Source organism: Rattus norvegicus, chromosome 4, assembly GCF_021556685.1.
Source record: "Rattus norvegicus strain SHRSP/BbbUtx chromosome 4, alternate assembly SHRSP_T2T, whole genome shotgun sequence".
NCBI classification, from domain to species: Eukaryota; Metazoa; Chordata; class Mammalia; order Rodentia; family Muridae; genus Rattus; species Rattus norvegicus.
In genome coordinates, this window is record NC_141537.1 from 134066083 (window position 1) to 134138171 (window position 72089).

Genomic DNA, 72089 nt, shown 5'->3' on the forward strand with positions numbered 1-72089 from the left:
AGACTGTCTGAAAAGCAAGATACCAAACCAATCAGAGGCACAGGGGTGAGTGGACATTTAGACAGGGAGAAGACTATGTGAAGTTACAGGGACAAGCTATCCATCTGTGCCACAGAAGACTGGCCAGGGACAGCACCCTCCCAGTAGCTTCTTGGGACTCAATCCTTCTGTCAGTCTCTGGCATGAGGGACAATGGATGACAGCTGTGGTTTTTTAATCGCCCAGGTTTCACAGCGGTCCTAGTTCCCAAAGACAGTGGAAGGTGGAGACTCTTCAACCTCACACAGGTCAAATGAGACTGGCCTGAGGCTTCTTGGGCCCCAGAGGGCAGGTGGCTGTTCTCACTGCCTCACAGGTTCTCAGAGCCCTGTCCACCAGGGACTTCGTTCTAAGGATGGCTGAGGTCAAACAGATCAAATGTGAATTCAATTATGGCTTGGAGAGCATGTGAGGTCACAGGCGAAGACAAGGCCAGGACCTCGCTGGTGCAGCTGCCTCCACAGCCGAGGAGCACAAGGCGTAGCCTTGTGTCAAGAGGAGAAAAGTAGAGATGGGGCCAGAGATGGTGACTCCTGCTTGTAACAACAGCACTAGGAAGGCTGAGGCAGGAGCATCACGCTAGTGTGAGGATAGCAGAGGCCACAGAGTAAGTTTGAGCAAAACTGGAGTTACACGGTGAGTTGGAAGCCAGGCTGAACTACATAGCGACTGGCTAGGACCGTGTGGGTGCCTAGTGTTAGGCTAGCTAAGAATACAGCATGATTTCCAAGTCAGCTTGGGCTATATAGTATGAGACCCAGTAGAGTATCTACGTGGCTGTCCTCCCATACCAGACCACATGTGGCAAACACAGCTCTGTACAGCACATGGGAACTGAGGCGACCATGAATCTGTTCACTATTAAAACTGTCCTAGCTTCCCCCCTCCATTTAGCTGAGAAAGCTCATGTTACACCAAAAGGTTAATTACCCCCGACTTCCAAAGGTTCTCTGTTGCAAGCTTCGCATCCATTTTCTGCAGGAGGATGCGTGAATTCCACATTTTAAGGGTGTAGGCTTAGCAAAATTGCTCTCGGGTTCTGACAGATCCCAGATGTAGCCACCACCCAGATAGGCCATGCGACTGAGTCTACCCAGACACCACTTCAAACCAACTCAAGCATCTAGAGTGTGGGCTTGGTATTCCGTACCATGTATGCGTGTGCATGTGCGTGTGCGTGTGTGTGCGAGCGTGCACGCGTGCCCGTGTGTGCGTGCGTGTCTGTGTGTATGTGCATGCACACCAGAGAGAGGACAGCCTCTACTGTTTTTCCTCAACAGCTATCCACTTCTTTTTTGTTTTTGATAAGGTCTCATTGTCTTGCACAGCACCTCATCAAATAGGCTATGCTGGCTGGCTAGCAACACTCCTCCCACAGGGAAGCTCCGGTCTCTGCCTTCCCAGCACTGGGATTGCAAATGTGTGCCACGACACATAGCATTCTTCATTAGTCTTTCTGCACTTCATTTCCAGTGTGTTCACTGCAAATGTATGGATGGTAACCTTGATTTGTGTGCACTGTTCTTCTACTGTGCACTCTCTCTGAACTCGTTCTCATGTTCGTTTGTGTAACAGGGCTGGTTTTGGGGTTTTTTTTGTTGTTGTTGATTTTGTTTTTTCAAGAGTGCTCTGGACTTTGGATGTAAAAGATGATGTCATGCGTAAGGACAGACAATTTTACTTCTTCCTTTCTAATCTGGATGCCATTTATTGCAGCTTCTTACCTAACTCCTGGCAGGACTCCCAGTAGAGATGAAGTTGTGAAAACAGACATCCTTGTTGCAGGGATCCTGAGTCTTACACCCTGGGGTGATGTTCCCTATACATTTTCACACGGACACCCTTTGTCATGTTGTAAAAGTTCCTTACCGTGTCTAGCTTGTTACCACTATCATCGGGAAAGTAAATACTAGGTTTTTTTTTTTTTTTTAAACGAAAAAAACAGACTTAATAGTTGCCAGTAAAGATGGATTTTCTGTTGTTTGTTTCATGCCTAGTGCCCACAGAGGCCTGAGAAGGGCATCGGATCCCCTAGAACTGGAGTTACAGATAACGGTTGTGAGCTGCCGTGTGGGTGCTAGGAATTGAACCATGGTCCCCTGGAAGAGCAGCCAGGGCTCTTAACTGCTGAGCCATCTCTCCAGACCCTGTTTATTTTTAAAGTAAAAAGCAGCAAAAGAAAACCACAGGCCAGGAGAGAAGGAAAGGGAAAAACAGAAAATATTTGAAGCTGGAAAATAGATGGATGGCCCACCACCTTGAGAATGCCAAATTCCAAGCCAGGTTGCAAAATAAAAAAACCAACCAAAATCTCCATACGGCCAGGGACTTGTGGATTTGTGAATCTTGTAATTCTGGAAAGAGAGGAGAAAGCCAGAGAGAATTGATTAAAATCATTAAACAGATCATTTTCAGATCTGATTCTTGGGCTTGTGCCTCCCCTATAGCCCTCCTGGCAACAAGAGTTGGAAACTCACTGTTTGTTACTAAAAACGCATATGTCAATGTAAGGTGCATCTACCCGTGTGCTGAGCTGGCCGGATGAGAGCCAGGGTGCCTAGCACATTCTTGTGCTTGGTCAGAAAACCCAGTGGACCTCGCTGGTCCAAGGAAGTGTATCCAGCTCAGGGAGGCCTTTTTCTAAGCCGGCTTCATTCACCTATTCTTAAGACCTAAGAATAAACACGAACAAAAGCAACTTGAGGAAGGGAAGGCTCGTTTTGTGGCTCATGGCTTGGGAAGTCCATCCTGGTGGAGGAGTCGTGATGGCAGGAGCCTGAGGCAGCTGGTCACGTGCATCAGCTGCCAGGAAGCGGAAGCAGAGGGATACCTTTTGTGTTCATCCAAGATTGCAGACACAGGATGACAGCACCACCCAAGTACGGGGCAGATCATCCCTCCTCAGTTAAACGAATCCAGACTCTCCCTTACAGACAAGACTAGTACAGTGTTTCCATGGTGATTCTGATTTTTTTTTTCATTTCATGTGCATTGGTGTTTTGCATGTATGTCTGTGTGAGGGTGTCAGATCCTCTGGAACTAGGCTTACAGACAGTTGCAAGCTGCCATATGGGTGCTGGGGATTGAACCCAGGACCCCGTACTCTTAACCATCTTTCCAGTCTCGATAATTCTAAATCTTAGCAGGTTGACAATCAAGATTAACTAACACCATACCCATGGAGAATCTGTAAAACAGGCCAGACCGTCAAAGAGTTCCGCCTGGGAACCTTTTCCACCAGGTCAGAGGAACAACTGTAAGGGAAAGTCATCACACCACAGATGGCAGTCATGGCCCGCCACTCCTCCACAGGACTTGCTTTGTTTTGTAGACAGGGATTCACATAGCCCAGACTGGCCTAGAACTTAGTCTACAGTTGAGGCTGGCCTTGAACTCCTGATCCTCATGCTTCCAACTCCCAAGTACTGGGATTACTGGAACACACCAGCACTCCTGGTTCTAAGGGACAACCTTCTACATGACTGGACTGACTCTATCCACATAAAGAGGTCCCTGCTCATTGTTTCTCCCTCATTGTCCCACAGTGCTCTCCAGTAACTCCCAAAAGTTCCTGGCCTGTTCCTTATGGCTACGTAAGTCAGTCATGAGGCCCTTCTTTGAATGTGAGTTTGCTATGGCGTTCCTGTCCATAAGCATGAAATTAAAATGGATTTTCCTTTGTTAGACTGGCTATCGAGTTTGTTTTCTGAACTCACTCCATGATCAAGGGAAGAAAGGAAGATTTTTCTTCTCCCCGACTTTGTGGGTTAGCAAATTTTTGTTTGTTTGTTTTTCTAGATAGGGCTTCTCTGTGTAGCCGTGACTGACCTGGAACTTGCTCTGTAGATCAGGCTGGCCTTATGTCCTCCCAAGTGCTGGGACTAAAGGCGAGCAATACCTGAGATAAAGCAAGTCCCACTGGGCCACCTGGCTTGGGCAAGCGTGATCGATGATGGGCCCCCCCCCCCCCAAGCCTAAGGTGTCTTTCCTGCAGCAGTCTTCAGAAGTTAGGTCAGGAGGGAGGGCAGGGGGTTTTCACAGGCACTGAGGTGGATGGTCATGGCCTACTGCTTGCTTCTCATGTGCTGTCAGAAGAAAGGCGTGTAGAGTGGGGCTAGGACTCACTTAAGCTGCAGTGCAACCAAAATGAGAGCATCCAGGGGGCCTTGTTGACAACTAAGGCGGTCATTAGCATATTCTGAAGCTCTGCCAGGAGGCAGGAATTCTTCAGGTCATAATGCCTGACCGCCCCACAGAGCAAGGATAATGGAGGCAGCATGCTTTTCTCCAAACAACAGAAGTAGATTGTATCTAGTACTTGGGCTCCACAAGTTTGCCCCTGCTGTTTACTAAAGCCTTCCCCAGCATCATATTAATTGGTGTTTTTTTTATTTTTTTATATTTTTATTTTTTAAGGATGAAGAAAGGGGAATGGTTCTCTTCCTCAGTAGTACTTCTCAGAGTTTTTGCTATTCAAGCAGCTAACAAAATCTGACTGGTGGGCTGGGAGGTGGCATGCTTGGTTGGTATAGTGCTTGCCTAGCATGCATGAAGCCCTAGGCTCAGTCCTCAGGATTCCTGTGGGTTAAACTTCCAGGGTTCATGTTGGTGAGTACTTAGATTGCTAATTCCCCCTCTTAAAAATTAAATGTGTGTGGGAGGGTTGTTTGGGGGGGGGGTGTAACAGAGTAGAGTGATGTTTACTCCCAAGAATGAAATGATATCACCTGCAAGAAAATGGATGGAAATTGTGTTAAGCAATATAAACTGTACCCAGAAAGACAATCAGTTCTCTCATGTGAAGTGAAATATGTTAAATTTGTGGAATGTAGGTTGTGTGTGTATAAACATGTATGTGTGTGTGTGTGTATTTGTATATATGACATGAGAGTAGAAGAGGGACTGGGTCTTAGTGCAGGAGCTCTTCAAACAGAAACACAACCTGGTGACATCAGAGGCCAGGGGTCATGGAGGTTGAGGCAGACAGAAAATGAGAGTCCAAGAATAAAGTACTATAAAATGCTGTCCTTTATAGCAGACTGAGCTGTTGCAATCACAAAAACACAGCTGCAGTGACCACCTGAACAGGAAAAGGGGTGGGGGTGGCTAATAGGGCAGAAGGGGTAAGCAGGAATGGGAGGGGATAAAAGCGGAGGGGGTACCACAACAGACTATATACAAGAAACTTCCAAAAACGCCACACTGGGTACAACACTGTAGCCACAGAAATACAGCAGCTGTCTAAGCCATCTCTGGATTCCATTTATTTATTTATACATGGCCTTTAACCAAAGGCTCCTGCCTCTGGGCCAGGAAAAATAGTACCAACTAAAAAACACAATAAACCAATCATAAAATAACTCTTCTATCAGTGAGGTTATCAGTGAACATGAGAATGCAAATTCAGGAAAAGAAATCCCCAGGTTAACAGCCACTTCTCAAGGCATCAGCTACTGACCTGGCAAACAACCAAGGCCAGAGTGCATGTTCCCTCTGCCTTAGCAAGGACACGCCTGTGAGGCTGACTTGCCCAAGATCACCCCATCTCTGCAAGTGAGTCTCTCTCAGCTCCATTTACTCCACAAGGGTATCCTTCACTTCCAGGAATGACATCCAGTGACCTGGCCTGTGATTTGTGACTGAGACTGACAGAACTGAGGTGACACAGCCTGCGTAGGTCCTGGTGAGGACTACATCTTAGCACTCAGGACTAAAAGATCCTTGGGTCAGGAGTCTGCGGCTGTTCCACTCAGTCCTGGCAGTACTAGGAATCTTCCAATCTGGCTCTGTTCTACAGGGAGCCTGGTTCCTGGGTAGTTTCTTCTTGAATCTGCCAAGTCTCTTGGCTGGCCCCCTTGGATTCCTAGCTTCAGTGACTCAAAAATGTTGGCTCAAAAGTTTTAAGTGAGTTCTATCCAGGTTGGGAATTACAAACGGGTATATGGGCATGGGTTTTCAATGTCTTGTGTTCTTGATTCAACTTTTAAAAAAAAAAAAAAGATTGACTATCAGTGAGAAGCTGGAGCAGCCTGTGTGACTGCCTGCAGGTCTGGGTCAAAGGCACCTGTATAGCTGGGTTTAATAGTGCAGGCCCGAAGCTAGAAGCCAAGGTAGAACCAAGGTTCAAATCTTGCCTGGGAAACTTGGGGAAGTCATCTCAAAAGTTAGTAGAGCTTGCCAGGTATGTGCAAGGCCCCGTTTATGTTCAACCCCAAACACAGGACTATGAAAGCAGCTGCACAGTAGGCCTTCCTCAAGTCCTTTCCACCTCCCCTTGTGTTCATGTCCAGCAACCTGTGAATGTAGGATCAAAACTAAAGACCAAGGGCCCTGATGCCTTGGAGAGCCACCCAGACTCCCCAGCCGCACTGGATTCATTAATGGCAGGCAGCTCGCATACCTTTCACTACACCATCTGCCTAGGCTGCACAGTGGTTTGTATTCCCAGGTATGGCCTACTGTCTTTTTTAGAAAAATCAGAGTCTTCCCCATCCCACTGGGCAGTCAGAGGCAGTGACTTCCCTGGTGACTAACACAGTACTTGGCTGAAGTTACCAGCCTACTCCAGAAAGGCTCTGCATCTGACTTGCTTTCATTCCCAAGGGACAAGAGGCTTCTCCTGCTCCAGGCACAAGTTGGCTGCTCAGGCAGTGCTTGTGACTTTCAACACCATTCTGGCCTCGCACATTTCCCTCGGCAAGTGACTCTTACCACACCGTGCTCAACTGGCAAGCAGTTCTCAGGTCCTTGGTGTCCAGGAAAGCTTGGTTGAGCAGCAGCTTCAGCCTCTCAGGTCACGAGGTCAGTGATATACTCTTCCTGATGCCCAGCGCTCAAACATAGTACATGAGAGTCCATTCACCCAAGAGTTCCCCCACCAAGGGCCTGCAAAGTTACCACAAAAAGCACAGGAGAACAGGATACTTCGACACCTGAGTCTTGGAGCAAACATCAGCTACGCTACCCGACGCCATGCCCCAAGATCTTCCCAACTATTTCAGAAGAGCCAAACAGTGATGGAAATGCAGACAGGAACCTTTGGGCAAGCGTTCTCTTCAACAAGGCAAGATTTCCTCCAAATGCACTCTTCCCCCTTCAGTGCCAGCTCAAAGCATAGAACCAGACAGAGTCCCTCAGGATGAATTCTCAAGGCAGGCAGGCCACAAGCAGCAGCAGGTTAAAAGCCAGCCTCGCAGCTGGGGCTTGTGGGCTAGACATGCTGTTTCACTCCTCTGGGCACAGCAGGCTTAGTGAGCTGTCCAGACCCAGGGCTGTCTGAGGGCTTTCAAACACTTGAAGACTTCTCCAGTTCCTTCTTCAGATCATCACAGCCTATCTTAAGGGAGCACAGACACAATTGCTTTCTTCCAAATTCTGATTCTTTAGCTCAATTCTTTCTTGTACCATGTGACACTCAAAATAACTTTAGCTGTGGTAACTGGAATACTGAAGCAAATATGAGCTCTCTTTTCTGTTGGAAGCATCCCATAAGTATGGGGGGAGGCAGGAAGAAACTAGGCTTTTCTAAGAGCAAATGCCTATGGAACAAGAATAATCATCTCCGATGTAAATTTTACTATTTTATTTGTGAAAAAACTACAAGCAGAATTCATAAATAGACATTTCTATTTAAAGCAGGAAAATGATAAAGTGGCTTCTAATAACATAGTCGTGCACATGCCAATAACAGGAATATATTAACATCTTTTATTTGCTAGACAAAGAGCAGTGTCCAATATAAATTTCCCCCAAAACATTTAAGACCTGTGAATTTCTGACCAGTTCACAAAACCACCGACACTTTAGCATGAAGAGAAAACAAACCTAACAGACTGTCAGCTCTAAGACGGACGGAGCAGAAACTTCCAAAGCGTTATACAAGCCATCTTTCTGGGCAAATGGAAAATAGAGCTCGTATAAGACATTAACAAAAGTTCACAAGGGAAGATTATGTTCTGACATACTTAACAAGCATTCGCTATCTGTCTCCAACAAACAAAGCTAAGGAAATAATGTAACCATCTTTACACAGTAAATTAAGGTTACAAGTCATACACAAGAACAGAACTGCTTGCGCGTTAGAAACTGTTCAGCTCCATTGTCACACTCTAAATGTTGGCTCTTAAACCATTTTCGGTAACATACAAGCAAAGGTTATTATATATTCAGCAATTAATAAATTCTCAATAATTTAAGATACGGCAGCTTAAAAATGTAGACTGAGAATGGTCGTAATAAGGCAGGCGAGACATCTTAGTGGAGCTAAACTCACAGAAGCGTCTGCCAATGTTTTGAAGTATCCAGATCCAAACGGAAAGGTTTTGATTAAAATATTCTTGTGGGTGTCAAGATGTCTTCCCCCCCCCTCCCAACTGCATGACTTGGGCAGAGCATATCAGCTTGGCTCTGTGTGTGCACACGAGTGTGAAAGATTATGTACTAAACAAACGGGAAACTTGCAAGCCTTAACACTGTGCTTTTTGTTTTCATCTGCTTTCTGTGCCACTGAATACCAAGTATTTCTGGTCCTCTTAATGTCTTTGTAAGCTACACTAGTGTTTTTACCTACTGAGTACTATAGTAGGGCAAACTGTAAATGCAGGAAGCTAATAGGAATTCCATTTCCAGAATGCATGCCTGAGGATGTCATCCTGTAGCACCTATCAGCTCTCTGTCCTGATGCGGCCCTTGACAGCTGAGACAGGGCAGCCAGGAACATCTGATTGCTTAGACTCCACCACTGCAGCTTCTACCTCAAGGCAAGTTTACTCCACTCGTTCTGAAGTGGTCCTTCCTTCCCATCACCTCTCCTTATTCTTTAATTTATCATGGAGGCAAAACTGAAAAACCAAGACACCGGCAATGAATGAATTAGTAGCCTATGAGGAGCTGGTAAATCAGCCTTTTCCACTAATCTAGGGGATCCAATCACTTTACATGAAACTCATTTTGAAAAAGTACACAGTGTTTCTGAACAAAGTGCATACCAACACTTATTGGTTCAAAGAGCAGTGCAATCCACATGAATTTGGTGGCATTTAATTTTTTAAAAAGTTAATTAAAAAACTTAGCAATTCCTTACACCTCTGGAAAATAAATATGGCTGACTAATTAACCCTCCCTGAGACCCTTAATAAAAGGAATATTAAAACTTTAGAAGGAATGTCTTTGCAATACCCCACTAATATTAAAATGTGGATTTAAAATTCATAGTCAAATCACTATGTATTATATATTCTGATGCTTACAGAAAGCACCTGATTTCCTTTGGTTCATTAATAAATACTTTAAAAAGGTATTTAAAAAGGTAAGTACAGCTTGCATCCCAGACACAAGCACTGTTTTAAAAAGAGGGGAGCATTGTCCATGCGTTGAGAACAGGAGCCCATTGACAAATAGCACTGCCTTTGCGGACAGACTCCGGCGCATCAAATGACTGGTTTTAATGTAAATGTGAATGGAACCATTCCTGTTGGCTACTCAATTCAAGCTGTTAATATGTTCTTAACTTGTTGCCTCCACAGATAGAAATTCTTTTATTAAGAAAACCTGGTTCTTTTAACACCAAGATGTGGTGTTTTCCTTACACGCTCTCCTATGAGTCCTTGAGTGTGATAAACTAAAGGAAGGTTAACACCACGTTCTCATGCTTAAGATGACTTAAGCACTACAAACTCAGTGGCTATGAAGGTAAAGTCAGATAGAAGAGATACCCTGAATCTAAGAGCAAAGCAGAGTCACCCAGACTTGGGGTGAGATGGGGTGATAAACTGTTGTCAGTGGTCTTTGATTATCTCCCAACCCCAAAATGGTAAAAATGGAAAGAAACGTCCAGGGTTCAGTCAACAAAGAGCACCATTCGTTAACTTTCCTGGGAAGTTGAGCTCTCCCTGTAGCTCACCAGTGCAACCCTGCAATCCTTTTCCCACACAAGGAACTGAGAAATGACTCCAGAGACTGGAAGATCTCTGTGTCAGGTCTGGATGTGTGGTGGACTACCTTGTTTATTAACTGAACCATAGTAGGTTCTAAGAAGACTGACGACCACATTGGTAGGTGAGGGTTTGGAGGTTGGAGGTAGGGGGAGAAGCAAACAGGTCATGATCACAAAATCCACCACTGCAACATCAGAGTAGACCCGGGACTGCTTCCCCAGGCGGTGTGGGTTAAAAATGCAGTACTGCAACCCTAGAACTAAGACAGCTGCTAGGTACACCTCAGGCATGAGCAGAGGTCTGGGAAAAGGCCGGAATTCGAGATACAGAACACCATATTTTCATGAGTGCTTAATAAAAACAGCAATGTTAACATGTAACCATAATTTACACGAATACTTGGCATTCTGGAGCTAGTCTTGTTACTTCCGAATGGTCAAAGCCCTCCAACTGAACCACTTGCCATTTGTCAATTAGCCCATTGCAAATGCAGGCTATCTGGAGCAGTCTTTAAATTTGAGATCACATTGTTTAAAAAATATATTTTTTATATTATCCAGTACTCTTAAAAGACAGATGAGAGAGTCAAGTTCCCACGCAGGTTGGAACATACTTCATGTAAGACTGATTTTAATTATATTTCAGCACTTTCATAGAAGGGACTGTCCCAGATCTGTGTCAACTGTTCAATGTTGTATTCACTTCACAGTGTATCAAGCACCAGCGTTGCCATGGATTGGTTTCAAATAACCCTTTATATATAATTTTATATTTATATATATAGTTATATCAAAACTGATAGTACAGAGTATAGCTGGAAGAAAGAACTAAATTTAAGCGGATATGCTGACAGGATGGAGTCTGTGAACACAATAAATAAAAGTTCCCTCCCCCCTCCCAACCCCCATCAACAAAACAGAAAACAAAACCAGTTGTAATGTACATGGAAAATTGTGCACAGCAGATTTTTTTATATATAAAAAGTAGATTCAGGAGCACATCCAATTATAAATGATTGTTAGGAAAATCATATAAAACAATGGAATACATAAAAGTGTCAAGAGTAACTGTCAGGGTACGAAGTTCCTTGGTAGCCAGATGCCCACGCAAGCAGAACCTCTCCTGGTAGCATCACTACAAGGTCGTCCACAGAAGACTCTCCAGGGTGCAAGCAGCATGGGCAGGTGGACGGTTTGAATCTCATACCCTGATTCATAGTTTCACAATTCCGTGTGCAATTTCAGAAAGATTCATCATTTACTGCTGACATGTCGCCCTTTGGCGTGGAGGAGCGGGAGGAGCCTTTGTCTGTACTCTCTGAGCCCGAGCTGCTCTGGTTCTGCTGTTCTGACCCTGCACTGGAGGTCACTGTGGAGGAGGATGTAGAGGAGGAGCGAGTCTTTTCCTTAAAGTCTGTGATAATGACGGTGACGTTGCCCACAGTTACTGCCAACTGCTGTGCAGTGCTCCTGTCCACATTCTTCAGCCGGGGCCTGCAATGTGTCAAGGGAAGCATTTAAGAAGTGACAACATCAACATATGCCTTCCTAGTCCTGTGCCCACAGACTTAAAGCTGCCCATTAACTGTGCTGACCATGTTTAGCAGTAAGAGAAATGATCATCAGCTAGCAGAACTTTTGACCGTGGGTCAAAATCACTTCAAGATGATCTTAATAGGTCAGCAGCTTTACCTCTAGCTCCGCCTTCCACTTTCCTCAATCTAAAATTTCTAAGTATCTCTCTAAGTATGCAGTAACCCTCCCTGGTCTTCTAACTTAGTATTTCCCTCCAGTTTCATTGTACCTTGAGGTGTGGTTCGTTTCGCTGGTCTTTGTTGTGGCATTAGCAGACTGTATGCTGTTAGCTTCACTAGGAGGATCTTTCAGAATATCAGACTTTGGTCTAAGGGGCAAAGCAAAGACCCAGAAAAATAAAAATAAATCCATCATTTAAAATGCATTTAAAATTCAAGTGCAAAAAATAATACATTGTTTGTAGTACCCAGAAACTTACTTTGTTTTCTTGTTGGTGTTTTTCTTGGTGACACTGGGGCTAATGTCCTTGTCTTTCTCTGGCTTTTCTTTGTCAGGCTTTTCAACCTTCTCCTTCTTCTCCTTCTTAGGGGGAGGTGGAGTGGCATACTGCTGTGCCACCTGCTGTGCCACCAGCTGAGAATTGATGCGAGGTTTCCTACAACATTCAACACAAGATAGAGCATTAACCACTGTGTGAGTACTTTAATGACTGTATTATGGCAACTGTCCAATATTCCACAGTCTCAATGTTGTATCTTCAAAGGGAGGTATATGCGCTTATGGTACACAAGCACACACTCCTACGCAACTATCTAATATAATAAGTTTATAGGAGTGCTAAAAATGCTTATTTTGAGCTGTCACAATTATACTGACAGCTTTCAAATACGCCCACTGCAGAGGGCTAATCTCGTTTTATTAAATGGACACTGGTAATCCCTTGAAAAGAGAATGAAATTAGAAGTGTGACATTCACTCCTCAATCTAATTATTCTAACTGGCCTGCTCCCTCCCCTGCAGCTGTGATTGGCATGGACAACGATGAAGTCACTGAAAAGGAAAAAGAAAAAGAGAAAACCTCAGACAAGTGATACATTGACTGTGCTGTAACAGTTATGTCTACACCAATCCCCAGCTGACACGGGCTCTCTCACAGCTATTGTGCATAGCTTCTAAGTGGTGCCAAACACTTTCACAATGCAGCACCATTCACAGATCCAAACTTGGAGAAAAGAATGCTAGCCAATGTGTCTACACATAGCAGCTTTTCTTCTGCAGCCATATAACAGATAAGTTATGTAGTCCCAAATATTATTACAACGCATGGGAATACTGAGGGAGAGGGGAGGATGTGTGGAGAGAATAGGTTGTGTTCAGGTAGAAGTGGCTGGGATGAAATGTTACTATTTCTGACCACTGTTAAGAAGAAACTGCAAGTTTGGATGCCTGTAATATTCAAGGAGAATTCATGTTCCAAACACCAAATGGCATTCAAATTAATGCACAATATGCCCAAACTGATCAAAGAAAGGTTCCAAGCAGAGGAAGGACCTGGAACAGCACAGTCAGGACATTCTGAGTATTAAGCAAAGGCACCCAAGGGGGCCTCAAGCTAGAACTTCAGTCAAGTTTTGTGGTGTCATTTTCTAGGCTACGCTTTACACGACAATGCCAAGTAAAAAGCAAATAAATAACTACTGCATGTGAAGGCAAAGGGGGTGGGGTGGATATGTACCTATGCTCTCCACTTGGACTTTTAAGCCAGGCACTCCCACAGATCAAGGCTGCGGGAAAGATGAAGAATCTGCAGGCTGTCTGTCAGTAATGGCAGTGGTGATAAGAGCCCAGGTGAGAATAGGGTTGCATGCAGAAGTTGAAGAATCAGAACAAATGTTAGTATCATGGAGATCAGAAATGGTAACTGTTTTGGTACAAGCCATGTGCACTAATGTAGTCTTACAGAAGGAGATGAATAGAGACAGAAAAGGGGAGCTCCTGAACCTTCAACCTGGGAAGGCCAGCACAACCTCCAGCTACCTACTGTATGTAACTCCCTGGCTTCTCCAGGACACATGACTCTAAACAAGGTCAGCTTGCTGAACTACTCACAAGCTTTGGTCAACAGGTAAGATGTCTAAATACTTGAGCCAATGTTGGGCAATGAACGAACAGATCAGCAAATATGCTCAGGCGACAAGCTTGATTACGGACAGGACAAAATCCATATATACAGAGAATAAATGATGGTCCATCCATCCTAGCATAGACACAACAGTGGGTGGGCAGGTAGTGTGGTGTGCTGTATTATACAAGTCAAAAGGAATTAAGACTAGTTAGCATCACACTGGATTATTAACTATGAAAATTGATCCAGCTTCTAAAAGCACTATTTGAAAATTAGAATTGCTGTGTTCTAAATATGTGTATGGCTCTATAATCTAATTGACAGTTACCATATAAGCAACCCACCACATTCTATCCTACTCCAGTGACAATTTACTACTTTCAACTAATACTTGCTACAAACTAGCCACTCCACCTCCACATCATGCGCCCCCACCTCCAGCATTTCTGGTGTTAAGAGAGCAATTTCCTGACCTAGGTAAAGTGAAAGCCTAGAATGTTCTCTCATATTAAGGTATCTCTATGGGAAGCACTAATTCTTTTCCCCCTGATCCCACAGACATGTATATGCTCAACCTGAATACACCAAAGCACTTATTTGCAGCTAATTTTTCCTATAGACTTTTCTTTATATAAAGCAAATATTTTTCTTTGCAAAAGTGCCTGGTTATACTGAACTAAATAACTGATCTTTGAATTGGTTTATGTAAAAGAATTTAAATTCTAAGTTGTGAACAGTAAAGACATTTCAGGGTGATTCTTGCATTTGTCTGAAGCAATGTGATAAGCTAGTTGTCCACCCCTGCAGCAGCACCCACCACACCAGAATGGCCCTGGCTCTTAGCCAGTACAACTTTCCTGTTGATTTAATTCTGATCCTTGACCCACTGTACCTTAAATACCAAGGAATCTGTATGACTCATGACCTCATATTAAAACCAGCTACCTTCACACAAGGGTAATTAAAAACCTTCACCATATTTTGACTGTAGCCATGCCTTGTAGGGCTTCACTAATTTCTTTGCTTTTCCCCTTTTCTGTAGTTCCCTTTGCAATTAAATAGCAGTTGTTTCTCCCAAAAATCCTTTTCATTCAATCCTTCAAATTCTTTGGCTTCCTGAATGGGCAAGCCTCAAGAAGTTGTATTTCCATTCTAGGCTATTCTTTCCCACCAGTACATGCCAGACTCAAGAAAGTCACTGGTCTCTGTTAAATCTGCCTCCCACTACTAAATTAACTCTTTTCTTGACAGGCAATGGTGGTGCAGACCTTTATTCCCAGCACTTGGAAGGCTGAGGCAGGCAGATCTCTGAGTGAGTTCTATAACAGCTAAGGTACACAGAGAAACTATGTCACAGAAAGTCAAGAAATACAACCAAACTATAAAGCCCTTTTCTAACAGATATTTTTCCTGCTGTCTGACAGGTAATATGGGACCTGTAGTGTAAAAGAGCACAACTGGGTGTCCCAGCACTAAGGAAGCAGAGGCAGAAGGATCTCAGTGGATGAAGGCCAGCAAGTTCCAAGGACAGCCAGGGCTATATAAAGTCAACCATGTACTTTTAAAAACCCAGAGTACAGACTGGAGTTGAGACAGCTTTTGGGCTCCTCAGGATCTCTTACAGAGCCTCAATAATTACTTCAGAGCAGAGTAGTTAAGTTATCTAAGTTAATCTGGCTACAGTCATAATAAAATAAGATCAAGGGGGAGAAAGGTTCGTTTAGCTCTAGCCTCAACATATATACATATGCAGCAAAATAAAAACTGCTCTTGAAAATGCATGCAGCCAAAGCCCCACCATCTGAGCTACAGAGTGTGCTCAATACTAGGAATCAACAGGAAACTACGCACCTGCAGCAAAAAAACTAGTTCCCAACAGCAGCACCAAAGAGCCTCTCATCAACTTTCACTTGAGGATCTGGGGTTTGCAGACATTCAGTGGCTTCAAGGGAGGCCAGGCCATTGAACTTCATCTATACCACACACACCATTGTTACATACATATCAGGTACAGATGGTCAGCCACAACAGGCTCCCACACAAACTTTCTTGGCTAATTAATAAACAGTAGTAGATGAATGGTCAATTCAAAGCTGTTGTTCTGAACAATATAGAAACGTGTACTAGACTCTAAAACACTGTTTGAATACCAGAAAGTAGAACTAACTTTTCTACCACCAAAGAATTAAAATTTTAGAAAAGCTACAAGTAGTTTAAACTCTGAGAAACAAACAAAACACTAGCCAATTGATTCACTGATCCGAGGATTCCTGAGGACCAAGACCTTCTCAGGAGGGTCTAGAAGGACTAGAAGCCGTGTTAACTCTTTTCACTTTCTATCATGTCCTTTTTAGTTTACAATGGAGCATTGCCAAAGGCTGCATGGCTTGTAGCATCATTACTGACAGCCTATGTGTTATTCTGGTACTATAAACATTTTTTTCAACTTTAAATTCTGATCCGAAGCTGGGAGATAGTGGTGCACACCTTTAATTTCAGCACTCAGGAGGCAGGAGCAGGTGGATCTTTAAGTTCAGGGATAGTCTGGTCTACAGAATGAACACCAACAAAGTCAGGGTTATACAGGGAAACCCTGTCTCAACAAACAAAACCACACCAAAAAAGTAAATTTTGATATGAACATTTTCTATTGATATAACCAAGATAAGCAAAAGCTTTTGGGGTTGGGGGCCTCTAATTTTGAGGAGTGCAGAACTGCTCTGGCCAAGTATTTTATATGTAAGCATGGTGTGCCACAGGCTCGTGCCACTGCCAAAAAGGCAGCCCGAAGAACCATTCAGATGGACTTCAAAAAGGAAACATGCAAAGTAATAATTATCAGTCTAAAAACAAAGACTCCGAACTTACTAAACACTAGCACAGCTTTCCAACAGTGATTGAAATATTTCTTTCATGTATAAGAATATTTCACTTGTCTCTTCCCTGTAGTACCTGCAGTGCCAGGAAAAATTGTGGTTATGCCAATGATTTTTTTAGCAAATGTCCCATAAAGTATACTCTCTAGGTTCCCACAGCATGTCTTCAAAAGTCCTTGGCAAAATACATTTTTTAAAAAAATTGTGTTTTTGTGGTTTGTACTATGGCATGAATAGTACATGTATGGTAGTTGTCAGGACAACTTGAGGACACTAGTTATCTCCTCCCACCGTGTGGGTCTTGGGAATTGCCTTCAAGTTGTTAGGTTTGGTGGCAAAGTGTCCTTACCCACTGAGCCACCCCGCTAGCCACCTAGACCTTTCTCTGAAGATTAATAGGTTTCTTTGGCGTTTCATTCTGGTAGGAGTGGTGTCAAGGTTATGCCACTGGTTATGTTAGCCCAAGTACCCTAAAAACAGCCCAAGCTGCAACTCCAGGACAAGAGGACAGTCTCCCACCTGTCCAACCTAACAGAGGGAAGGAAGGCCTGCAGCAGCATCAAAGTCCTGTCTCAGTGTACTCCGTGGTTCTGGCTTTAGTTACATCATCTGGCCTGACTTATGTGTCCTTGGTGATGAAAACACTGACATGGAGTAAGTGGTCACTGAAGTTTTTTAGCTTAGCATTCAATATTCAATAAACACATCGAAGTGAAGTGCCCATTCTTTACGTGTAGGCATGCTTGCAGCTTTACATGTTTAGCAAACAAAACAATTTAGCCTGGTTTTACAGTCAGCTATATAACATGTTACAAATATTATACAGTAGTTGGATGTGACCTGAATCTTTTTTCTTCCAAAAGGCATGCAAAACTATATTATAAACCACAAGGACAACTCCTCTCTGTGCAAATACAGTTTCAGATGCAAATAAATTTGATAAATCAAGTTTCCCTCCAAGAAACAAGACATTAAAGCAATCCAATCTGCTGTGCAAATTACTTCATAGCTGTCAAAGACCCTATTTAAAAATCTATGTAACCATTTTGAAATTATAGTTCATTTCACTAAAATAAATACTTATAAAACACAAAGGATCTGTAATTCTTTAAACAAAGCTATTAGGCAATTTAAGGTCTAGTACTCATCCAACTATCTTTTGCAGGTGATGGTTAAATTAAATTAAGTGCTAAATTAGATTAAGGTATCTATCTTTTCAAATGTTTCCCTCAAACCTAACCCTTAAAATTACCCCAAAACTTAAGTACAAGCAAACAAAAGCTGTAAAAGGTAATTTATGATTTAATGTTCGTGCTGTAATGGTTTTTAAATCTCTGGTGATTAACACACCCTGCTACACTTGGATGCTTACAGAAGGGAATCTTAACTCCTGGACTTGACACTCTCACAACTTTGCTAAAATAAAACTCTTCACACTGCCCATCCACACAAGCCCAAACTACACTGGACTTTGTATTTTCTTCCACCATCTGTTTGCTTGCCTCAGCTTCTGAGATACCTTCTTCAAAGCTTTATACCCAAACTCAAAGACATGTGTTTCCTTATCTCTCTGGACATGTAATCGGAGGTAGGCTTTAGGAAGCTTCAATCCACCCTGGTTATCTGCTGCTTAATTGTAATTGTTTTACTTTTTCCTCTATTAAATTATGAATAGCTACTGTAAGACACTACCTACCTTTTCAATTTTGCATTATACCCCCAAATCTGCTTTGAAATAATTGTTTCCTGACAGGAGCTCAGTACTCAATACAAAAATATGTGTTTCTTCTAAAGTGGGGCAGTAGATGCTACATGAGCATGGAGCTTACCTCTGCGTTACAATGCATACTTAACGGTTTGGTCTCAGGACAGACCCCTTTAGAGACCTGTGCATCCACATCGTCTATATTGCTATCACCTCAAATATACCAACTACTTACTCAAGCACAGTTCTATCTACTTTTGCTTGCTCACAGGACCAGACAGACTTTTCAAGTGCATTATTTACTTGCACTGAGCTTGGTCTCTGAGGTTCATCAACATTGTGTGCCTGTTGTTTGCCCAATCTCCTTTGATAGACATTTTGCCTTTTCCCTGTATCAGCTAAAACGAAGAAAGCTGAAATGAGCACCAAGTACAAATCTTTGTGGACATATGTTTTCATTTCTCCTAACTAGATGTAGATGTTAAGTCTACATCCAGTTTTTTGAGAAGCTGCCAATTTTTTTTCAACATGATTATGCCATTTCACACACTCTCCAGCACAGCCTGAACACTGTTCTCCACACTGGGTACTACCCATCTTTTTCATGAGCCATATTCATATGGGTGTACAGTAGGGGTTGTTTTCCAAGTAGGGTTTGTTTTAGTTTTGGAGACATGGTCTCATGTAGCCCAGCCCAGCCCTGAACTCCTAATCTTGTCTTCATAGGCAGCTTCAAACTGGCTTTAACAAGTAATCCTCTGATAGCTGCTGTGTTTCTGAGCACTATAGCTCTACTGGAACAGCATGGAACTTGTAAAGATCTAGATGACTAACGTTTAAAGCTGAGTGAAGAGCAACTACAATGCTACTTCTACTTTTGTTTCAATTACATCATGTACAATAGATGGAGACACAATCATGTGGAGACTGACCATGTGCAAGGTCACCTATTGCTTTTTTTCCTCCACCTCATTTTCTGACAGTCAGGCTCTCTTACTGATTTGAGTTGGCCAGCACACCCCATGAATCTTCCTGTTTCTGCTTCCTAGGACTGAGATTACAGGCATGCATGCTGAGTTGGGCTTTTTGTAAGTTAAAGTAAACCAGAAGCCTACTGAATTGCAGGCCTAGAGAATTTAAGTGAAATACAGGTATTCAGAAAACAGAGTAAAAGTTCCTTTTAAAAAGCAGAAAAAAAGGACACTTTGCTAGTTGTGGTGAGCACACTTTTAATCCCAGCACTTGGGAGGCCAGAGGCAAGCAGGATCTCTATTACGTTTGAGGCCAAGAAAGCCAGGGAAAAGACAACTAACTTGAAAGTTAAGCAGCCGTCTGCAATGAAGATGTTTGTATTTTATACAGAGATTTGCAAAACCGGTGAAATAAATGGAGACAACAACTGGCAAGACAAGATGACAAGAGATAGACAGCATTTCGGATGACTGACAACTTCCATAGAGGTTCAGGAACTTAACAATGGGTTCAAGACCTAACAATAAGATGCAAAAAAAGGACAGCATCTCCACAGTTCTACCTCATGCCCAACTGGCATGCTAGGATTACAGAAGGCAACCCATCAGCTTTAGCTCTAAGTGTTCAGGTGGGAACAATAATGGTTACTAGGAAAAACAACGTGTATGTAAGCCCTAGCCTATCAGTTTACACATAAATTATAAGAAACTACAGTCCCTCAGTCTCAGTTTCTCTGTTAAAAGAAAACGTACTTGCCCTACATTACTCAGGACTACAATACAGCTGAGAATACAGGGCTGAAACAAGTAAGCAGAAGTACCCCATGTTTTACATGTTTATTCATAAAGCACTATTATGCTTTAAAACTTTTCCTTCAAGTCCCAGACAAATGTCTAAGAGGGTTGACATCATAGAAAATATTTCAATTATGCAAAAGAGAAGCTTAATTGCCACAACATTTACTGCACACCTGTCATTCTACCACTGAGGAAGAGCTCAAACAAGACTGCCACAGCAGGCATGAGGCATTAAGGTCTGGTCTATATGGCAAGATCCAGGTTAGCTAGCTAGAGAAGAATACAAACCAAGACCTACTCTCCCAACAAAACAAAACATATGAAATGTTACATGGAAAATAATTTCTCCCTTTTTGACTATTTCAGGATGATCAGTAGTAAGGTTATTAAAGGAGTCTGCATAGCTGTCCAGCCCAGTGGGGGCCAGCACTGTCTGCACAAGACAGTAAGACACTGCTCTAAAGCGTGTCTGTCACCTGTTATGCCAGCAGCTGTCATGATTGTTGCTATTAATTTTAAGTTGTATGCACTGGTATTCGGCCTTCTTTCTTGAAGACAGTGTATTAAGCTATCTTTAAACAATACTAGGATTTAAATACAATTCTTTCAGAAGCAGATCACAGTTGTGAATTCCATTGTTCAGCCATCTCCTCAGATCCTTTCCCCTCCCTTCCCTTGCCTGATGGGGATCAAGCCCTACACCCTTTCAAAGTTACTTTGTTAGCTCTTTCAGTAATTAAAATTTTTAATTAACTATCATTAATAAACAAGTCACAATCATCTTACTTCAATGTGTATCCAGGCTCCAAAAAAATTAAAGATGACATATGATGACATATGAGATACCCAGCCTTGTTTCTCTATTATATGAAGTCTTGTCTTGTGGAAATCACAACATAATATAAAACCCTTACCTTCAAATAGCTGGGAAATATATTTTGACTGGCAGGAATGAGTGGGGGTATTAAGACTAATCATTAAAATCTTAACTTATAAGCAAGCATTGTTCACCCAACAAATTGAAGTCCCTAGCTTTTTAGGCACTAAGGGGTTTCATTCAGAAGGATCATGAAAACAGAGTAGGCAAGTTAAGAGAGATCAGTGAGCTCTGAGTAGGACTCAATGATGATGTCCAAAATGCAAAGTAAGCTTTCTAGTAAAAATTACCACCTCACCTACCCCTCCCAATAAGTGTTTTTCTTTCTATTTTCTTTCCAAGGTGAGGGTCTCACTAGGTAGCCCTAGCTGGTATAGAACTCACTATGTAGATCAGATTGGCCTCAAACTACTCACAGAGATCTGCCTCACAAATGCTGGAATTAAAAGTGTGTACCACTACTCTTGGCTTCAACCAAACTTTCTTTTGCAAAGGAATTCACCTTTCTCAGGTACTATAGATTGGCAACCCCACCACCATCCCAATGAATAAGGTTTTGGTGAAACTGAGCCAACTCTCTCAAAGACTTTAGGAACTATGGATATGTATGCTTACGAGGGAAGCAATAAGGACAGCCAGTGGTCTGACCTGAGGAGGACGGAACAAATTATCAATACTGACCCCATCAGATACTAGAGTTGCAACACACAAATAAATTGCAATCGCTTGACTGGATGGGAAGCCCAACCCTCTGGTCTCTGGGTCAACTACTAGATCCTGTCTGGAGATCCAATGATGTCCATAAGGACAAGTACCTCAAAGCATAAACAAAACTTCCTGCAGAGGTAAAAATGGATCCAGTTGATGGTGTGAAATATATCTTTAGGAGAGATTAATTAATTCAACGCAATTCTAAGAAATAAACACACTCTACAAATTTTCCAGGCTTAGCTTGGGGTTGGTAATTATAATCTGATCTACTAGCGATTCCTAGTACTGTTTGGGTGAGATGAAACACTTTAAAGCATGTCTATTTTAAAGAATGTTATAAATGTGAATACATTATGTATGGGGAGTATGCATATGTGAGTGCAGATAGATCCCTGCAGAATCCATAAGAGACATCAGATCCCCAGGAGTGGGAGTTAGACAGTTGTGATCCAGATGTGGATGCAGGGAGCCAAACGCAGTCTGCCCTCTGAACCTCATTTTAAAATCCAACAGCTTTGTTTGCAACCAATGACTCTCACTTATTTGACCCCAGAACCTCTTGCTTTACTGTTGTTTTCTCACTCAATATCAAAATTCTATATATATTGTTCTTTTATTTCTGCATGTGTGCCTGTCAAACTAACAAAGCCTGAAGATGAGCCTTTGGGGGAAAAGGCAGTTAAGGACAATGCTGCCCTAAATAGTTCAGTTTTTCTCTTTTCCTAGTCATGAGTTTCCATCAAAAGGTGCCATGATAGTAGAGTCTGGTGATATACATCTGCCCCCAGCATTCTGGAACCTGAGGCAAGAGGGTATACCTGAGTTACCTAGTGAGACTCTTGTCTCAAAAACTTTCAAATGGATCTTCCTTTAGAATGACTTGAGTGTGTGAAGACCTGTGACTTCAAAACTGAAGGCTGGTTCAACAACCTTAAGCTTTGGCGGTCTCAGCTCTCACTCAAGCAAACAACCAATGGAGCCCCCACCCCCACCCCACAAACCAACCCAACATCAAAGTCCTTGCCTAAATCGAGGAGGTGAGTGGATCCTAAGTGACCAACAGATAGTAGGCACACAACTTTGTACAGCAGCACCCCAGATGGAAGGACCCTGTTTCCAGTGGTTTCTACAATGGAGATTCTGGTTCCCCTTAGCTGATACTTTCTAATGATTATGAGAAGGCAATGTGGGAGATAGAATGGCAGAAGAAAGTAGAAGAAAAAAGGGTATAAAGCCACTGAATGTTTTTTCAGGCAACCAGAGCCAGATTCTGATGATGACTATAAGGGGGGTGGGAGGGAGAGGCAGTATGGAAAGAGCTGGCATCTTCCCACCTACTTCCCTTGTGGAGAAAGACAAAGAGTTGCCCCAAGTTTTTCCTTATGAAGAGGAATCAAGACCTTGATCACAGTCTACACCAAGATCGCCATCCAGTCCCAGTAACTCCCTTCCTTCCTAACATGGGCAGCAAGGTGACAGGGAGGCAAGGCTTCCATAAAGGCCGGGGGCTAGGGAGATAAAAACATAAAAACAAATGCTGCATTGTCAGTGGAGAAGACCAACAAGGGCTTGGGGTGTGTGTGTGTGTGTGTGTGTGTGTGTGTGTGTGTGTGTGTGTGTGTGTGTGTGTGTGTCAAGATTGTTGTGGGTGACACGAAGGGGAAGGGTTAGTCTCAGGATGCAAAGATTCAAATCCATTAACTGAAATGCTTGTGTCTTACACTAACAGTATTGATGAAGACTTGGAAGTTGAAACCAAAAAGAATATAAAAAATAAGGCATAAGTTGGAGACTCCTGGTACCCTTGATCATCATCATATCAGGATAGATATTTTTAAAATTTGAGAGTTGAATCCGCAATTAAAGCTGTTGTTGGCCAGAATGGGAGGTATTTTGGTGAACAGGTGATTTAAAAAAAAAAAAAAAAAAAGCATGTTTTTCACATATTAGACAAATCCAGGGTCTTGGATCTATTAGAACTGTATACCTAAAAGGTCACTTCTATGATCCTTACTTTAAAATCTGAGGCCAGATGTGATGGTGCACAACTGAAATTAAAGTGCTTGTGAGGCTGAAGCAAAGAACCTTAAAAGTCCCAGGCTTGTTTCATAGTAAGAGAACTTGTCCAACACTTGGGAGAACATATGAACTCTGCAAGTTCTAAGTTAAGCAAGGACACACCATAGTGGAACCCTGTCTCAAAAACAAAAACAAGCAAGCAAACAAGAAGCCAAAATACTACACTGTAGTCTTCTTTAACCTTAAGTTTTTGTTGCAATGCATTAGCTACAATCTAAAATATTAATGATAAGTTATAGAAATAATCATTTCACAAGTTTTAAGTAATGGTATGCTGTTTTGATTTGTATTACTAATTTTATTATGCCTAACCTAAAAACTTCATCCTAACTATATATACATAGAACTAAATGATAAGTTTAGTGCCATGAGTGTTTTTGGACAGATGAAGTTGCACATATCCCATAAAGAGGGTATTACATTTTGAACTCGACTTTGTTAACCCCTACTTGATTTAAAACAGGTGCTATTTTTACTGATTAGCCTAAGACTCCAGGAATGTGCCTGAAGTTATGAAGTTTATGAACTATCAAAAGGGCTCTTATTAAACATCTCAGTCATCTTGGAAACACATTCTTCCAAATGCTATGCTGTGCTGGACCTACTCATGGAAATAAATAGGAGGTAAACACATGAGTTACTGGAGAAAAACAGAAATCTACATTTATTTTCCCATCCTTGGAACACCATTATTCACTGAGCTTTGTGTTAAGCAAACAGGGAGAGAGGAATACTGTATCACAAATCAAATCTGCTATTCCTAAATTGGCTAAGGGATGTCTGTCTCTACTGGAAACCTAAACATAGAGTCCAACTATTAACTGAGACAAGAACTAAACAGAAGGTGTCATTTGTGGATCTTCCTATGTTGTTCAGGCTGGGTCTAGCAGTCACCCACTTTCATAAAACAAGAACAGGATGACTGACTAAAACTCTGTGTGTGGGAGTGAGGCAGACACATCACAAAAAGCCTTATGGGCAGGCTTTCCTGGTAAGCAACTGAGGTCTATCAAGTGTCCAAGGTCTTCAGCAACCCAATACTTTGTCCAGCCCCTACCAAGCCTTCAAATAAGCAGAAGTTGACACTGTTAGAACTTTATCAGGAGTAAGCCTAGATCCCTTACCAAGGGGGAAAAAGTGCTTATCTTACAATTACTGATTTGGGGATAATACATCAAAACATTAGAGACACAATTACAAAAGCACCTATTATTTCCAAAATGTACAATAATTATCTAACTTATACATTATGATCAAATCTACTCTAGAGAGAATAATGGTAAATCTGAGTAAACCCAGATGTGAATCCTAACGATGATGTCCCCATGTTCTAAGAAATGTGTTAAGCAATTCACTGCATTTACACAAACCTGAATGATCTGAGTACTACTACAAACCTATACTGTATAGTGGTGGTGATAGTATTATATATAGCCTAATCCTTACAGGCACATGAGGAACAGAGTAAAAGCATTAAATTCAGCACAAAGAAATGGCACAATTGGGGTCTGGGGATTTAGCTCAGTGGTAGAGCGCTTACCTAGGAAGCGCAAGGCCCTGGGTTCGGTCCCCAGCTCCGGAAAAAAAAAAAAAAAAAAAAAGGCACAATCAAGGTCTACTGAAGAGATATATGAGGCTCATGTTGGCATAACACAGTGACCTGCTTTACAGTGAATGTACAAGCTTACATGAAAACAATAAACAGTGTGTCAAACAAGATGTGTTGGCACAAACTGATAATACCAATGTCAGAGGTGGTGACAGGAGAACGAGAGGGTTGAGACCAGACTGAGACCGACTGGCAACACACACCTCAGACCTTCATTATCAAGTATACTGCATCCAGTATGGTGTGAACACTTATACAACCAGCCACACAGTAGGATTACTTACACTAGTTTTACCATACACAGTACTTTGAGTGTGGTATCTAGGATGTTACCAGGTTAAAGAGGACTGTTCCTTGATAATATCATGGGATCACCACTGAACAACTTCCCAGTAACTGACCAAAATGTCATGTGACACCTAACTTAGTAACCTAGCTAGCTCTAGTTCACATCTCTGCACAAATATTCATTAAAATGTCAGTATTAGTTACTTTTTTTCTTTAGATCAGGAAACCTTTTCTGCAGTGAACCAGGCAAAATTCTCAAATATAGCAATGACACAAAAATCAACTTAGGAGACAACTGCTACTAAATGTAAAAGCCACACATGGGTTCTTAGGCCCTACAAAGCCTGTGGCTTGTCTACTAGAATCTAGAGAATCTCTCCTACTAAAGCAGCCCTCCCCAAACTTTCCCACTTCAAAACACTAACTCAGTTGTCCTACAAGCAAATCTTAATTAAACAAAACAAAACCCAGCAATAAAACTAAGTAGAATCACTACTTTTTCAGAGAAAAGGTTTTGCCATTTATTCCAAAACTAATATTCGTTATACACCCAGCAGACCCACATAGAACAAAGGTACAATTCTGTCAAAGAAAAAGAAATGTTAATCTGTTCAATCAGAGGCAGAGGTCTGAATGCCCCCCCCCCCCCATTAAAAGTTTTATCCCTAAGGTAACTGTCAAAGGGACAGAAGCCCTCATGAAGGAGGTGAGATCTCTATCTTACTTAGGACAGTTCCAAAAAGCCAGTGAAATATTTTCTAAAGGAAACTCCAGTCTTCCTTATTTAATTTGCCTTTAAGACAGTATTCTGTCTCTGTTTCTAAAATTACAGATCCATTAATCTCGGTAGAATTCTTTCCCCCAATAAAAGCTCCCCGTTAAATGTCTTTTCTCGGTGAAAATATCACTGTGGGCACTTGAAATCAGTCTGGTGGGCCAATCAATGACCCTGAACACCCACACAGGAAAAATAACAGAATCAAGCTACATCAGCCACAAATGGAGAGGCAGGCGCTCACTGTGAAACCAGATCACCAAGCTCTCTACAAGGTCTCCTGCTTGGTGGCTGAGGAGATTTAAGGAAAACCTTATTTCCCTTTAGTGAGTCAGTCATCTGCTGGAGGTAAGGTGTCAAGCTAAAGATCCTTGTAGTTCAAAGTCATAAGTATTTCAGCCATACTTACAATCAATCTGCAAGTACGTCAGAGGATCTGTTGACATAAAACTAAAAACTGAATGAGATGTATGTCTCAAGAAAAGTCATATAATCAGAAACTTTTATTTTCACATAACTGTAGTTATTACAACTTCTTATAAAACTTTCCTATATAACACTTTAAAGTGTATTAAAAGGGATAGAATAAAGACTAAGGGTTCAAAACAGTTCAAGAAAGGAGACTTATTAAGTTTATTTCATAATTAAACTCCATTTTCTTTTCTGCAAAGGGTAAATTGGCACATGTGTGTGCACACACACACACAGAGGTCGACAGGATTCAATATTTAAAAATCATAACCAGGGTAATGAAATGGCTCAGTAAGGTGTTTGCCACTGAGCCTGACCTGAGTTTGATCCCCAGGACCTTAACTAGTGTAAGGAAAAAGGGGATTCTGCAAATTCTTCTCTGCTCTCAAAACATAAGCAATGGCACACAACCATACACCAAGTGAATAAACTATAGTAAGTCATTACTGGAAAGACAATGAGTTAGGGGTTGGCACAGGGTGGGAGATTTCAGAACATCAACAGAGATCCTTGAGGAAGAAGATTTATCTCTCCACATGCTTGAAACATGCTCTCCACATGCTTGAAACGCTCTTCATAGCCCCACCTGTTGCCTAAAGAACACGAGCTGTGCAATGGTCGAACAAGTGTACATTGGAGCCATTTTTTAGTGAATTTGGGAAAACCACTGAATATAAGACAGAATAGAAGACATTTTCCAAGAGCCTAGATATCAGAAACCAGATATGGTGGTAGATGTTCAGGTATGACCAAATATTCCCAGAGGGTGAAGAGGAGAGAGCTGTAGGGAAAACTTCCACTTTGATGATTTGGACAGCTACCATTAACACAAGTAACTAAATCTTATCCTCAAAATTCTCAACCACAGGTCACTTAATACTGCACTGGCAAGGATCAGGCAACACTGCTACAGAGACCTCAGCATAGACAATGCTTTCTGGAACGTACCCACTAAACATACTTAGGCTTCCTGCAAGGCACTCAGCAAAAACCACCGCATTCCCACAACAGTTAGAAACACAAACAATTAATGGGCAAAAAGACCAACTATCTTCTCCTATGTTTACTAGAATGCTTTTTTTAAACTGTGAGATTAACTATGTTTTGGTTTTCCCTTTCTGCCAAAAATATTCAGTCCACTCCCATATTATACAACAAAGAAAGAAGTTTCTAAGGTCTGGCCTTTTGGGAGGAGTTCAAAATCTTGCTCTGGACTCCAGGTTGGTCTGGAGCTCAGTCTACCTGTCTCAAACTCCAGGACACTGGCTTTAAAGTAGAGTGTGCTACCATGCCCAGAGAACTTTGAGTTTTGTCAAAGTCCTTAATTTTAGTGTTTTTAATTTTTAGATATAATGCCCTTGCTCTAATTCCTTAAGATTAGCTAACTTCCTTTAATGTTCACTTACTTGACTTTCTTAGAAGTTCTCGATAAATAAAAACACTACAGAAGTCTAGAGACAATCCTGAGATTCATCCGTTATTAATAAGCAAACATCAGAAAACAAACAAGTGGTCTGCCAAGCAATTTAATATTTTAAAGGTTTAGATGCTTAACTATCCTACTCAAGTCACTAAAATGGCTGCAGTAAGCATTAGTGATCATTTGGTAACAATTGATCTGAAAAAATAAACACTTCACATAAACACTGGTTATTTCCTCTCCAGGTTTCCCATTTAGCCTGCCATTTAGCCAATAGGATTTTCAACTAAGCCTAAATGCCACAATGTCATATTCATCTAATGCCATTCTTCCTCAAGTATGAAAGACATGGTTGGGGAGAGGTTAACACAGATGTGATTACTGTTCCTTTTAGCCACAGCTCCTTCTCACTTCTACCTCCAACTCCACACAGCTCCTGACAGTTCCTGATCAAAGGCTCTGTATCTTAGCTCTCGGATTTATGTGGTACTGCACATGCACTTGTAGAATTTCTATCCTGTTATAGTGTCCTTTCCATAATTCATCCATCTAGTCAATGTTCAGTGTTACTCAAGTACCAGGCAGAAGTTGGAAATACAATGGCAGATGAAAAGAGGCACATCAGGGTATTTAAGTACAAAAATACAATGGAAGTTAGCATTTCAAATAGTTGTCTGAAGAAGAAACATGACCCTGTAGGAGGGAAGAGAATCATCCAGCCCTGCTTAACAGTAAAAAGTCAGGGGTAGCTGAATGCAGAGCCTAGACACACAGGATGAGGAATGACAGGCAGAGAGCCTGATTTCCTGACACTTAAGGACTATGCATTCATCTATTGTTGAGTTCCTTATACTAACACTATAGTTGGAAATTCAAATTTTCTTTTGGGTAAATTAAATGTTTAATAGCCTTGACTAGCCAGCATAAGCACAAGCTCCTTGCTTACCCCCAACCCCCAGCTGACTTGGTAGGGCAACCACTAGATCATGAGTGATTCTCAACCATGCTTTCCCTTCCATATCTGTGGGATGCAGTATTGAACACTGCATTTCTCAGAGATGGGGAGTCTTTAAAGAACAATCATCTGCCCTCAACAACAGATACTGACTTAAGGTGCATAAGTTTGAAGATCCTTAGAAGGTAGCTCTCACTCAAAGGATTCTAACAGGGAGCTGGGAACTTCTGTAGCAAAGTCTGGTAGGGAAACCAAGTCTCAAAAACAGCCTACTGTTTCTCACACTGTTCCTGAAATACCACATATTATTCGCTATTGAGAAACCACACTTAACTTTCTTCAGACCCTTTCAAACAGTAAAACCGGGCCTGCCCTGTTGGGTTAGGAAAAGCTACCAAAAAAGTAAGCAGCCAAGAACACACCTACTCAGTGGATAGAGGCACAAAAAATCTAGCAAGATGGCAGGCCAAACGACAACGACTTCTGAAACAGCTCTTGCCATTCCCCTCAAAATACAAACAGAAAATGCAAATTACTGAATCTATATTTGCTTGCTGTGTCCTAGGCAAAATAAAACACTCGAGAATGTATTAGAAAAGGACAGCAAAGTCGCAAGAAGTTAAGAGGCGTTCATTCAAAAGTGCTCAAGGACTGGGGTCAGTGGTTAAAAGCACTGGATGATTCTCAGCACCTACAAGATTGCTCACAATGTTCTAAACTCCAGCTCCAGGGAATCTGAAGACCTCTTGGCTTCTCCAGGCACCAGGCATAGACACACACACACACACACACACACACACACACACACACACACATACATATATATGCAAGCCAAGCAAACATGTGTATCAGTAAGTATTTTTAGAGCTCTCTTCAAACTACTGTCATGGCAGTTTTAAGTGCTATAAATGAAGGGTTGGGGAGATGGCTCAGGAATACACCAACCTCACAAGCAGTAGTTCAAATGTCCCATGAACCACATGTCCCATGAATGTACTTGAAAAATGATGACAAGATGGAAAACAGAGAAAGCTCACTTGTCTGCTAGTGCCCTAGGCACAACTTTAAAGTTTGAAGTCAACAGAGGCTGTACTTCAAACAAATGGTACCTAGGGAAGAAAGCCACTCCGGGTTGTCCTCTGATCTCCACACACCCGACCACACAAGGGAACATACATACCTATACACAGGAATACTCGTCCACCCATAAACATCTTCCCACCCATAAACATCTTCCCACCCCCACACACGAATACACACACTCATCCACCCATAAACATTCACATTCCCTACCTGACATTTTCTCAGCTCTCTCCAGACCCATCTGGAATGGGTTTTGCCACCATAGAGACAGACCACTACAATTAACAGGTTAAGAAAGGTTTCTGGGGAATAAGCAGTGTCCTTTCAGCTACCCCAATGGTGAGCCTACTGCTTTAGTATCAACTTAAGTGCTTTTACACAAAAAGCTAGAGAGAAAAGCTTTTGTCACTTTCTCTTAGAGGTTAGGAGGGGAAATAAATGTACTATTTTCCACAATCTGTATGACTAGATGCCTATCACTTACTGCAATACACTAGTTGATGCAGTTATCCTTAGGTATTTATGTGGGGGACTTTGCATCAGAACTCCTCAAAATTCATAGATGTTTAAGTCCTTTTTATAGAGGACACAGAATCTATATATAATCCACATACCCTCCCCCTCCTTCAAAATCATCTCCAAATTGGACAATTGTAATACTGCATTGTTTGGGGGATAAATACTGCCTGAGTTCCCTGCAGGTGTGATTTTGCTGGATTTTCTCAATCTAACACTTAATTGAATAAAAATATGCAAACAAATCTCACAGCTGTAGATTTGTAGATTTGTTGTGTGTGACACACACACACAACAAAGTTTTCTTTAAATCTCAAGACATAAAGTAAGTTTGGAGCTGAGAAGCAATTGTGTAATAGGGTAAGCTTGGGTGTCCTTCATCCTCAAAGCAAAAGGTGTTAAGTACCTTGCCCTGGTATACAGAATGATGGAGCAAAGGCAAAGAGACCCAGAATTTCCAAGAGTAATAATACCTATTTTCAAGCATTAGACAAGATGGAAGTTTCTTTGAGCAATATTAAGCATTAGCAATGACTAGGAAGAAAAGGTTTCACTAGACTAGGGGTGTAGATCAGTAGCACCCACGCCCCAACCCCTCCAAAAGAGAAAGATCGGGAAGAGTCTCTGCATGCTTCCTTCCCAGCCATACACTTCTAAATACTGGAACACATGCAGCAGTTTACCTGTTTGCAATCATATTTTTTTTTTAAGATTTATTTATTTTGAGCTGGAGAGATGGCTCGGAGGTTAAGAGCAATGTCTACTCTTCCAGAGGACCTGAGTTCAATTCCCAGCATACACAGAGTGGCTCACCACCTTCTGTAACGGGATCTGGTGCCCTCTTCTGGCCTGCAGACATACATGCAGGCAGAATGCTGTATATGTAATAAATAAATCTTTTTAAAAAGTAAACGAGGGGGGCTGGGGATTTAGCTCAGTGGTAGAGCGCTTACCTAGGAAGCGCAAGGCCCTGGGTTCGGTCCCCAGCTCCGAAAAAAAGAACCAAAAAAAAAAAAAAAAAAAAAAAGTAAATGAGGTGGCTGGGGAGATAGCTAAGAACACTGGCTACTCTTCTAGAGGATCTAGGTTCAATTCCCAGCACCTACATGGCAGCTCCCAACTGTCTGTAACGCCAGTTCCTGGGAAATATGACATCCTCGCACCAATGCACATTTAAAAAAAAAAAAAAGATTTAGTTATTTTAGATTTGTTGAGTATACTGTCACTGTCTTCAGGGTACCAGATCCCATTATAGACAGTTGAGAGCCACCATGTGGTTACTGGGAATTGAACTCAGGATCTCTGGAAGAGCAGTCAGTGTTCTGAGCAGCCATCTCTCCAGCCCATTTGTAATTATGTTAAAGTCTGAGCATATTCTCGTGATAGTTTGTTCTAGTCAGTGGGAAACTGGTAAGCAGCAGAATGACTCTTCAACATGTCAAGAAAGTATATTAAGAATAGTTTGAGAATTTCATACACATTTATTCTACCAACATTTCCCAGGTCTCCATAATCTACTTCATGTTTCAATGAAAATGAGGAAACCTGTCCGTGCTGGCTGGCTTCTCCTAGGTATGGAACCAAAACAAATTTTTTTAGGATTTTTAATAGTTAAATAAAGTATGATTTCTACCTATGGCTTCTGCCAGAAACATTTTGTAAACTTGTTTTTAAAAGATTTGGGGTGTGTGTGGGTGTGTGTGTGTGTGTGTGATATGTCTGTGACTACACGCATCACTTGAGTGCCTGTATCTGATCCCCCTGGAACTGGAGTTACAGGCACTCCTTATTTGGGTGCTAAGAACTGAAGTCTGGTTCTCTACAAAAGCAGTGAGCACCAGGGAGCCATCTCTCCATTTTTTTTTAAATGCAGCTTTTCCAAGTAAAATATATGTAGATAACAGAAAAAGAACATTTGTGTATAGCTTAATAAACTTATGTTCCCTCAAACCCTGTTCATATCCATCTTAAGAATTCCCACTGAACAGGCTCTGTCCTGTGAATGAACAAATGGCTTGCCAAGCAAGGGTGGGAGGAAAAGGTACCTGGATCACTCAGCTTTTTGCTTTCTGCAGCAAACAAACAGCAACAAAGACGGAAGCAAAGAACAAACAGTGCTCACTAAATATCAAGGGCAAGGAACCACAGTCTAGTCTCCAGAACTCATTCTTGTCTCTTCCAAATTCCCTCACCTTGTGGTATTTCATAGTAAAAGCTAAATTAACTTCAGCAGTCCATATTATCATGTCCTAGCCAAGTGACCTGAGGCCCCTAGAGCAACATCATTCCTGTGGCATGATCCAGACACATGCACAAGGTGTCCAGAGATTAGAACACTGCAAAGGTGAGATTCAAAGAAGACTGGAGATGTACCTAAGCCATAAGGATTTGAAATCTGAGTGACCTGAACTTGCATCCATTCTATAATCTAGATTAACTTTCCATTAAATCATCATTTTGCTGGGCAAACAAGTCAGCAGATAAAGTAGTAGTCACCTAAGCCTGATAACCTGAATTTGACTTCCATAATACATGAGTGCGCACGCGCACACACACAACCCTATCCCCCCAAAAAATAGCCACGTATGTGGTAGTCCATGTGTAACCCAACTTCTCATAGTTAAGACAAGAAATACAGAAAAAAGAATCACTCTGGAAATTCAAGGGCCAGGGACCCTAGAATAAATTATGCAGTGCAGAAAAAGAAACAAGGTCCCAGGAAAATTCAAATGCTAAAAGTTGTCCTCTGATCTTCACAGATGCAAGTGGGTGGGAGTGGGGCGGTGCAGAGCTAGAGGATGGACGGGCAGACAGACAGAGGACAGATACATAGACACACACTTGTTATCACTATGCTGTCTTCTACAGTGTGTAGAATAAAAAGCACATATGAAGTCCAATTCTAGTACTGTGAATTTCCTATTTAACTAATTTTTGGTCTCCTTTTAAACATTATTATTCAAGATTTATTTTTGCAATTTGGTAACTGTTATGGCTTGAATATGAAGTGTTCTCTTGACTTACGGTAGACTTGTTCCCCAGATGATGATGATGTTGACAGGTGATTGCATCATAGGAATTAATTCATGATGAATTCATGACCGTATACACTATGCTGTGACACACATCTCCCCCACAAACAAAGGTTTAAAAAAGCACAACTACTTATCAAATAAGTATTAATGTATGCTTATGTATACTACTTTGGAAAAACTGGGTGGGCCTCAGTTCGTGTGAGCTACCATGACAAAATACCTGAGATATGAGTTATAAACACAAGTTATCTCAATTATTTCTGACGGTTTAAGGCCCTATATCAAAAAAATTTACAGATCTGCTGTCTGATGAAAGCCCATTTCTCAAAGACAATGTATTCTGCATGCCCTCGTATGGGGAAAGGAGGAGAAAGAAAAGGACATGAAATCCCATTGAGAGTATTCTCCCAAGCCACCACCAACATACTGGACATTAGATAGCAACACTTGGATTTTGAGGGACATAAACACTCACAGCAACAATAATGACTTTTTCTCTTCAAAATACACCAAGAACTTGGGGAAAAAAAAAATCAACGTAACAGACATATATCCAAAATACAAAAGGAGTATTTTACAGTTCAATAAAAACAATCCTAATTCTTTTTTTTTTTTTTTGGTTCTTTTTTTCGGAGCTGGGGACCGAACCCAGGGACTTGCGCTTCCTAGGTAAGCGCTCTACCACTGAGCTAAATCCCCAGCCCCAACAATCCTAATTCTTAATTGAGCTAAAAACCTGAATAGAAACTTGACCAAGGGCTACAAGAAGGCAGCAAGCTCAAGATGCTAATCATTAGTCATTCAAGAAATAAAAATTCAAACCACAAGGAGGTTTCACAATACACTCACTCATAGGACTACAATATCAAAAGTCAATAAATACACCAAGTCCTGCTGAAGATAAGGAACTGTAACCCTGATGTGTTGTGTTGGTTAACAGTAATGTGAAAATGGCACTACTTCAGAAAAGAGTTTGTAAGCAATTAAAGAAGCTTCTTTAAAGTCTGCTAACTGCCCATAGGTATCTACTACTAAAGAAATCTAAAAACATATATACCCATGGACCTACTGTTAAGCAATAAAATTAGACTTACTCTCAAATCTACTACCTACATATGAACACAGAAAATGAAGTTTATCCGGGTAACAAATTACAAAACATTAAAAGAAATGAAATGTACTATTGATATGTCAAAGAAATAACCCTCAGCAACATGTTGAGCAAAAATTGCACGTTTGATTCCAATGGGTATTTCTGTTTAGAATAAGTCAACAGCTGCCCTGAGACAAGAGGATGGGCACCAGAGAACTTTGGGGGTGATGTTTCAGAACAAAACAGGCCTCAGGTGAACATTGCACGGCTAAGTAAAATCACTAAAAATGGAGCTGGTTAACACACAATTTACATGTACTGTAAATTATTCTATTTAAAAAAATCTGTTAAATAGAAATTATAGCAACCCAATTCTAGATTTTAAGGCACAAAAAACGTAATTTTCAAATATTCTTGCATCTCATTCTCTACTTGTATACAATAGGCTACATTTTAAGCATACAAATTACAGATAGGTTAAAGGATTCACAGAATAGCTGCTCTTGTGTAAACCATGTTTAGAACATTTTCACATATCATGCATATTTCAGTCTTTTAGTAAGGTCCAAGAAAATGTTTTAAAACTCATGCACTGGTGACCATGGAGATGGCTCAGCAGATAAGAACAACTTGCTTCAAAAGCCTGATGGCCTGAGTTTTATTCTCAGAACCCATATAATGGTAGAAAGAGACGATTGACTCCAGAGCCATGGCACACACATGTGTCCCTTTTATAATAAACAAGCCTTTCAGTTTTCTGCTCAAAGAGGCTGCACTGCAACTTTCTTCAGTTGTCAGGAATCTGGGTTCATCCAACACCAGCTGCTTCCACCATGCTGCCCAAGTTCAGCCCCAGCAAGAACAAAGTCATGTACCTGAGGTGCAGCAGAGGCAAGATTGGCACCACATTTGCCTTGGCCAAAAAACTGTTTCCAAAAAAGGTTGGTGATACTATCACCAAGGCAACCAATACTGGAAAAGGCATGATGATTACAGTGAAAGTGACCATTCAGAACTGACAGGCTCACATTGAGGTGGTGGTACATCCTGCCTACATCATCGGAGCCACCAAGAGGCAAAAGAAGCACATCAATAAAAAATGTCATTTTTGATGAGACTGCCAACATTGCACAGGTCTTCTAAAAAAACTTCTGAAATTAAGGAAATTCTGGGTAATAGGAGTCTTTGGGGGCTACAAGGTAGATGGCACTCTGATGCCATCAACACTGGTGAAGTAGAAGCAACCAGACAGACAGACACACACACAGGCGCGCGCATGCAATTGACACAGGACAAAGACAATCTCACCAATCAGGAACTTATTGTCCATATAGAAACTTTCAAGACAGAAATATACTCTTCCTTTTGAATTCTAGGTTTACAAAGTTCCTCTGGTGATTAAGTGAACTTCTTAAAACCTCGACTGACATCTGAACAACCACTTAAGTTTGTTGGTAGCCCAATTTCAGCTCAGTCCATTATTTCCATCCAGTGGTTTATCTAAAGTTCAGTCCCCTTGAGCCTGGTGACCAGACAACTAGAAAAAGGAAAACCAAGGGTGGGAAAACCATCCTTCCTCCAAGAAAGCTATAAAAGAGCAATACACTGACAGCACAATAGAGGTTTTCTTTCTCCCTCAAGTGCAGGGTGTTGAACTGTAAAAAAACACAGGGCTAGGAGCTCAGGGACAGACTATGGAAGACTTACTAACAAAGTCGGTTAGGAAAGTATAGTCTACAAGACTAGAAGTTCTTTCTAGGCTCAAGTTCTCAGTAATTTGTTAATAAATGAGACGATCAAGGTTGGGGATTTAGATCAGTGGTAGAGCGCTTGCCTAGCAAGCGCAAGGCCCTGGGTTCGGTCCCCAGCTCCGAAAAAAAAAAAAGAAAAAAAAATAAATGAGACGATCTCAAACAGGTTACTAAATAACCAAAAGGATGTAATCTATCTCTTAGCCAACAACAATGAACAACTTCCTGTCCTATAGCTCTCCCCCATCTCAGGGCAGAGCTCTTGACAGCCTCAAATGTCAGTAAGAAAAGGAAATTCTGTTGTCAGCCAGAACACTTTCAAAAGCATTTTAACTATGACTTCTTAAAAAACCCTGCCTATTTAATCAAGTGTGATGGCACACATTTATGCTCCCAGTGTTTCGAACACTGAAGCAGGAGAAAGGTCACAAGATCAAGACCAGACTGGGCTATATAAGTGGCTTCTGTTCTCTCCCAAAAACATGTAAACAAACTATTGCTATCCAGCATATCAGCATGCCTGTGAAAAACGATTAACTTCCTAAGGTAGTATGACCTTAAAATTAATTTTTAAAATAAAAATTAAAAAGATAAAAGTTCACTTCACCAAAGAAATTGATGACATATATGCACATAAAAAAACCCACATCATTCAAATAGTAAAACTAATGAATATGCTAAAGTCATTGATACTTTTTTTGTATATCTAATGACCTGGAAATAAAATACTGAAGAAACAAATATAGGAACAGAATTTGTATTATTGGTGAGGGGAAACAGAGTGGGATGGAGGATTCCTGAGAAGATAGGAATACTTTTTCCTAATAAGATTTAAACAATCAAAATTTAGACCCAAAACAAAAAACCTCATATGTAAATTTCAACAGCTCACATTTCTATTAAAAAACAAAAACCAACTCCTTTCAGGACAGCAAAATGGCTCAGTGCTGTGAATAAAGACGTTTGTGTCAAGTTTAATGATGAGTTTGAATCCTAGGACCCACACAGTAGCAGAGAACTAAGTCCATCAACTTGTACTATGACCCTCATATGCACAGTGTACATGTATGCATATGTGTACATACATACAAATAAACTTTAAAACTCCTCTCGCCTTGCACTTCTATATGACCTTCTGAGAGCCTTGTGTAAACCAGTTACATTAAACATTAAGTCTGCAAGGTAAGGAATGGGTGCCCCATTTTATTAAGCAACCTGTTTTCTGATAAATGAAAATATATAACCGAGCAGATAAGCTTCAAAGAGATGAAGACATGTAGATCATTTCTATTCTGTCAAAATGCTCAGGTGGTCCACAACTATCTACAAAGTTAAGTCATCAAGTAACATGACCAATATGAAAGTAGACTTCCAACAAAGAAATTCTTACAAAGGGAAAGGAACCGCTACTGGATGGGCTTCGGACGGTAATTAAAAAAAAAAATCAGATATACATATTTGCCACTGGAGGAAATTAGAAGGCAAAGAAAAGAAAGATATGTCAAGAGTAACAGTTCACACTTTGAAATCCCTCATATCAAATATCTGTCAAGCTAAGTGCTGTTCAAGAAGAGCAAGCAAAACCAAATGACGAGCCTGCTAAAATAACATAACCACTAGAAATCTGAGAGTTGCTATTGTTTATATACTGCTAATTGGGAATATCCCTCAGGAGTCATCTGGAGAACTGTGAGAAGTAGAAACCAAGAGACTGTCCTTAGTTGTCAGGAAATGCATGCCATCTTCCATGGTTCTAAAGACAGGGAAACAGAAAATGAGAAGGGAGGAAATAAGGCACATTACTTCATTTCTGCCTGTCCACGGGTAAAACATTCTGAAGCAGAGAAAGAAAGCATGGGAGTAGCTGCACTTCTGAGTCTAGAGCACTTCTTCCAGTCCTGTCCCTAACGATTGGTTTACACCTTGTGGGGTTTACTCGCAGGGAGGCAGAGAGTGGTGTGATCTAGATGTGGTTTTATTCAGTTCCTCCATCTCATTGGATTTTAGCTCCTTGTATAGAACATCTGGATAAACAATCTCTATGGCTTGTTTTAAGAAGTACCAGCAGCCAAAGGTCTGAGTCACTGTTGCATTGCACGTTATAAAAGAAAGCATTTAATTGGAGGCTTGCTTAAGGTAGAAGGCTACAAATAGTCCAAGACCATCATGGCAGGGAGCATGGTAGAAGGATCTGCAAGTTGGGGGAAGGGAGTGGTGGCAACATGTTGTTGTCAAAACCCATTGTGACACACCTCCCAACAACGCCATACCTCCTAATCCTTCCATCATTTGGGAACAAATATTACAAGAGATGAGCCTATTGGGGCGCATTCTCATCCACACCACCACAACTGTAAGAGGTTTGGCATTCCTTTGCTTAGATGATGTATGAGGACTTGACTGACAGTTTCAGGTAAAAAAGTAAAATGCTAAATAAACACTGAGAAGAAAACTATACCATCATAATCAATTGCTGAAATGTACTAATAAAAAAAAAAATCCAGGGGTTGAGGATTTAGCTCAGTGGCAGAGCGCTTGCCTAGCAAGCGCAAGGCCCTGGGTTCAGTCCCCAGCTCCGAAAAAAAAAAAAAGAAAAAAGAAAAAAAAAAATCCAGAGCTGAGCTTAGTGGTGTATGCCTTTACTCTTAGCACTCAGGAGGCAGAGGCAGGAGGATATGTGAGTTCAGGGTCAAGCTGATCTACATAGTGAGGACTAGGACAGCTAAAGCTACATATAGTGAGACCTGGTATTAAAAACAAAAAGGTGAGGGGTTTGGGAGGAAGAGCACGGATAAACTACTAAGGCCAACCTCCACCAAGTGGGGGGGGGGGGAACACAATGGAGGGATTAAAATACTTAACAAGGACAGGAAATTAGAAGCTCCACAGACTATTATCAATATAAGACAGAACAGAAAGTTTGGAAAAACAAACTGTGGTAGTTTCTTCAGAGTTTAAGCAAAGACCCTCTCTGACCTAGCAATTTCACTTCTTATGTCTCCAAGAAACATGAAAGCATATCTCCACACAAAACTATGCATAAAATGTTAACTATAGCATCTTTCCTAAGTCAAAAGGGTAACTTACAAATGTGTATTACCTAATGAATGGATAAAGAAAGTCTTACTGTATCATTTAGTTGGGAACTGAAGCACTAAAGAGACATGTACGGGATGTGAACTGTTTCTTAATAATGCTACTGCCAAAAAAAGTATTTAAATAAAAAAGGTAAATAAGCCTGGAGACAAAATTAGGCATTTAAGAATGCTTACTGTGCTGGGTGGTAGTGATGCATGCCTTTAATCCCAGGGAGTAGAGGAAGGCAAGCCTCTGAGTTTGAGGGCAACCTGGTCTGTAGAGTGAGTTTGAGGGCAGCCAGAACTATACAGAGAAACCCCATCTTGAAAAAGCAAAAAACAAAACTAACCAAACAAAAAAAGAACACTTAACTGCTCTTGGACAAGAGTTCTGGTCTCAGTATCCCCTGCCCCCTGGCAGTTCATAACTGCCTGTTATCTCCAGTTCCAGGGGATGTGGTAGCCTCAGAGGACTGCACACATGTGGTACACATGAACTCATAAAAGCATGCACACATAATATAGACAAAACTTTAAAAAATAAAATCAGTCACTTCAGACCTATCTGAAGGGGTATAAGGAAGCCATTCAGGCAGGATGAAGATATTACCAGATAAAGCTGAACAAAGGAAAGGAGAAAACTGGACACAATAAATGTGGGGAAATGACTTATTTTTGTTAAATACTGGAAATATTTTCTAAAATAATTGACTAGTCACAGCAAAGTTTAAAAGATTGTTTTTGGTGATTAAAGAGACATAAAAGTAAATGCATGACATGACAAAGCACAAGGCCAGGAGAATGAAGTACTGAACTATAAAATCTTCAAGTACATGTAAAAAAAGTACAGTATCACTTGAAGACGGAGAAAAAAACACTAATATGTCAACAATTTAAACAATAAAAGTCACAACTAGAAAAGTTAACGGGGGGGGGGGGGGGGTGAGGAAAGTGGCATGAAGATGAATGGGCGCACAGACACACAATGATGACCGGGTATGGCCGACCATACCTGTAATCCAGCACTAGGAAGGCAAAGGCAGAAGTTCAAGGCCAACCTAAATATAAATGAAAAGATAAACTATGTCCACGGACTAGACAGTAAAATGCCAGCTTTCTTCAACTCTGTGCATATATATTCAAAGTCCTAGTGTGTCCTTTCACAGGATTTTGAGAGCTGATTTTAAAATTTATTATAATGGAATTACAAAGGGTGAAACAGTCGAATAAACTGTGAATAAACCAAATTAACTGAAAATGAACCAAGATAGAGGGTCACATTGCTTAATTTCAAGATATTATAAAGTTACATGAATTAAAACTATAGAATCAATATAAAGACAGACCAATCACTGAAACCACAAAAAATCATTTAAAAGGAATTAACAATATAAACAGGTATTTGTACTATTTATCATCTTTAAAATCTCAAGCTTAAGTAAATTAGACATGAGGACTCACATTGTGATCCCAGTATTTGGGCTACACAGTGAGTTGTACATTAGCCTGGGCTATCATGTAAGACACTAGCAAACAAGAAATTAATGAACACATTACAATAAAAATCACAAAATTAAAGTCTACTTGTTTAACACAATTTGAAGATACATACTAAAAACACTAATAAATCATATTTTTGTACAGCAAAATATTTTCTCACAATCTTGCTAAATACTTTTAAATGTATTTTCATTCTTGATTAATTTGGTTGGCAACAGATTCTAACATTTTTGAGCTGTCAATTTAGTGTCAAAACCACCATTACACATACACCCCACACTCAAACACACCCCATATACTGTAGCACCGGTCTTTTCAAAGCTTTTGTGCAGCATAAACTCAGTGATGGCTGAAGAGGACCTTCCTGTCTAGCAACACTGAAGCTCTGTGTATTTGGGGGTCACTACTGAACTTACAATATTCGAATGGTTTTCGAAGCACAAGAAAACGAAAGGCAAACAAATACAACCATTCTGAAGCTTATTCAAACAACCACCATTGGGCCTGGCATAAAGTGCATGCCTGTAATCCCAGTGCTAGGGAAAAGTATGGGGCAGGAGAGACAGAGGTGGAGATCAGTCTGTTAGTCAGTTAGTAACTGACTTTTTAAAATGCAGCTCTTTACCAAAACAATGCATTGGGAGAAATGTCATTTCCACTTATGAAACTCACATTAGGCCAAATAATTCTGAAAGCATTAATAAACAATTTAGGGACTTCGTTTATCAAACAGTACCAAAGATCTGAAAGGAAGACAAAGAATACCCCCAGTTGGCCAAAAATGATAGTACCTGGTTCAAGAGCTCTATCTAGTTCATCTCTTGAAAAATCCCTTAGTAAAAGAACTACAACCATTCAGAGTGCTATTCAACTGCAAAATCCCTGAAGACAAGTACAGATTTCAAGTTTGTTGAATTTAATCTACCTTTACCATCACCCTAAGCCATTTCAGGATACAGACTACCCACCCTGTCCCTATTTGTACAGTCTGTATCCAGCAGCTTGAATAGAGAATGAGAAGCCCACCTGTGAGGAGCTTGTCTTCTTAAAGTAACTGGCTTCACCAGAAGCCTATTTTATTTATATTTTACATCAACTGTATGTCAGCTGTGAGTAGAAAAGCAGATATATACTTGAATCTATGATCACAGAAACCATCATAAAATTAATATAGTCTATGTGAAAAGTAAATAAAACCAGAAATAGATAGCAGCCCAGCCTAGTGGTCACACCTTCAATTCCAGCATAGGCTAAACAAAGGCAGGAGGATCTGAGTTCAAAGACAGTTTCAGGATAGCCAGGGCTACACAGTATGGTAATATTTCCAAGCCATCCACCTAGTTTGTCTGTATTGCAGGATGAAGGTGTGCTGTGCTAATGTGTGTTTGCTAGATAGAGATTAAACTCAGACTGTACACAAGTAACATATAGGCAAACACTGTGCGGCACACTCCACCTTTGGTTTGTCACACCAGCGGCCCAGACTGGCCTCCCAACTCTATCTTGTCTCAACTTTATGAGTGCTAGGATCACAGGAGTGAGGGACCATACCGAGCTCTTTTTTCAACTGGAAATATCAATTTACATAGAAATTTACCCAACATATGACATAATTATCCCTAAGGGATAATTAAACAAGAAATGAGTATAATGGATTATGCTCTGAAATGTACAGTGAAGAATACAAAAAAAAAAAAAAAAGCCTGTTGTGGAAAATAACAATTTTCTACCCTGAGTGCTTCGAAACAAATGTGAAGGAAAAAAAAAATCCAGTACAAAATAATTTCATGTTCTTCGGGAGACCTAATACAACACTGCTTTAATGATCAGACATCACACAAGAATCAAGAATGGTTTCCCTAAAGGGTTATCATTAGCTGGACCTTGTACCAGAAGTTGGAGTTTACCAGATACGGATAAAGGGTAAAGTTTTTAATAATTACCCAACTGGGCCAGGGATGTCCCTCTGTGATGGAGTCTGCCCTAAACCACAAAGTGTATGCAGCTGGGCAGGCAACAAAGTGGCATAAAGAATATGTTCAATGAGCACTGATTAGTGTAGCCAGAAAATGCATTCCAAGGGCAAGAGAGCCTTGCAGAGAGAAAATCATCAACTAATTATTGAATAAACAAATTACATGCTCTCTGTATTTCTGATCTCCAAGAGAGTAGACATGAATTGATACAGGTACAGAGATTCTGGCAAAAACTAATAAAAGAATGCAGTGAAGAATAGCATTAAAGCAGCAAAATATTAGAGGAATAAAGTGAGATTTTACTACGTTAACCGTCGTGGTGAATGGGCATCTAATGTTTCTAAACTGTGGTTTTAAATAAATAGGCTATTTCTATGTAGCAACAAAGATCAAGTGAGATTCTACTAAAAGAAAACAAAACAAAACAAAACAAAAAAACCAGGAATGTTAAACTCTAAGCCTCACTTCCTTATCTGTTTAAGAGCCATATACCTCTCTGCATACCATTGCCTTGTAAGGATTGCGTGAAATCAACTTAGCATAACTCCTGCTGTATGTTAAATCCCCATTAAATGTTGGGCCTTATCAGCACTGAGTGGACAAGGTCATTAGTGAAGATTTAAAAACAAAAACAAGGTCACACCAAGCTTCCCAGATGTAGGATGGCTTGTCAAGCTAGTCACAGAAACCTCCCAATGTAGATGGCATCTGTCAGAACTTTGCTACAGGGTGTTTCCTTATTTTAACTGGCACCATAAAACAAAAGTATAAGTATGCACCACCCCAGGACTGCAGTACATCATATAATGTACACTTGTCTTCTGCACTGGGTGTTCTGTAGTGATTCCAAATGACATTCTTCTTTTTGGGGTCCTTTGTTTTGTTTTTGAGACAAGGTCTCTATGTAGCCCTGGGCAGTCTAGGACTATGTAGACCTGACTTGGTCTTGAAACTTACATAGATCCCCAGCCTCAGCCTCCCAAGTGCTGGATTAAAGGCATGTACCACCTACCTTCAAGAACTTCAGACATTCGAATACCATTGTCTCCTCCCTCACTTTCCATCAGTCTACACTGTGCTTAGAAAAAATTAGGGTGTGTAAAAGAGCTTAGTTAAAAAAAAACAGAAAAAAAAAAAGAGAGAATAGTTCAGTTACATACACTGAACACTCCAACATTTGTATCAGATAAAACTTCAAGCAAGAGATAAGAGTACTTATCATCATTGGAGTAGCACATCACAAACACATCTTCCCTACAAATTTCTAGACAAATAATTTGGCATTAATTAAGTTAAAGTTTAAGCCCTGTCTCAGACAACAAAATAAATCAGAAAACACAGTCACACAATATCCCGTGTGTACAGTCTCAGGATCCCTTCAAAAAGAGAAACTAAACAAACCCCAAACCCATCAGGAAGGGTGTGTTCAAAGTTTTCAGAGGGGAGGGGAGGAGCAAAATGATGGCAAAATTTCACAAACAGGTATCAGGGAAATCAGTAGCAATGAGTTCTTTGTATATAATGTGATGTGTGCCATGCTTAAGGAAGGTTCACAGTCCTCTGTATCTAGAATAAGAGAGGTAGACAGGAAGGAGGTATTTGCCAACCCATGTGCTGATTGTTTACTGACATATACTATATCCTAATAACTAAGGACACGCTGGATATCACCTGACTTCCACAGTAACTGAAAGAACTGGGCACAGAGCCAGTGCAATGTGAAAGCAGAACTTATAAGGTCCCAAGCGTATATTCACCTGATTCTGGTCAGGTGGCAAGTACTTCCCACTGTGTCACATACAGAGTTCCCAACTCATTGCTTTGTGCTGCTCATTTTAATAATAAAAAGTTCTTTCCAGGAATTGTGTGATTTTCTAAGTCAAGTAATGAACAACCCTTTTGATTTCAAGGCAGAAAATACTATGCACTGTCTATATTTAAAGGCATTCTTTCTCGAGAAGTCAGGATGAGAAGGATAAGAAACAAAGAAAAAGAAACATAGGAATAAGTAAAATGAATCTCTTTAATCTATACAGTGTTAACTACACATTACAGGCTCTGCGACTAGGCTTTTTTCCAGGATTCTGAACAAGCATTGTAATATTGCTCTCTTTGAATGGAAATAGCCCTAGAAAAGATGGAATGTTGTGAAGATGCTGGGTAAAGGTTACTACAAATATTTTGTACACCTAGCTGGTTCTTAATTTCATCGCCTTTCCTATCCTACTAAACTACTGAACTATTCCTACTGAATCTAGTAGCAGCTACCTCCCAAAACTGCTTCAAATATTAACACTAGGGAAAAAGACATAAAAGTGATGTGGGAAGTAAGTATAGAGCACTATTCAAATAACTGATCCAGAATACCATGCTAATGGGCTATGTTCAGGGGTCTGCAACAGTAGTTGTACAATCAATCAAACCACAATTTACATTTTTATAAAGATTAATTTATTTGTTTTTTGTTAAGTACACTATCTTCAGACCTACCAGAAGAGGGTATCAGATCTCATTACAGATGGTTGTGAGCCACCATGTGGTTGTTGGGAATTGAACTCAGGACTTCTGTTAGAGTTGTCATTGCTCTTAACTGCTGAGCCATTTCTCCAGCTCCATTTTTCTTTTTTTAAAAAAGTGCATGTTCCACCTGTATGACTATGCACCACATACATGCCTAGTATCCATGGAAGTCAAAAAAGAGTTCCTGACCCCCTGGAACTGGAGTTACAGATGGTTGTTGAGTTGAACCTGGGTCCTCTGCAAAAGCGGTCTTTGCTCTTAACCACCAAGCCATCTCTCCTGCCCCTTACATATCCTTTCCTAAGCATTTTCTAGACTCATTTACAGACTCACAGAAAATTGCAAGAAGTATACTGTGATCCTGTCTAATCATCACCTTTCAGCCTCTATGTAATACACATGGTAATTATAATGGTATCAGAACTAATAAAAGACCATTAGCATAGGCATACTCAAGGAGTTAAATGCCAATCTTTATGCTTTATAATTTCCAAAATTATTTTGAATTTTTAAGTTTTTGACCCTTGGAATAATCATGAGGCATAATGTTATGCATGTATGTAATGTTTAAATGACCAAATGACCCAAACAATTCAAACTTTTAAAATAACAATTCTGTGTTGAGAAATAAACTCTTCCCTTTTTATGTTTTGAGTAACTAACTGTGCCACAGCATACACACCCCAAGCTTTATTTGGGGATATTATGCTTCTTGATCCCCGCTACCATGTCACTTCACACAAAATAACAATTACATCAAAAGATCTTTTTTAAAGGATTTAGTTATAAGTACATTGTAGTTGCCTTCAGACACACCAGAAGACAGCATAGCAGATCTTATTACAGATGATTATAAGCCATCATGTGGTTGCTGGGATTTGAACTCAGGACCTCTGGAAGAGCAGTCATAGTGCTCTTTAACCACTGAGCCATCTCTCCAGCCCTGAAATCCTTCCTTGACTGCTAGCTCTTGAGGCAGAGGCAGGAGGACCTCTGTACTTCCGTTAATGTTAACTTAAAAATTGGGTTCCTCAAGAGAACTCATACTGCTTTTGTAGAGGACCAGAGTTTGGCTCACAGTACCCACAGATGAGCAAATGACAAAATACTCCAGGTCCAGAGGATCCAATGTCCTCTTGTCTGGTTTCTGTGGGCACTCGTGTAAACATACAGTTTTTTCTTCTTTTTAATTTAAAATATTTTAAAACTTAGTTGTGACCCAAAATGAAGTAAAAAGGTACAAAGCTGGTAGTGGTGGCACATACCTTTAGTCGCAGCACTCAGGAGGCAGAGGCAGTTGAAGATCTGAGTTCAAGGCCAGCCTGTTCTACAGAGCTAGCTACAGCAAATGAACCCTGACTGGGAAAATACAAATACAAACTGAGTTCATTTGAATTTCATTTTTTAAAAAAGGCTCAATAAATTTTGGTTTTGGAATAATAAGACCTGACAACTTCTGAGATGGCCCTAAACATCTTTCTGCCATTCTGTACTACACATTTGTGATACAGCATTCTCAGAATTTTGATTATAAAAAAAAAAAAAAAAAAGCAATTCTGAAAACACTGAAAGTATTTTTATGTTTCACATATCCAATATTAAGCTAATATATATATAAAACTAAGTACATCTACCTGGTTATAGTATACAAATTAGCTTGTCTCTAATAAATAGTAAAATCAATATACAAAGAATTTTAAGATAAATTTATAGCATTATCCTCAAGTATTTGATTTCTGTGCCTAGTTTACATGCCTTTATACGGAGGTCCTAAGTAGGAAAAGCTGTAGAAACAACAATGTGAACCAGCAATTCTAAGATGAGTTCCACAGACCAGCAGCATGACACTGCCTGAAAACCCACTCTAAGTTCTGGGTCCTACTTCACATTTGCTTACTGAAGACTCTTGGGATTAAGAACCAGCAATGCGTTTACACAATCTTACAGGTGTTTCCACGGGATAAGTTTTGAGAGCCATGAACCTATATAAATCTGTTCTTCAGTGGAGGATTTGAGTACAGTATTGATAAAAAATTCAAAAAAAAAATCTTAGTTCTTGTATAATACACTCTACAACAAAGCAGATTTTCAACTTTACTCTTACAAATAAAAAATTTGTAAACACAAAGTGTTCACAAAACTTATTTCTTAAATGCATCCTAAGTGAGCTATAACAAAGTTTTGAAATCTTTCATACAGCTCACCTCCCATTCCCATATGCTACTACCATATTTTGTCACTTTTAACAAAACCTCCTTTTTTTTTACATAGCACCAGGGAAAATGTACAAGTATTTCTGGTCCAATAACTAAATTCCTCAAAAACATTTTAGCTGCTGACAAACGAGAAGTGTCTCTATTTTTGTTTAGTCTCTAAATAGTCTTTCCCCCCTCCCCCACTTTAGAGACAAAGTTTCTCTGTGTAGCTGACTATCCTGGAACTCACATCAGCCTGTCTCTGTCTCCCAAGTGCTGGAATTAAAGACATGCACCACCACTGGTTAGTTTATCATCAATCTTTACTGACATTTTCTTTACTCATACAGTCAGTAAAAACTAATGGGCTATGGAAATGGCTCAGCTGTGATGAACACTAGATGGTCTTCCTAAGAACCAAAGCTTGAGTCACCTAATGTTTGGCCAATCATATTACCACATGTGTAAGACAGCAAGACTCGGGAATTGGTCAAAAAATCTGAATCCTGCAGTCAGTCAGTCTAAATGGCACCCTTTTCCTTACAGGTTATGTAAACCACTAAAGAGTTCTGGATTGCTAGAGCCAAGCAAGACTATCTAACTTGCCATATTCTTCCAGTACCTGCGGTAGCCAAGTTTTAGTAAAAAAGAGCTAGTAAACCTCACACCCTACATGCAACATCTGAGCTGTTCTTAGAAAGCAGTCACCAAGTTTGTTTTCTCTCTATGACTAACCACCACATTAAGATTCATCATATTGAGGAAACTAGCATTCCCTCAATCTTGTGTCCTTCCAAAGGTCACTATATGCTGCATGCTCTAATTGTATAGAAAAATACATTAAGTTTTGACTCAGATGCTTTATTACATATCCCTGTATACCTTCCACTGTTTTTCTTTTTCTCGTCCAATCACAAGATAAAACAGATATTGTAAATTGGCTAAGAGGAAAAGAGAAAGCTTTATCTAACCCTGCTTAAAATGTCACCTGTTTACCTTATGATTCTAACTCTAAATTTCTGAGTAACCCTATAGCATATCCACAACTGCCATAATTTACTGGGTTCATTTTTGCCACCATAGTGTCAATACTGCATGGAAATCAAAGTATAGCTAAGTAAATGAAGTATCAAGAATTCAACAAAACATAATTACTCCACATTATCTAACAAAGTGAACAACGGGTACAAAGATGAGGCTACCTACCCTATGTATGTAGGAGGTATAACATCAAGTTATAGACAACACTGTAATGGCAGAATGGACAGAGGGCTTCGAATACTGGTCGGTGTTCTCTGACCATCTGTAAGCCGCAATAAGTGCCAGTTTAGAAACAAGCAATCTGCCTCTTCAAAATCAGTTTATCCCATACACTCAACCCCTTGCTTCATTTCCAGACTTCCCAACGACTTCTGGCAGCTAAAACCACCACCTAGACTACTAAGATAATACTTATTGACAGTTGATATTCAAGTGTGCCACAAAGCACCACAACTCAAAAAAGCACTCCAGGAACTACTTTAAATGCACTACTGCCTGCCTCCAAGACTTTTTAATCTTATATTTAAGTCTCAGTATTTGTTTAGAAAACAAAACCAAAAACAGGAATGTTATTACTCTTAGGAGCACACTTCAGCAAGACAATGTTCACCTAACCCAGTAACACTAAAAACAAGCCCTCATATATGAAAGAACATTAAGAACTCAAAACTGGTGAGGGTGTTGCTCTAGCACAAACTAGGTAATGGCTTTTGAACCCCAACAAAAGAACTATATATTTCTCCGACTATTTATTCTATACAGCAAACATCTGTGAACCCCTAGAAGTGCCAGGGTATATTATAAAACAGGAAAACAAAAACTATTTTAAAAAAGGAAAAAAAAAAAAAAAAAAAACCCTGTCCTCCAACAAGATGAAAAAGAGGCACACTGGCAATCAAATAAAAATACAGCTGATACATGCATGACAGAATGGGTGCAAAAAGTTTCATGGAAGGCCATCTGGAAGGACAGACACATCAGCCGGAACACACAAAAAAGAAAAACCCTTAAACAGAAAATAGAAGGGGGCAGAGATGGCACACACCTTTAATCCCAGCACTCTGGAGCCAGAGACAGGTAAATTCTTGTGTCTGAGGCCAGACTGGTCCAGGACAACCAGGGCTAATATAAGAAACCCTGTCTTTAAAAAAAAAAAAACAAAAAACAAAAAACAAAAAACAAAAAAACAAGAAAACCGAGGGAGGGGAAAAAGCCTGGAGAGATGGCCTGGCAGTTAAGAACACCTGATGCGGGGTTGGGGATTTAGCTCTACGCTTGCCTAGGAAGCGCAAGGCCCTGGGTTCGGTCCCCAGCTCCACAGCTCCGAAAAAAAAAAAAAAAAAAAGAAAAGAACACCTGATGCTCTTCCAGAGGGCCCAAGTTCAATTCTCAGCACCCACATGGTAGCTTACAAGTGTGTAACTCTAGTTCCAGAGATCACCCTCACAGAGACCCACATACATGCAAAGCACCAACTCACATAGAATAATAAATTTTTAAAAAGGAAGAGAAGGGAGAAAGAAAGAAAGAAAGAAAGAGAGAGAGAGAGAGAGAGAGAGAGAGAGAGAGCGAGCGCGCGCAAGCAGGAAGAATGGATGTAAGAAGTGAGACATCACAGTCCACACTCAGAAGACATCAGTGTGGTATGGAACAAACACATTCTGTATAGAGGGCAAACAGAGTATTAGTTGCACGCTGCTTGCAGAAGTTTTGAAGACATAGGAAAAGACCAAACTACAAAAGTCTTGGGATATTCAGGATTTAGATTCCCTCCTAAAAGCAATGCAAGTCAGGAAACAATGTGAAGCAGGATTTGTGAGTGGTCTGTGTGGCAGGATTTGTGAGGCCCCTTTGGAAAACACTCTCAGAACTCAGCCTTTAAGCTGTTCAAGTGGAGAAGCAGGTATATTTGTCATATGTACACAAGCATGGAGACAATGAGGCAGTTAATAATGAGGAGGAGGATGACCATTATGACTATAACTATGAACAATCGTCTCTGGGAACTCAAAGCATTTGAATCCTAAGCAAGCACCTGAAGAGTTAAAAAGAGGTGAAAGAAACAGAATATATAGTAGCACAGACCAGTTGTGGTCCATTAATCCAGGGAAGGAGGCTGACAAGCATGAGTTTGAGCCCAGCATGAACCAGTCTATACAACCAATCTTACATTCAAAAACAATGATGAGTCCTTCTCTTCAAGGAAAAGACTGTTTCCACTTTAATCATCAACTCTTTTTTTTTGAAAGATTTATTCATTTATTATATATAAGTACACTGTAGCTGTCTTCAGACACACCAGAAGAGGGCATCAGATCCCATTACAGATGGTTGTGAGCCACCATGTGGTTGCTGGGAATTGAACTCAGGACCTCTGGAAGAGTAGTCGGGTGCCCTTAACCGCTGAGCCATCTCTCCAGCCCTAATCATCAACTCTTATGAGCGGCCTCACACCATGACCAGCATTACAGTCACCTCACTTGGTCTTTCCCATCACTAGGTACTACATGATGCTCTGATCTTTTTCCATCCAAGTTCTTAAAAGAGGAGTTCTCCTGAAAGCTCTGGGAGGCTGAGGCAAGAGAACTGTTCAAGGCTAGCCTGGGCTACATACTGAGTACCAGATCAACCCTAGCTAGTCAAGACTCCAGCTCAAAAACACAAACAAAAAGAAAAATTGCTAAACAAAAAACAAACAATGAGAATAAACTCCCTTTTATGACCTCTAGAAGTGTCATACCTTAAATCTCATTCACAAAGTTAGACTCTTTCCCCTTGCACCTTGATGCCTGATGCAGAGCTGACCCTGAAGTCATGAGAAAGCAGGAGAGCTAGCCCTGCCCCTCACCTAGGCAGCACCTGGTGGTGGGGTGCTGGTGAGCCTGCCCCCCTGAGGACATGAAAATGGGAGAACTTGGGCTGGAGAGATGGCTCAGTGGTTTAGAGCTCGGGCTGCTCTTCCAGAGGTCCTGAGTTTAATTCCCAGCAACCACATGGTGGCTCACAACCATCTGTAATGGGATCTGATGCCCTCTTCTGGTGTGTCTGAAGACAGCTACAGTGTATTTATATATAGTAAATAAAAAAAGAAAATGGAAGAACTGCCCCTGCCTCTTGCTGGTAGCAACTTTAGATGAGATAACAGGCTGACCAACTCAGCTACCTCCCATGCCCAGATCAGGAGTCTGAGTTTAGTATCTCTTGAGATACTGGTCTACATCATAATAGATTCTGTCAGAAAGGAGGAGGGGAAGTGAGGGGGAGGGGAAGGGAGAGGAGGGGAGGGTCTGAGGGCAGCTGCTTAGAGCACTCAGATGGCCTGAGAGTAAAACAGCACCGGTAAAATAAATGAACTCTTCACAGCAACATGACAATGAGTAGATGATGAAGGACTCCTCTCACAGAACTTAAAACATTAAAGTGATAGAACATGAGCCAGTTATGGGAGTTTCTGGGAATGTTCTCCAAACAACTTCATGAAGAATCTGGAACAGCAAGTTACAAACATGCACCCACTTTGCAGCAATTCATCAAGCCTTTAAACTTGTACACTACAAACAGGTGACACAGTCACTACATCAAAGGAGCAAAGACAACACCGAGGAGAAAAGCAAAGCAACAACAACAAAAGAAAAAACAGGCCAGAAAGACATCAGAATGTTATCAGCTCAAGAGCCCTACTACTACTCTGAGAACTTAGGAAAGGAGCTAGCTAGTTCTGGTAGTCTTTTGGTAGCTACTGAAACTGAAGGTTTGGTTTCTAAGCCCTGAAGCACATAATTAATGTGCAGTAATACAGTGATGTATTTCCTATCCTGGTGATTAAAAAACATTGCAAGGTATTAACAGGCCTGTGTATATAGTATATAACATACAACTAAGGAAAATTGAATACCCTGAGACCCCCAAAGCCAGCAATGCAAACATCTGAACTTAAAAAAAAACACACATAAACTGGTAGAACTCTCTCCTGACTCCAAAAGCAAACAGCATCACCACACCTGAACAGGGAGGGAAATCACACAGCAGCATGTCTGTCTATATGTAGAACAGCCTCTACCAGTCCACCCCTCATTCCTCTATGCTTCTCATTAGCACACTCTTCACAGGGCTCATGTCACTAGTTGAAATGATCTCAGTTTTCTGTTTATATTTTCTCTTCCCTCTCCATAGGAGTTCAAGCTCAATGAGAATAGAAGTTCACCTGTCTTTGCATCACTGTGCATACACACAGAGCCCAGACAGTTAGGTACACAATAAAAACTTGTCAAATGGCCACAACTACCCAAGTAATTTATTTAAGGACACCAAGTACACGAAGTAAACAGTAAGTTCAATGCAATAACAAAATAATTACCCAATTTTGTTTTAAGAGTGATCTTGTAAACCCCCAGCTCTGAAAGGCACATCAGTTTGAGAGGCTGGGTAAGGTTTGATGATCTCAAATACAGGGAATTTTCTTAATGTACTTTACAGATTGTTTTTATTAAAGAAAAACACTACAATGAAGCCAATGTGACTCAAGGTGCAAAACCACAGTTGTGGATTCTCAGGAAATATGGGTAAGAGGCCTGGAAATCTTGCTGTCTGAAATGTACCGCCAGAAAGATGCCCTTTAAAGGGTTCCAACAAAGATCATAACTATATTGTGGTTTTCCCAACAAGCTTCTGCAGTAATTAGTGATTTTCAGAAGACTGAGTTGTCAAGGCATCTTTATAAGGGAAGTCCAAAGTTGCAAAGCGAAAAATTCTGAAACTCTCAAACACAATTTTATACTAACAGTCACTTCTCTGACTTCCAATTCAATACCCTGAATATCTCTATAAAGCTAATTATTTCTCTACAACTGTTATGTCAGCTTAAAATTTTTCCTTCTTTCTGCAGTCTACAAAGGTCTAAAAACAATGTAATCTTTTCACAGTGGCAGTATTTTAAATAATCAGGGATTAAATAAAACTTTTCAATTCAACACAAAATATGCAGATCAGGATTACAGGGACATGTACAAACTCTGCAGATACAAGGAATGACCAGGTATGGTGGAAGAGCCCAACGTTCCATGCAGTGAATGTGCACACATAAAAAGAATGTTTTTTAAAAAAGTAAAATCTGGAAACAAAAGCAACCAAGTTGAACCTATAGTGATTTATTCCCAATTTCTCAAAGTAGTGCAATTTAAGTAACAGCTAGAGGAAAAGATGTACCACTACTAGCAAAGTTAACAATCACTGACAAGAATATATAGCAGTGTTCCAATAAATTCTATTTTAAAAGAGAACATTTCTTCCCCCCAGCTGGGGACCAAACCCAGGGCCTTGCGCTCGCTAGGCAAGCCCTCTACCGCTGAGCTAAATCCTCAACCCCAAAAGAGAACATTTCATTCAGAGAAAAAACAAGGTCACAAAATCAGTCTACCATCATGTCTAGGAAGTTATTCTGTCCACAATTTAAAAACATCAGTAGCACAAAGTTATATTAGTTCATGCATTTATTTTATTTTTTTTTAAAGATTTTATTTTATGTGAGTACCCTGTCCAAACACACCAGAAGAGAGCATTTGGTTCCATTACAGATGGTTGTGAGCCATTATGGTTGCTGAGAATTGAACTCAGGACTTCTGGAAGAAGAGCAGTCAGTGCTCATAGCCACTGAGTCATCTCCCCAGCACAGTTCATGCATTTACAATGCTTTACCTTTCCTTCCCTCTTCATTAAGAGGGTAAGAAATACTACCTCAAGCTACCTCGGAAAGGGATCCTGTTTCTCGCCCACCCACCTGCTATCTTGCACATACAAAAAAAGCTCCTTTATTTCTCCCTCTTGCAAAGCTGGGTGAAACACCATGGTAGGGAGGCAACCTCCTGGCAGTCTATTACTGCTTTAGAGTTAACTTTACTATGTATCACCACATAGGAAATCAACTCACATTATAGCAATGTTCTAAAACCTGGAATGCGTTGACAGCTGTACTCTTTCAAATGACTGAGAAAAATCACTTATTTGTACTCATGATGACTGATTAGTATATATGTAAAGTACATCCCCAATCTCCAATAAAGCTCTTAAAAAATAGTAATAATAATTTTTTAAAAAACAGGAGAGGGGGGGTTGGGGATTTAGCTCAGTGGTAGAGTGCAAGGCCCTGGTTCAGTCCTCAGCTGGGAAGGGGGTAGGGGGGGATGGGACACACACACACGAGGGACAGGAGAGATGGCTCAGACAAGAGTTGAGTCCTAGGATCTAAATCAGGCAGCTAACAATCCAGCTGGTCCAGGGAATGTGATGCCTTTGCTCACCTGCACATACATACCTATATACCTAACACATAACTAAAAAATATTTTTTAAATATCAGTTAAGGATTAAAGAATGGGAAAATATGGTTAGGAAAGGAATTATAAACTAGGGAAGGCCAGAGTTAATGGCACATAATCTATAATACCAGAACTATCGAGACTAACAAGGGGAGACTAGCAAGCCAGGAGTTCAAAGCCAGCCTAAGCTATATATATAGTCAATTACAGGCAATTCAAGACCCCATCTCAAAAAAAAAAAAAAAAAAAAAAAAGACACAACATATATGTAGTAATTACCTCTAAAATACAGACCTTAGCCCAGCAGGATCATTCATAAATAATGAACAAATGTATAAAGATATCTTTTGCCCTCAGACAATCCCACTAGATAAATGTCTATTCCTATTCCCTTGGGATTTCTGACTGTCCTTTTCGCTCTGCTTCATGTTATTCCAAAGTCCCTTTTCTAGAATAATTCACAGTTCTAACTGTAGATTTAAAATTACTACTGCACATCCTAATAGAAGTAAAAAGCTAGCAGCTGATTGTCTAGAAATCAGTTTTTCTTTCCCTAAGGGAAAGGGGCCGAGGGTTCCTTTTAATTGATTTCCAAGCCAGACTATTCTAACTTCATGTTATACAACACACACACACACACACACACACACACACACACACACCCTTCTCAGCAGCATCTTTCATATCCTAGGAATTTTACAGACACTCTTTAGATGATGGGCAGTATTTTCCCACTTAAATTGAGGAACATCAACGCCACCCACAAAGGGCAAATAGCTGTGTCCTAGGTGACTATTACTAACTTAAAGCTGTTTTCCTGGATTGACTGACTGGTGCCAGCAGCAATAAAGGCAAAAGTAACCAACAACTCCACAGTAACTACTGGCCAGCCAACCAGGTAAGACTGTTTAAACACTAGCTTGGAGCAACAAAACTATGTGTGTCAGTCAGCAAACACACTACTTCAAAATTGCCAATTTTCATCTATTACCCACCATCCAACCCTAACCATCAGGCTGGCTTTAAGTTCTTATAGACCAAACTTTAATGGCCACTGCTGCAAAAACAAACCAAAAACCAAACTAAGCTTCCCACAAGCACAAGTGCAGCTTGGTCTTCATGTAGTCCCTTAACAATTTGGAGTGGGGGCTGTCTCTGCTGCCTGCCGTGGACCTCCTTCCCTACCTGGACTGCCTGGTTGGACTTAAATGAAGGGGGTGTTTAGTCCTAACTAGATGGGGGGCGGCGTTCCAGTGAGGAGGACTTCCCTGTCTCTGAGAAGAGGAGGGGTTAACAAGGAAATGAATTTGTAAGGACAAGACTGGAAGGAGGGCTGAGACTGGGACATAATGTGAACAAAATTATGGATAGAAAAAAAATAACATTTTTAAAAACTCAAATGTAAATTTACTTTAAAAGGTTCAAGAGAAAATACTGTACTGGCCAACCTCCCAGAAAAATTAAGTGAAGCAATGCACTGGCTAGGACAGCATAGACACTGGTCATGTTCACTTCTTCATATGAAACCCACAAGTTACACAGAACTCAAAATGTCACTTGCATTCCACTTAGTGACGACTTAAAACACTTAAGTATTGATAACAAACAAATCCAAGCAAGATTGTTTTAAAAAGAGTATCATGAACTGGTGAAGGTTTCCCACCTGCATACTGCGCTCAAAGCCTACTCACTCATCTGTATGAAAAATCCCTAAAAGACGGTACTTCATTTTCGGAATGGACAAACTCAAATATCCTAGCATGCCAATCCAGTTAAAATTTCATTGCTGTCTGTCATCTGTGTGTGTCTCTGAAAACATTAAACAAAATCTTTAATCAATACCTTTCACATGCTTCCAAAAAGTTGGTGAATCAGACTTTTCAATAAAAGTAAAAGTTGAAAAGCATTTCAATGTGATATAATTATTACCAGCAACACATAAGACACAAACTTTTGAATCTGGCTGTAGTTTCTCTTCACCAGCAAAGTTCTCAAGTTCTTACTAGTTTCCTGGTCATTTCCTCGAACATCAACTACACTAACACTCAAGGCAAAACCACAATAAAGAGCTTTGGCCTCAGCGGGATTCTACATGTAAAAAACATTACTCATAAATAATATAGTCACTATTGATTTAAAGTAACAAATACATTTCTAAACTTTCATGCTGTGTGATGGAATCTCCGATTTTAGACAGCAGAACAAATCCTAAGAAATGGGTTTTCCACTTAACTAAATCTAGTATGATACAAAAAACTAATGTGAATTTACTTATATATATAAAAAAAAAATCCTACTAGCTGGGTGCAGTGAGGCTGAGTAACAGGATTGTGGTTCCAGATTAGCTCTAAATATAGTGAGATGCCATTTTAGTAGAAAAACAAAACTACTTACAGGGAAATAAACTTCAGTTCTTGAGTTTTGATTCAAAGGTCTCATTTCTTAATAGTGAAATTCACAAAATTCCCCAGTAACTGGAGCAATTCATTCCAATTAAGACTTACAGCTGAAGCCTCCTTAATCCCAGATGTAAGTAAAGCAACTAGACCCTGACAAGGCACCTCGCTCAGAACATCCAGGTGGAACTAGTCACAATGGTATGCTGCCAATTCAAAAGCAAGCACCTGCTGTAATGAAACATTTAGCCTTCAACCTGGACGCCTGATGAGTCCTAAGCTAACTCTCACTTTCTTATGTGCTCTAAATACAGTCCCTTTAAATGGGAGCAAGAACGCCATAACCTAACTCTTCGAAACAGAAATTCTAAATCAAAGTTTAAAACAGCTGCAGGACTATAGAACTAGTTTTAATGTTACTCTACAAATAGTTCGAACTCATTTGCTACCACATGCAGCTAACCACTCTCATCTTAATATAAACGAATCCCTTTCAATGTTTTAACACAAAGCCATTAACACTAACTTAAGTCTATTCACCTCAACATCTCACACCATTCTACATAAGCTACTAACAAAAGACACATCAGCAGGCCCCTTGCCCCACAAATACACTTTTTCCAACCCTCCAGGATGTATCTTCAAGTGCAAAAAAGAGATATTTCCAACCCAAGACAGACAAAAGGCACGACCCAGTCTTATTGTACCACCATACCACCATTAAACTCAGGAAAAAACTAATTCTGGACAAATTAAAACTACTCTGCACACAACAAATACCAAAATGTCCAATGTCCTATGATCCATCACTATTCCCTTCCTCTCTCTCCCCGGTGGGAGCCAATAGCAACAAGCCAAAGGATGCAAATGTCAAATAAATCCAATGTCTGAAACAAGAGGAAAACCTGGGGAAAATCCCTCCCATAAATCCTTTATTTTAGCACGAGGCACTGAACGCAACTTGAAATGGCACGCAACCCCAACCACATCGCCCATCCCCAAATGCTAAGGGTCGTAATCAACAAGTTGGCAAGAGGGCGATCAATAATAATGAAAGTACGACTCACTCCCCTCTCCGCACAATAAATAAAGCCAAAACAAGTATTTCAACAAAAGCTAGCACAGGTCTTCCAGTACCTGGTGGAGGTGCCTTTCCGCACATCGCAGATGCTGCATTTAAAGGCTTCGGCGCTGTTCCTAAAGGTGCAGACGCTACAATCCCAAAAGCCTTCGTCTGCAGCCGGTTTCGCTTGTCTTTTTGGCCTTCCGAGGAGTGGAGAACCGAGGAGAGAATAGAGAAGAGAAAACAAACGCTGGTAAGCCGTCGTCAATTCACAGGAATCCGACGCTGGAAACTTCTCGCAGCGACCACCCATCCACCCCACTGGCGGGCACTGGGGCGAGAGGCCGACCGGCAACGCGGAGCCGGGCGCCCCCTCCGGCCCCGGGCACCGAGCGCCTGACGGCGGCGACGGCTCACGCGGGGCCGCGCCGAGCGCAGGAAGCGGGCCGACTCGTGGGCGCGAGCGCGGGGCGGCGGGGGCGCGGCGCGGGCCGCGGGCCGGATCCCGAAGGCGGCGAGCAGCCGGGACGGCCGGGCGGCGGCGCGGAGGGGGCCGGCGCCGCGCGCTGCCCGCCCCTGCTCGCGCCCTCCCGCCCGCCCCACCTGGTTAAATCTCCCTTTGTCTGGGCGGAGCGGCGACGGCGGAGGGCGGCTGAGGAGGAGCCGCCATGGCTGCGGCGCGCACGGCCGCCGGCCCGAGCGGAGCGACACCGCCTCCCTCCGCCCCCGGGTCTCCATCTTAGCGCGCCTCCCCCGCGCGGCCGCTCCGGCCTAGTCGCCGGTGTCCCCGCCCGCCGCGGCCGCCCTCCCCTTCCGCCCCTTCGGCGCCCGGCAGGTACCTGGTCGGGCTCTTCTTGTCGCCCATGGTCATGGACGGGCTGGCCCCCGGCGCCCCACAGCTGCGCGCGCCTCCGCTCAGAGGAGAAGCGCGGTCCGCAGCGTCGCGGAGCGGCCCCCGCCCTCCCGCGCCGCCCGCCCGCCCTCCGCCGCTGGGCTCGAGCTCCAGCCGCCGCCGCCGCCGCCGCCGCCGCTGCCGCCGCCGCCAGTCTCCGGACGAGACTAGTCCCCGCCAGCGCCGCCTCCGCCGAGTGACTGACGAGGGGCGGGGCCGGGCGCCGCGCGTCATACACCGGGCAACCAATAAGAGGACGACGACCGGCGCCGCGGGGGCGTGGCGTAGCGCGCGGGAGGGCGTGGCGCCGCGGGGGGGCGGGGCGGCCGGCGTGCGTGCCCGGGAGTGTGTGTGCGCGCGGGGGGCGCGCGTGCCTGCCGGTGGCCCCCGCGGCCCCGGCGCGTCTGAGCGTGCGAGCCCGGCAGGGAGCACGTGGCCGTGCCCGCGGGCCCCCGTGGCTCTGTGGCGGCCCCCACTCGCTGCGGAGCCCTGTGCGGCCGACGCTGGGACTCTGGCCCCGCAGCGGCTCCGCTGAAGTAGTTCCGCGCAGTTTGCGCGCGCCGCGGGGGGCTGCGCCTCGAGGCCCGCGTCTCCCGCACTGCCGCTTCTGCCACGAGGGGCTTTGTGGCTGTCTTCCCCAAGCGGCCCTCTCGGGCGGCAGCCAGACCTGCACCCTCCTGAGCCGGGGCGCCGGAGGGAACTCTGGAGAGGGTGTGGCGCAGCCTCGGGCCCCCGCAGCCGAAATAGGGCGTTTCCCCGGGGAAGTTGCTGTTCAGATCCAAGCGACCACATGCCCGCTTTCCAACCTCGTGTCGCGGTTCCTGCCTCTGCGAAATGAGGCTCCTAACGCTCCTCCCAGGAAGGGCACGGTGGATGAAAAGCACTCTAACCTGTACCCCGCACTTAGGAAGTACCAGGGCCCGACTCCGTTCCCTCCGGCGTCTGAGATTGGGAGAAAATTGGTACCCCTCACTTTCTGCCTTGCTCCAAGCATGCTCTTGCTACAGGGTTTTGTGACTCAGGACCCTCTACCCCCAGGCACTACAAGGAACCAAGTGGGGGAATGTCTTACGATTAAAGGAAGCCCCAGGTCGGGAGCGGAGGGGCGAGAAACAGGACCAATAGGTGATGCTAAAAGGTGGGGGCAGAGATGGGGTGTGGGGGACCGATAAGAGCAAGAGCTCTGGTTGACTTGCAAACTCAAAGTAGGTAGTTATCAGGACTGGCTCTAGGGAGAGGAGCAAAGCGGGAGACCCACTGAAGTTCCAGGAGAGCCAGAAAGCAGGAAGTCCTGGGATCTGAAGGGAGAGAATAACAGAGGGAGGCTCTGTGACTAAGATAAACTTGATCAGCACTAGATGTCCTCCAGGCAGGCACACCCAGGAGGGCCAGCTACAGTGTTCAGCAAGGGTCAGCAACCTCTGAGACCTGGGCCACTTACTTCTTAGGAGTGAAGGAGGAAGAGGAGGAAGGATGAAGTCCCAGGGGCAAAGGGGCCAGAGATAACCAAGGAATGTGCATGTCAAGGCATGGCCCTGGGCCAGCAGCCTTGGCCCCTAGGGTCGGCTTGGAGTATTTCCAGCATTCTGCCCCTGGTGCATTTAAAAAAAAAAAAAAAAAAAAAAAATCTCTTTGGAGGGGGAGGCAGGGAACCACTGAAGGAACTGATGCAGCTTAGTTCCTGCCTAGCAAGCAGGAGGTCCTGGGTTTGATTCCCAAGCACTGGGCAAATGCAAAGAATAAGTAAAAAGAATAAATGATCTCCCCGAAGTCAAGAGAGGGTAGGTGGGATCCACAGGTCATAGGAAGGAGACTGACTTTATTTTTTATGTAGAAGTAAAACACAAACTTCAGTCTTGCACCTCAGTGCAGATTAGTCATGGCCTTGTCTACACCATGTAGGTAAGGGTGTTCTTTTCACCATCCTCCAACCTGCCTAGCCTCCAACCAAGGCAATCACTTTACTTCAACTTTGGTCAGCCAACATCAGTTTTGTCTCTTCATGAACTATCCCTAGAGTCATTTGGTATGCCTGGGCGGAACGTTTTCCTCTCTGTGGTAGAGATGGAATCATGGTAGGCAAGCTCTGCCTCTGACTTACACTCTCAGCCCCTGGCTGACACTTCTGAATAGGCAGACTTTCTTTGATATTCTTCCATTCTGTTGCCTGCATCCAAGTTCACACCCCTTTCTTTGCTTAATCTGGTAGCATCCCATGGCAACCACACCATCCTTTATCTTTAGGACACCTTTTCCAGGATGTCTTTTGTGGGGTGTGTGTGCGCATTCGTCTTGTGTTACCTTTTCAAAAGAGCTCATTTATTTCTAGGAACTTACTAAGAGACAGCAGATTCTTATTCCACTATTGTCTCAGGAATTCTGATTTTATTCAGTTGTGGGAAATGAGATTCCATCAGAAGTGTCTTTCTAGTTCCAGGAACACCCCACCCCTAGATTTGGGGGCTCATGCTCCATGACTTGAGCTGGGTAGCCTGCAGATCTTCCTTCAAACATTGCAAGTAAGAGGTGAAAGCCCCTCCCTCGTCCTCTGGCTCCTACACTTGAGCTCAGGAAAGAAAGGACAGCAAGTGTGGTGCGGCCCCACTTCAATCCCAACACCCAGCAGCAGAGTCGTGTGGATCTCTGAATTAGAAGCTAGTCTGGCCTGAACTTGAAGCCAGCCAGGGCTGAATAGACCCTGACTCAGATAGATAGATAGATAGATAGATAGATAGATAGATAGATAGATAGAATAGGATAAATAGATAGACAGACAGGCGGATGGAGACCACTGGTATATTCCAAAGAAAGGGTCTTGAAAATTGTCACTGTAGCTTGCTCTTCTCTTAAAATTTTCTACTGCTACCCTCAAACTGGGCTAGCCTAAATACTCAGACACTGAAACTCTGAACCTGAAAATACCCAATAAAGGCATGATAAACAAATGGGAGAAGCAAGCCTGTCTCCAAGTACCTCAAGGTTTCCCCCAGGCCCTCCCATGTCGCCCTAATGGTTTGAGTCTCCACTGGCAGTCTAGGCTGAGGTTTACAGTGAACTGAGGACAGTGAGGGCTAGACATGAAAATGTTTCCCTATGCCCAAAGAAACTACCACCAACAGATGGGTCTTAGAAGAACTATTTTTTAAAGATTTTTTAATTTTATTTTATGTGGATGGGTGCCTTGCCTGCATGCATGCAGATGCACCACATAATTGCCTGGTGCCCACAGAGGCACTGATCTTCTGGTACTGTGAGTGAACAACTCTGTGGGTACTGGGATCTGAACCCAGGTCCTCTGGAAGAGCTAGCAACCAGCGCTCCCAGCCACTCAGCCTTCTCTCCAGCCCCAGGAAGAACTATTTTTCACTTGGGATTATTTTCTTGACATTTTTTTCTTCTCTTAAATGATTGGCTCGTTTCAGTATTCCTTCTTTGTTGTTTTGTCTTTGTTTTTTTTTGGGGGGGGGCTGTTTTTCAGATAGGGTCTCATGTAGCTGAGGTTGGCCTACTCATGAACCTCCTAACCCTACCTCCCAACTGCGGGATCACAGATGTGTGCCCCACTCCTGCTTATCCCAACTTTAATGGAATAATGGCAATAGTGAATGGTAGTGGATTTTCTCAAAGTGCATTCAGGCGGCCACCAGTTCTAATGTAGGTTACTTTCCCAACTCTACCCAGTCATCTTATCCTTGAAGGAGTTAGGGCACTGAGATCACAATGGCCTTAATGAACCTTCCAAGGGCCAGTGCGATTGAAGGGAGGAGGAGGGGAAAAAACAGTGTCAACAGGTGACTGGAAAAGCCAGCTGAGAAGGATAGAGACTTAGAAAGGTTGAGATTTCAATTGTAATGGCTAACGATTAATGCCCTTCTTTGTACAGAATGTCCCTTTAGAGGGCCAGAGAAAATTGTTTCTTGGAGGGAACAACCAACCACCTGGAGTGTCTCAGGAACTGAGAAGAGACAGCAGGATTCCCTTAAGGACCCAGGGCATATGTGGATAACAGTGAACAAACACATCTAGAGCATCCTGCTGAAGACAGGACCAGCTTCTAGAGGAGAAGCGCTAGTGAGAGGCAGGTGGAGTGTCCCTGACCATCTGTGCTGAAGAAGCTTACCCAGATTTTGCACTGTCACCTGTGTGAGTGCTGTCAGATAGGACCTTGCATTAACCTGTGCCTCATGCAGCAGGAAGAGGCACAAGTCACAGTGGAGCTGGTGCTGAGAACTGCAAGCCTGTGGCACACACACATTCACACGCCCACTTTCAAAAAACTCAAAACAACAACGAACCAAAAAAAAAAAATCTGCTGAGCTACGTGGCACACAATTTACTAAAACAAAATCAGGCTAGGCATGACGGTGTACCACTGTAATCCCAGCACTCGGGAAGCAGAGGAAGGTGCATCTCTGAGTTTGGGGCCAGCCTGGTTTACGGAGTTCGTTCCAGGACAGCCAGAGCTATGTAAAGATTCTGTCTCAAAGCAAAAAAAAAAAAAAAAAAAAAAAAAAAAAGGCATAAAAGTCTAACACATAACACATAAGGAAGAGAATAGAAACAGGTGAGTCTCACAGTTGAAGATAAAGAACTTTTGGAAGATGACACAGAAAAGGGAAGGTTTGGGGCCGAGGCTGTAATGGGATTGGCAGAGTGGTCCAACAGCATGCAGGAAGCCCCAGTTCCATCCCCAGCACTGCATAGATCAAGCACAGCAGCACACATCTGTAACCCCAACCCTCAAGGGGTGGAGGAGAGTAATTAGAAGCTGGAGCTCATCCTCAGGAACACAATGAGTTCTAAGTCAGCCCGTGCTATGTGAGACCCTGTCTCTAGACAAAATCAAGTTGTCTTCACTTTGAAAATCACTGTTAAGAAAACTAAGAGAAAGCCAAAAGTTGGTAGAGTGTTTGCCTAGCACTTAGGATGCCCTGAATTCCATCTTCAGTACTATATAGATCTGACACGGTGACCCTGACCTATAAGCCCAACTCTGGCGAGGTGGAGCAGGAGGATCAGAAATTCAAAGTCCTTTTCAAGTACATAGTGGGTTCAAAGCCAGCCTGAGCTGTATGCAACCCCACCCCACCCCCCAAAAAATGCACACACACACACACACACACACACACACACACACACACACACGAGACAGATCTGAAATAAGCCAAAGACTAGAGGCAAATATTCTCAGGATACATGGATGATAGAGGATTTGTATCTTAATGATACCGTGAGCAGGAGGTGCAGACAGACATTTCACCAGGAGATACAGAGATGGCAGAAGAAACATGCCCATCAGTATTTGGTGTGGAACCTACACATTGAAGCCACAGCAATATACCCCTGAGCCTCAGAGTGGCTTAAGTCAAAAAGCCTGACAATGCCAAGTGCAGGGGAGGATGCGGCACTACCCTCCTTCATTCCCAGTGGGAGTGCAATATGGTACACTTCCTCTGGAAAAACAGATTGGCGGTTTCTTACCAAGTTAAACATACACTTGCCGTGCGAGCCAGCAATCCCACTCCTAAGGATTTACCAAGAGACGGGGAGGCATATGTTCATACAAAACATTATACTTAGACGCTTAAAGCTGCCTTTTTATTGGCACTGAAGTCTGGCAGCAGCCCAAATGCCCCGAGCTGGTGGATCATTAACACATTGTGGCACATCAACAGCGTGGAATAATACTCGGCAGTTAAAAGGACAAACTACCGGCCAGGCGACCGGATACGTGACAAATGCTTTATTCTAAGTGAGAGAGGCCAGTCTCCAAAGATGAGTTACTGTGTGGTTCTACTTAAGATTTTTCTGGAAAAGGTGGAACTAAACAATCCCTTAAATTCAGTGATCAGATTAAGGCTTATTAATCTGCTGTGTGAGGTGCCTTGCCCTAGAGTACTGATGGTCACTGAAAAAGAAGCCCCAGAGGAACTTGAAGAGGTGGGGATGACCCATACTTACAGTAAGAGGCAGAGTCTCATGGCCACAGTCATCAACGGGAAGGACAATCCCCATGTGCCTCAGAGATGGAGGAAACATTTGGCTGTCTACTTTCTGGCTCTGCAGGCTGCTTCAACAGCAGTTAGGGGATCCTTATTTGTGTCTGTGACAGGCACTGCCTTGCTAAGGATGTTCCTAGAACTTCTCGAGATACTTAGATTAAGACCCAGAATCTTGCCTGTGGTACTCCAGACTCCTCATCTTCCTGCTCACACAGCATCTTCAGTCCCCAGCTTGACTCTGGGCACCCTGGTGCCTTCCCATTCTCTGCCATGCACAGGCCTCCTAAGGCCTTTCTGCCTATTCACTCTTGGATGTCTCTATGGTTCCAGGCTACCCAGTGTCCTGGTGCCTGCTAAATCCCTCTTCAAAAATCCTCAAATGTCTTACATAGCTTAAGCTCAAGTCATCAACACCCTTCAAACTGCTACATTTCCCCCCTTAGATGATTAAGCCTGAATCTGCACCCAATAACTTCCACCAGAATGCCTGCCCGCCTGCCTGCCTGCCTGCCTGGGATTGATTAGAACTTAATTTCTACAGGACAACAGCTCTTCTTTCTCCAGTCTATACCTGTAGTGTCTAGATTAGAGTAGAAAATGTCCCCAGCCCAGTAGACACTCAGTAAAACTTGAAGGCAAGACAAAACCATGTTTATATCGACTCTCTTCTTAAAGCCTCAAATGACCCAGCAAGTTAAGGGTCAGTCACCATTCCTGAGCCATAGAGATGGTTCAGCAGGCAAAAACACTTGCCTGGCAAGTCTGTGGATCTGAGGAAGATCCCCAGGACCCACATAAAAGCCAGACACTGTGGCTCCCATCAGTAACTCCAGACCTCGTATATGGAGATAGGAGGTCGAGATAAAAGAATCAGCTGGAAGGTCTCTCATAAGCTATGAAGCAACAGAAATAATGAAGAGGTCCTGCCTCAAAAGCAATGTAGGCAGAAGAATCCTCTGACCAATACTTGTTTGGAGTGAGTGTATCTGCATTCTCCTCTGTGTTCTCTCTCTCTCTCTCTCTCTCTCTCTCTCTCTCTCTCTCTCTCTCTCTCTCTCTTTCTCTCTCTCTCCCCCCCCCTCCTCTGCCTCTCCTTCTTTTCTCATGCACAATAAACTTTAAAAGAAAGACTTGCCCTCTCTTCATTAGGTAGTCGAGCAAACTGACTTGCCAGCGATGGTCACACATTCCTTTAACTCCAGAACTTGGGAGGCAAAGGCAGGTAGATCTCTGTGAGTTTGAGGCCAGCCTCGTCTATAGAGCTAGTTCCAGGATAGCCAAGGCTACACAAAGAAACCCTGTCTCAAGAAGTCAAATTTAGAAAGAGGAGGAGCAGGAGGAGGAAGAGGAGGAGGAGAAAAGAGTAAGCATTGCCCTTACAGAGGACTAAGACCTCCACAGATAGACAGACAGACAGACAAATGGACACACACACATCATATATAGAATAAATCTTATATACTTAAATGTTTCCTGGGTAAATCTATGTTGTGAGCCTGTCTGATTGCTAGCTTTTGCCTGAGCAGAGCAGCCACAATGAATAGGGCACTTTGTGCTCCTTGGTTTGGACCTGTGATGTGCAGAAGGGGTACATACACACAAGCCCCAAACCCCATTACTTCCCCACTGGATACTTGATTTCTCTAATCTTACAATCAGAGTTGCTACACTCTGAGGACAGAGAGAAGAGTTAAGACATTTCAGTTAGTTCAGGGACTGTAACAAACATCTTCACATTCGAAGTCCTATGTGAATCCCCGACGTGACCCTCTTTAAGTTGAACCAGCTGGCTCCAGTGGGGTATGAAATTTAAGCAAGGAACTTCCCACTGACATGAGTTTATAGCCAGGCTGACAACAATCCCGCTTTCTGGCTGTTGACTCTTTCTACCAGAACAGAATGGAAACCTTATAAATCAAATAGCCTGCTATTCATCAGCTCATTGTAGTCATGAAAACATCTGATATTGGATCAGTGAGACATCTCAACATGTAAAGGTCTTTCTACGAAAGTCTAGTGACTGGGGAAGTTCAGTCCCTGAAGCCAGCCTAAGGTGTACAATGGCTACTGACTCCAAGTTGTCCTGGCTTCCACGTGTGTACTGTAGCATGCCTACTCCCCAACATACACCATGCACAGTAATAACATAAAATTAGAATAAAACATCTCCCTGGGTTCGGTCCCCAGCTCCGAAAAAAAAAAAAGATAGAATAAAACATCTAATATTGGAGTCTAGCTCATGGTATGGAACTTTCATCTCCTCCTGATCATTATGTTGAAGACCTCTCACCCTTGCCACTTCAGAATGTGATGTATTTGGAAACGACATCTTTAGAGGTGATTAAATTAAAACAAAACCAATAAGGTGGGACATTAAAACAAAGCCAATAAGGTGGGACCAGCAATCACCCCACTTTAAAAAAGAAGAATCTTTTGAGTCATGGTCTCATTGTGTAGTCTTGACTGGCCTGTAGACCAAGACGGCCTTTAACTCATTGAGGTCTGCCTGCCTCTATTTCCTGAGTGCTGGGATTAAAGGTGTGCACATTCGTGCACAAGCATGGGCAAGCGCGCGCGCGCGCGCACACACACACACACACACACACACACACACACACACACACAAACACTCACACACATAGTGTCTCCTTAAACAAAATTCAAAGTCAGGCATGGTAGCACATGTCCGATATCCCAGAACATATTGAGTTCCAGTCTAGTTAACATGACAAGAGCCTGTTTTACAAAAACAAAAACAAAAAAAAAAAAAAAAAAGAGGGGAGGGGAGAGAAGGGAGACACTGAGGAGAGAGATAAGGAAAAGAAAGAAGGAAAGAAGAGGTGAAGGGGAAAGAGGAGGAGGGGTTAAAAGGAAGAAGAGGATGGGGAGGGAGGTGAGGCCTGTACAGAAGAAGGAAGCAGAGGAGGAAGAGGAGGAAACAACTGGCCACATTCAGAGATCTCAAAAGTCTACCCTCAAAGGAATGGCCTTGTGAAGGAGGCACACCAGAGACCAGATCTGCCAAACACCTTCAGTCTAGACTTCCTACTCCAATACTGTGGAAAAAAATCCATTTTTGTTCCATAAAGTGTTTGGTCTGTGGTGTTCTGTTACAGTAATTCTAGCAAACCAACATATATGATGAGTTTGTGGGTGGAGATCCCCTGAGGTTAACAATCGCCCGTAGATAACAGAGTTTGCTCAGGTGGGTGCTAAGCCCAGGAGGTTTTGTTCTCTTGTAGCAGATTCTCTCTGTATAGTCTACACTGGGCTTCAACCCCCTTTTAAAAATTAACTGTGTCTGTCTGTGTTAGACATATATGGGTAAAGGTGTGTGCTAGGGTTCGTGTGTGGATCACAGTACGACTTGCAAGAATGTGTTCTGTCTACCTTGTGGGTTCTGGGGAAGGACTCCATGTTTTCAGATTTGTCAACAAGTATCTTTACCCACTGAGTTATCTTGCTGGTCCCTGGATTTAATATCTTTTTCTTTTTTATGGTTTATCTTTGTGTATGTATACATGTGTGTATGTGAATGTATGTGCATACGTGTGTGGGAGTACTCTCAGGGGACAGAAGACAGTGTCCTACCCCTTGCCACTGGAGCTAATAGGACTTGTGAGCCTTCTGATTTGGGTCCTAGGATCCAAACTCTAGCCCCTGTGACTGAGCATTTACTGTGAAGCCAACTCTCCAGCCCTCGGTTTAAAACTTGATCCTCCTGACAGGTGACAGTGGTGGTGGCAGAGGTGGCAGCTGCACGCCTTTAATTCTAGCCCTCGGAAGGCAGAGGAAGGGAGATGTCTGATTTCCAGGAATGTTAGGGATATAAAGAGGAAAACCTGTCCTGTTTTAAAAGAGAGAGAGAGAGAGAGAGAGAGAGAGAGAGAGAGAGAGAGAGAGAGAGAGAGAAGAAAAAAGAAAAGAAAAAAGAAATGAAGGAAGGAAGGAAGGAAGGAAGGAAGGAAGGAAGGAAGAAGAAAAGAACAGAAGACTTGATTCTCCCATCTCAGGCTCTCTAGTAGTAGAATTAGGTATGTACTACCCAGCTTAGCATACTTAGGGTGTTTTTAAACCCAGTGGATACTAACAATAACCCTGTGAGGCAGCTTCCATTATGATGCCCTTGTTTATTTATAAAGGAAACCAAGGCCAAAATAAATGGGAGAGGAGGAGGGAAGGAGAAAGGAGGGAGGTTCGCTTGCTTGAGTCACGAACTGAAAAGTAACTAGGCCAGGAGCTGAATCCTGCTACCTGGGCTCTGAAGGTTCGAGTGAGTTAACTGTGGTCGTTCCCTGATCGTAGTTCAAATGAGGAACTGGAGGGCTCAGACTCTGGTGTCCCACATCCATGCAGCCAGCCAGGGTGTGGTGAAACCAGAATTTCAAGTTCTCTCAAGTCACCACACACCAGAGCCCTGGAACTCAAGAATGCTGAGTATGGTTACCTAGAGGTAGGAAAGAGACCCAAACTGGAGGAACAAGAGCAGAAATTCTATGAATCTGAGGATGGCGTGATGGCTCAGTGGGTAAAGTCACTTATCATGCAGGCCTAGTGTCCTGAGCTTGATCCCCAGAACCCGTGGAAAGGTCGAAGGAAGAAACAGAATCCACAAGATTGCCATGATATATGCTGGCACACACATGCGCAAACACATGCACACACACGCACACACATACACATGCACGAATGCACCCATGCACGCACTCATGCGCAAGCGCCTATGAATCCACATGAACACGGGGGAGGGGCACACTCAGGTCCTCAGGGATCAAGGAGCACACCTCTATCTCTATGGCAATATGTGATGATGAACAGACACCATGGGACCAGACGGACCCTCCACTCCACATGGGGACTGAAGCTGAACAGAGGTCACAGTAAAAATCAAGAGGACAAGAAGGAGCAGTGGCCTGGTACTGCAGGGCAATCCTGTGCTGGATACTTGGCAGCCAGTCCAGTCTCAGAGCATCTGATGAACCACAACACCAGGGTGACTTCACTCTGAAGACAATGGCAGAGCATTCGCAGTTATAAGCAGTGAAGACGCAGGATTCACACGGTTTTTTTAAAGTCTCTTTGACAGCAATGTGGATAGATGATAGTGGTTTGAGGGTCAGCGTGCGAAAGAAAACAGAAACATCAGTAATGTGTGTGTGTGTGTGTGTGTATAGTCATTATGTATATGTATCAGTGTGTACATGCATACATACACATATCAAAGAACTAAAAAGGGAGATGAAGGGTTCATGCTGAAAATCTCTTGGATTGATTGAATATTGGGTTTCAGGGATAATGCATGGGGAGGAAACAGTGATTGGGAGGGTATTAACAGAGATAGCATCAGGAGAAGGTGTTTAGACAGGAACTATGAGGTGAATTGCTGGGATGACAGATGTGATTAGGGCCTTGGGGCTACGGGAGAGCATTTGCCTAGAATAATAAAGCCCGGGGCTCAAAGGCACACCACACCATGCAGTTCGATGTGTCACTCTGAATGCAAGTGACAACAACATGATAATGCCATGACAAAGACATCTACACACACAAATGAACCCTCTGTGAACCATGAGAGAGTGCATTACTTAACATGCTGTCTGGGAAGAACCCAAGCCCCAACCCTTCTCTTATTTGTGGCAACTTAAGGATGCAAAAAAATGCCACCAGTCCTCTGTCACAAGGAACACACCTTAAGAACCAGGAGACTGACTGTCTTCCATGTGTTCTTTTAGGAAGGAGAAAAACATTCTTTAATCCGTTTCAGAAAAACTCCCCCTCTGTCAGATACCAATCATCAAGAATGTAACAACAGTCCTGGACCCACCACCACATTTCTGCAAGGTGCTGTGCACATGCAGGCACATAACAGCACATAAAAAATGGACCATAAGTAAATAAGGACAACGGGACATACTGGGCAGATGATATATAAGAGTTAACTGAGGGGAAGCTCTAAGGCTAAGCTACAACAGGGATCCAAGCACAAAGAAGAAAAGGGAACCAAATGCAAGGGAGGATCTCCTGAGGTCTAGCTCACTGCAAGGGAGGATCTCCTGAGGTCTAGCTCACTGCAAGGGAGGATCTCCTGAGGTCTAGCTCACTGCAAGGGAGGATCTCCTGAGGTCTAACTCACTGCAAGGGAGGATCTCCTGAGATCTAGCTTACTGCAAGGGAGGATCTCCTGAGGTCTAGCTCACTGCAAGGGAGGATCTCCTGAGGTCTAACTTAATAGCTGAGTCTTGGTTTTGGATCCAGAGGCCTGCACTGGGATTCCAGTCTCACAACCCTTTCTGTGTCATCAGTGGAAGCTTCTTAGTTACTCATGGCCTTGGTAGGTCAGTAAGCCTACCCTCCAGAGGTGACAGAGGACAACTGGGAAAGGGGCAGGGACACAAAGTACCCATACAACCACACAATCTTGGCCAAGGCAGTGAAGCAAAAGGGTGCCACCCAGAAAGCTCTAGAAA

At 42.3% G+C, this 72089-nt stretch overlaps 1 protein-coding gene across 1 annotated transcript; it reads right to left on the minus strand.

The window, feature by feature from the left end:
* Positions 1-7606: 7606 nt before the first annotated feature.
* Rybp (RING1 and YY1 binding protein) lies at positions 7607-59680 on the minus strand. The gene is made up of 5 exons (NM_001399600.1): positions 59568-59680; positions 58803-58928; positions 11988-12164; positions 11778-11876; positions 7607-11467 (listed from the first exon to the last, which is right to left on the minus strand). Exons 1-5 carry the CDS (start codon positions 59597-59599, stop codon positions 11215-11217), a joined length of 687 nt encoding a protein of 228 aa, NP_001386529.1. The 5' UTR covers positions 59600-59680; the 3' UTR covers positions 7607-11214.
* Between the last annotated feature and the right edge of the window lie 12409 nt (positions 59681-72089).

Excerpts from the sequence above, each read along its gene's own strand:
- Rybp (NM_001399600.1), bottom strand. The coding sequence starts at position 59,599 with ATGACCATGGGCGACAAGAAGAGCCCGACCAG. Across the intron at positions 12,165-58,802 it reads CGGAAAGGCACCTCCACCAG|GAAACCTCGCATCAATTCTC; the intron begins GTACTGGAAGAC and ends TGAATGTTGTAG. Across the intron at positions 11,877-11,987 it reads AACACCAACAAGAAAACAAA|ACCAAAGTCTGATATTCTGA; the intron begins GTAAGTTTCTGG and ends TTTGCCCCTTAG.